The following is a 71,875-nucleotide window of genomic DNA, read 5'->3' as shown; positions in this document are numbered from 1 at the left end:
AAAGCAATTTAAAGGAATGACATCTCCTAGATTGGATATTGAGGGATACTTCACATATGGACATGTAAACAACTGTACAAACACAGATGCAAGCTTTGGTCTTTCCTCCCCATTATTATGAATATATGTAACTATAAAATAAAAAACCCCAAACCAGTGAGCATATGTCTTGGATTGCACATCAAACACAGTATGTTCACTGCGTCTAAGGTATCTCTAGATTAATAATGTTTGGCTTGGTTGTGTGCTGACTTGTCTGGGTCAACTAACCAGCCACTGAGATACAAGGAGTATCATAAAAATTATAAATTCAGACTATCTGTATTTAGAAGTAAGACTTTCTTACACCTCCAAATGCTGTAATTTTCTCTGGACTTGAGATATATAGTCATAAGACTTTCATCACGAAGCCCAGTGACAGCACTGATAACCATCCCTTTTGATTGCAGAGCAGAAAGTGGGTTCCCTGTGGCTCTGCTATAGCTATTCTAATGATCAAAAGTGCATATTGCACTCTTCTTGTGCCCCAGCTACAGCCCAGGAAAACCAAGGTCTTGACTAACCCTTCTTGCCCCAAGTGCAAAATATGACATTACCTTCCCCACTAAACAGACCTCTTTATAAAAATTAAACTCACTTGTTCTCGATAGCTGCCATAATGAATGCTTGGTCAATAAAGATTAACTCCTTGTTCTTGCGAACCACAAGTTCTTGTGTTGGTTTACTGAGGGAAGGAATCCAGTTGATGTTTCATTAGTTGTGTGAGGAAGTTGCACATCTGTGCAACTTGGTGTGGGAGTGTCTTCTTCCCTAATGTAAATGCTGGGTTGCAATCTGGGTCAACAAACTAATGTTTAGCACTTTTGACTACAGAAGAGCAGAGGAAAAATATCAGAACAAAAAATCTGTGAAATTTGAGGGACTGATCAATTCAATGCTACCTCTGAATGACATGAGCACTATCAGCTGAGTAGTACTCTCAGGTCCTTTAGGATTGAGCTCACGCTGTAATCTCTCCAAGTTTAGCATCTCATATGCATATAGATTGCAAAGACACAGTAAAATTCTAAAGGATTCAAGACAGTGGGAAAATACAGAGAAACAAAAGTTTTACTTGCTAAAGGCAAACTGGTTTTGTGCTGGCAACAGGAAACCAAGATACAGTGCAAAGGATGTTGTGGCTGTTGGAAGGGCCACCACTGTTGTTACTGTGCATACCTGGGTGACTCATCATCACTGTGCCGCTGGCTTGCACTCTAATGTCCCTCCTGCCCCAGCTGAAGCTAGCTGGCTTATCTTGCCTGGCCTCTCCATGTTTCACCTCTGCTAGAGTATCGTCTGGAAAGAACTTGGGCTGGCACTGGGATGGACTAGACGCTGGAGTTGTGACATATATAGAATGTACATGTGACACACACAGGAGTGATGTGCCAGTCCTTGCTTGAGGAGATGAGAGATGGAAAAAGGAAGTGAAGGGGGAAGCAGAGGTATGCTGCTTATGCACATGTATGAAGCTCAGCAGTTGTGAGGACAGAAAGCACAACCGTGACATTCTTCACCCTGCTTGTAAACTACCCACTGCACCCACCATGGGTACAAGTGCATCTTGCGGGGGACTTTCTGCTCCCCAGGAACTAGAGGGGATAATCATTTCATCACTTGTAAAGCTTTGGGATTGGGATTTTTTTGTAATGAGTTTTCCTATGGTCATACAGTTAACCATTTCTCATAGGCTTTCCATAAGTCAAATTGTCCCCTAGCACTATGGACAGAGGATGACAACCTTTGGCTATCTGACAACAGGACTGGGAAACATGTTTCCATGAAAAAAGGCATGTCTGCTGCTGGGGCAGTAAAGTAGTAAAGCAGCATGGCTGTATACTGTGATAATAGAGTATGGCAAATTGAAGGCAGCAGAAAGTCAAAGATCTGTGTCAGAATTTGTCTGTGTCACCTGGCTGGATCCTTGTGAAGGTCATCTGTCCCACTGCTTTTCAGGAAAGATTGAGAATACACCACATTACACAGCAAGAAGGCAAGTGAAGGTGATGAGTCTGACTTGGGAGCAGGAGCTTCAGACTGACTCACATTTTTTATTCCTCAAGAAGATTGCCAGGGTATTAAGAAGCATCCTTGGCATACGTTCCCTCCTCAAACTGTGGAACTTGCTTTGCATGCAAAGGATAAATTAGTCTGCAATTTATTCTTGCACAGATTGCAAGCAAATCCGTGTACAGCAAGAATAATGACTGATGTCTATTCCTTCCTCTATTCCTGCAGATGCCCTGTACCTCTGGGTAGCTGCTGTCCCTACAATTCAACTACTTGCTGGCCAACATCACCTGTACTGAGAGGTCATCAGAAAGACTTGGCAGAAGCAGTGTAATGTAAAGATGACACAGAGAAGCAGACAGGTGAGCTTTGTTGTCAGCACTGCCTCTGAGCTTTCACTGGCACTTTCTAGGATCTTCCGTATTGTGACTGCAAGCTCTTTGTACAGTGCCTGGGACTCCAAATCTTGGTCAAAGTCCTCATATTGTAGTACAAATGACAGTGGCAACTTCAGAAGATGTTTTATCAGCTCCTAATTCCCTTCTTCAGTAAATGTAAGCACTTAGAGCAATGGAGGGGAAAGTATAAAACCAAACCTGCAAAGTTGCAGGGGCTGGGACAGGAACACATAAATGTTCTCATTTTCTTTCTTCCACACATTTCGCTTCCTTTCTGACATATCTCTTATTTACCACTTGGAACATATCTGGCTGTCAGAGCTGTGGTTTTTCCAAAGCTTATTTTTCACATTATCACTTATTTACATGGCTGCATGTGTCAGCATCAAAGGGAAGCCAAGAAAACAATATCAACAGAGAGCTCTGTAAATGATCTCTCTCACTGCACAACCCAGAAACCACAGGTGATCCCCTCACACTGAATTCAAGCACAGCATTGCTCTGAAATAGCTCCACTGAGAGAGAGCTTTGCTGATGCTTGACTCGCAACAAATTTGCAAAATCATGGTTCTGAGGGAAAAACAAGGAGGAAGAACAGAGTTTAGATCAAGCACAGGTACACAACCCAGGAGACAAATGACTGGTTTTCAAAGGGCAGAAGGAAGCTTTAGACCCACCTCACACCCCTTCTGCTCCTCACTCCCACTCCCACCATTAGAACATACTGAAAATGCTTTATCCCATGGGAAGCATCTGTACATGGTTGAGAGGGGGTTAACATTTATACATATAATCAGCTCTATGAGAATATAATGTATCTTTTAGAGTTATGCCAACATGGTTTTCTATTTCCTCAGTGTTGCCCAGTGTAAGGTCTCCTTGCACAAACTGTCCATGCTGTTCAGTGACTACTGCCTGCCCTGCTCTCTGGTTGGCAAAGTGTGTCCCTTTCTAATGGAAAAAACCATGCCTAAAGAAACTTGCTTTCTGAATGCATCAGTCACTCCTCTTGCAAACTAGATCATAGGAATTCTCTTGCCTCATCCTGGGGGACCCAGAACTCATGAGGCTTTTTGCAACAGAACAGAAACACTCGGACCTGTGCTCCATCTGGCAATGATGTCTGGTTTCCAACAAACCTAGCTGCTCCAGTGGAAGATATTAAGCCTTTGTGATGGCCTAGCTTGCCCTGAATGCAATGTGTTTCTATAATTAGGCAGCAATCATCTCAGGGCCTTTAACAGGAGCTTTGAGAAATATGATTTTCATTTTATGCAATTGCAATCATTGTGATCACAAATACACATTTATATTACAGTAATAACCAAAGATCTACTTTTTCCACACTGTACAAGCTGAAAAGTGAAATTCCATGTCCTGAAGAGTTTAGCGGATAAAGACAAAACAGATGACAGCTGATTGACTGGGAAATAGAATACAAGAAAATGTAAGGAATTGTAACGTGATTGGCATGTGTAGCTGCTTGCTTTTAAATTGTGTGTATAATCAGTGAAAAAGGAATGAAAAGAGGAATATATATAGTTATTGCCTTTTGGGGTTAGCTAGCTTTGTTTTCAGTCAAACACCAGTTTAATGCTTGAGAAGAGGAACACAATCTACATCTCTCTGCTACACAACAGTGAACAGTCAGCAGTGACTGTTTGGGATTTACACTGGTGCAAGAGCATGACATTTGGAACTGGAAATGTCTTCTTTTGTTCATAATACCATGTATAACCTGCCTGCTGCAGCCAGCAATCTGCAGAGGTGTGTCACCAGTTTCTGGCTAATTGGTTGAATGGTCTTTTTCTTCCTCTCAGTCTTCGTTAACTTCCTCGCTGCTCCCAGCTATCATTCCTGGAGAGTTTTAGTAGGATGCTGTCAGATACATGTGAGAGAGAGATTTCTTTTCATTGATGAGCAGATCCCATTTTCCTTTCCTGACAAACTATGGTGCTTTCTTCTGCCAGTGTGTGACTGGCAGAAGTAGGCTCTGTATTTTATGCCTCACCCAGATCTTGACTGCAGCATTGCATTCACTTTGTTAATTAATTGCAACAGTTCTCTTTACTGTGAGCTGTAAAAGCAGAGTAATAAACCTAATGGTGTTATGTAGTGTGGACTCCAGCTCACGTTGTTACTTATTCTCACAGAGCAACGACTGCTCAGGAGAAGTATGGTGGCCTAATTAACCTCCTTCTGCATTGAGGAAGCCTTGGCAATTGGGTAATTTTAATTTAGATTTCAACATCAATGACCTTGATTTCAAAAGAACCCTCCCTTCCTTGAATCAAAACAAATTTTTCATCTCCAGCCCACTGGCCTCCAGGTTCCAGCTGCACTCACAAACATTAACTGACAGAATAGGGAAATTGCTTACACTGATGCTGAATGAAACCACAAGTACTATGCCCTCTTTGCAACATCAGCACATGCTGGTATTTCTTTAACAAATATGGGCTCTCACTGCTGACATCAGCCAGAGGGAGAGATATCTCCACATTATAGCAGGAATCCCATCCCCAAGGGAAATAGTATGGCAACATGTAAGTTGCTTTGAAGAACTAATACCAAAATACACAGAGGCTGTGTAATGGTTCTTTTGCCCTCAAATCGGAGGTCTCTGCTACTGAAACAAAACCTCTTGATGTGTCCTGTGTACAGAGAGGACAAGAATGGGAGGAAGCATTCCTTCAAAACCTCAGAAGAAATTTAGCCATCCACTGGGCAATAGCCTGTATCATGAGAAGGTGAAGTTTCACTATGAAGAGTGAGACAAAGAACAGGGGCACAGCAGAAAAACCTTCTGTTTTTACAAGAAAAAAAGAAGGACAAACAGAAGCTCTTCAAGAGATCTGGTACTCTGAAGGAACAAACCTACAAATCAATATGAGATCTTTATTCTCCAGAGTCAAGTACCTGAAAGCAGCTTAAATAAATCAGGAACTCCTGAGCCACCAGATGTACAGATGTACAGATGTACAGTAGGCATTACAAGGCAACCCTATGCACACCACCTAAATAATCCATTAAGTTTTCAGGACATGGATTCTTTTAAAAACCTTTGACTTCTCCATACACTTGGAAGGACTCCAAATGTCAGGTCATCTTATCTTTTCCTAGATGAATAAAGCAAATAATTTTGCAAAAACTTTTTAGATGCTCTTACTGGAAAAGTATTTCAGGAGACAGCTTGAAGCTTGAGTCTTTCATGTAAATGAAGAGGCTGACCATCAACTTTTATGACTTTCGGACAAAGAGAATGAAGAGAAAGTGGAAATGACTCCATTATCTCAAAAAGAAAATGGCAGCTCTCACATACATAAAACCTGTTTCCTTTTCTATTGAGATGTTTTAGGTTTTGAAGGGTTAAGTCACCAGAATGGAGCAACTCCAACGCTGCAGAAAAAAACCCTGTGAGACCTTTTTAGTGGTGCATATGTCTCTGCAGAGTGATGTGTCTGCAAACCATACTGAATTATCTGATTAGAAAGTGAGAAAAAACAAAGGCAGCCTGCAGTGAGAAAATGAGACTGTGCAGAATCCATCTGCCAGCAAAGCAATTAAAAAGATGGACTTCTTAGAACAGCATTGATTGTCATTTGTGTATGACACTCAGTGGGCTCTGATTCCCACAGATAACACTCATGCATTGCAGCACCTGAAGACCATGTGATGATCACTATGTAGCTTATTACATTCTCAGTAGCTAGCACTAGTTTAATCCCTAACTAAGCTATTTAATAGGTGTGAGACCGAACAGTCTCTTCACACAGAGAGTGGTGCAGAAAGACTTGCTTGTTTGTTTTTTATTTCCTGTAAATGTATTTCTCAGAAGGTTTGTGGATATGTATCTCCCTCCTCTGGTGTACAGTAAAGTAACACCCTGGTGGAAGATTTGGAAAATTTGATGTGGGAAAAAAAGAAAATAGGGAAAGAGTCCTCAGTGAAGGAGCACTTCATAAAATTTATGGGAGATAATGTATTTGTTTTGTTTCTCAATTTCATTATACTAATTTAATCACATAATATAAATGTAATAGAGGTCCTCTACACCTGGGCACTTTGTATTCATTAATAGTTTGCCTTAGAAATAGTTCAGCCCTAATTTGATGCCAAATCTCAATGAATGTCACAGAAAGTGCCCTACAAGAAAGATGAGGACAGACATTTCAGCAGGATCTGATACAATAGGACAAGGGGCAATAGTTTCGAACTAAATAAAGGCAGATTTAGACTAGATATAAGGAATAAATTTTTGACAATGAGAGTGGTGAAACAGGCTGTCCAGAGAGAGGGGAGATGTCCCAGCTCTGGAAACATCCAAGGTCAGGTTGGACAGGGCTCTGGGAAACCTGTTCTAGTTGAAGATCTCCCTGCTCATTGCACAAGGGTTGGTCTAGAGATCTGGTAAGGTCACTTTCAATGCAAACTACTCTGATTCTGTGATCTCTGAACTCAATTCTTTCATTCCTATCAGGTTGATCCTGTTTCTTATCAGGGTGATAAAGAGACATATTTTCACATTTGCCCATTTTCATGGTTGTTTTGTTCAATCACAAAAATGGCAAGACTGCTCAAGCTGGTGCAGAGAATTCAGATTAGAAGACTGCAGACTTCTTTATTTCATCTGCAGACTTCTTTATTCTTTGACACAGTTAAAGGAATTTAGAAGAAAAACTCTGTGGGCTTGAGTGCTTGCTAAGAGAAAAGGAATTAAAAGGCTTTACAGTATGCAGAGCTCGACAGAAGCAGACAGCTGCCAAAGAGCTACTTAGCTCAAGTGGCCTCACAAAATGTGTCTGCACTATGACTGCTCAGTTAACCATGTCAGTGGTTACATGGTCATTTGGGGATGGGGTATGCTGCTCATCCAAGCCCAGCCACCCTCTAAGAGCTACAGCACCCAAATGGGCCTGAGGTGTTGCTGAAGTAGTTTCATGTCACAGTGGGAAAGGCACAAGCAACAGCTCTTTGCTGTTTCAGTTTTCACTTGTCTGCATAGAATTTCAGCTTTTCCCCTTGAACACATAGGCAGCATTTGAGCTAGAAGGAAATAAATTTAAAAAACCCAGAAGGAAATAAATGAATCAGGAATTAAAAGAAGCATCTAATACTAAAAGAGGAAATGAGAAAGTACAGAATATGATCCTGAAATGTAATGCACACCTATGACTTTACTGCCTTCAGAATAAAATGACAACAATTATAGTATTAAATAGACCACTGTGCGCCCAACGCTTGCAAACTCAATTACTTTATTAAGTGTAAGTGATACAAGTGTGTGAGGCAGAGTGATTTTAAATTACTGAAATGATATTTAAAAATTCTGTAAACCATTTCTCTGCCTTAAACTTGTAGCATTCGTACAGCACATTACCGCAGTTCCTGGGGAGGGGGGAAAAAAAGAGAAAAAAAAAAAGAAGGAAAAAAAAGAGTCATTTATATTCTTGCACAGGAGCTTTTGAGTCATGGATATTAAATAAAAATTAGATTAAGTAGATTAAGTACGCTCCTATTTGCTGTAGGTCTGCTTGTGAGTGCGCTGATGGAACAGCAGTGACTTCAGCAGCATCCCCAATTTACAGAAAGCTGCATTCTCACTGTCACCTCCTGCTCCCGTGCTGCGGTGGCAGTCAGTGACGAGAGGCTGAGGAATGCGCTGCCGCAGAGCTCGCACACGCCGAGCACCGTCCCCCTCGCGCCGCACAGACGCACTCCGGCCGCTGCCGGTGCGTGCCCGGGCCCGGGCGGGAGGAGCGGCGGGCTGCCGCCAGCGCCCCCCCGCGGCCGTCGCCCGCCGCTGCGGCCGCCGCTCTCGCCCCGGCCCCGCAGCCCCGAGCCCTGCAGGTCCCTCCTGCTCGGGCCACGCCGGGGCCTCTGCAGAAAGCCATGAGCTGCTGTTTTGCACCAAGTGTCTGCAGGGACGCACCGTCCCTCCTGCCAGCCGAGGGCTTATTCTGGCTTTCTTCACATTCACATTCACAGCCCTTCTGACACAAGCTCTTGGGGACGGGGGTGCAGCTAGGAAAGGAGGCAGTCCCTGGTATCTCAAGGAGCAGTGTTTCTCCACCTGCTGATCCATGTAGATCAAAATTCTCCTGCCTTTACAGGCCCACAGGGAGCTAGCTAGCCGCACCCCACCGATTCTGGGATGTGCCTCTCCTCAGCTTTGGTCCACGCTCTTTGGTCCATCCAACTACTCTATTGCAAGCAGAAGAAGGCTAAGTTAGGTAGCTAGAAGGAAAGCTGTGTGTCCCTTTTGGAAAACCACCTACTCTGATGGGCTGCTGCACACAAGGGGCTGCAGTCCTCTGTTCAACACAGGCACTTTGTGAGTGGAGCTGAGGAAAACTGCATGTGGGAAAAGCAGCTGGGAGGTGCCTCTTCAGCTGAGATCCCATTCAGACTTTCCCAAGGGTCCAGAGGAATTTGATACGCTTCCAAAAGTAACAAATGTTCTTGAAAGCAGTTACATCAGTGCTGAGTACCAGAGGTCTCCCAGGACTGGCTTGGACAGTTCCCACATGAGAGGATGTGGGGAGGAGAGAAAGAGGTCAGGGGTCTGTTGGCTCATTCTTTATATGAAGGCCAGATGAGGTAACTGGAGGCTTCAGAAGGTTCACCACAGTTCTCACAACTCTGTTCATTCCAAAGTGCTCACTTCTCTCAGGAAAAGCCCAATAATACAAACCCCAGGATTTGTATCTAGTCAACTATTCCAGGTATACACTTCTGCTTCCCAGTTTAAGACTCTGCAAGACGAAGTATGACTCCATCCTAGGACAGCAGGAAATATTCCCTACATTTTCCATCAGCTCCTAAACCAATGATAAACTTTGGGTTTTCACCTCACATCCTTATGCAGTGATACTCCTTCAGCCTCGTAAATTATGAAGACACCAGCAATGAGTAATGATGAAACGTTCCCTGGCAGGAGAATTGGGCTCTGCACAAAACTGGCCAAGGCACAAAGCCACTATTGTTTTCCTGCGTGGTGCTCCCACCAGAACACCTGCCAGGATGCTACTCTCTCCATACCTCTCCTGCTGACTGGGGAATGGTGTAGTGACTGCGCAGTGAGAAATGAACTTGATGTATTGGATTTGTTCAAGCTTTGGGCTGGACCCCCATGAAACTGATAGTGCCTTTTTCCTACCTCACACAGCACCTGCCATGATATGCCTTGTGGGCTTTGTCTGGAGCCATGCAAATCTCTGTGACTGGACCCCAGTGCAAATGGTCTGTGACCTGCAGAAGGGCACTGAGCTTTCAGCTCTCGTGCCCAGCACAACTGTGAGCAACACTAAGTAAAAAAAAAATTTAGGAAGCACATTCTCTTCTGGAGGACACCTGAGAGGGGCATCCAGCCACACAGCCACTCCGCACTAAAGCAGAAACCACTGGTGCTGAGGAGGATACGAAAGGAAAGACTTGTCTGGCTCACACACATTTCATAGTTACCCTCGATACTTCATCATTCCTGCCAAGGGCACGGTATTGCTGGTTCTGAGAATGTAACATGTCAAGTGACATTTGGCTGTGGTAGACCTATTTTACTGAAAACTGAAAAGGGGAAGGCTTGCGGGAAATGAATTCTTCAGGAAGGTATGGCAGAGGCTTTTCTAAGAATATACTACATGATAACACATAACACTCTTGCCAAAGGGGAAAGGCCAAAGATATATATTGCCCTCTTCATCTATCAAGGAAGCCTGATAAGGATATTATTATACACTCAACTAGTTTTTTTACTTCTAAGTTATTTTTTTCATTACACATTTACACCAGACTTTTTACCTAATTGGCTATGCTTAAATACTTTGAAGGGATGATAAATTTAGAGAAATTAGGTTTAGATTCACTCCCCATCTCTTTTTATCTTCCCCTTTCTTTGGGATTGTCAAGTTATAGTGGTTGACAATTGTTGTTTCTTGTTGCACCCCCATTTACAAGGACTAGATAAAAGATTACAAACCTGGTCCTAATGTGAGAATGACAACACCACAAATATGAAGGATAAATATCATAGAATCATAGAATATCCTGAGCTGGAAGTGACCCACAAGGATCAACAAAGTCCAACTTTTGGCCCTATACCGGACAACCCCACACATCATACCATGTGCCTGAGAGGGTTGTCCAAATGCTTCTTGAAGGTGTGGGTGTATTTTAGAGGAAAAGGTAACAATGCTTTTAAGATTTGAGGCCCACTCTTTAATGTAAAAGGTATGCTCTTCCTAGAAGGGGAGAACCTTGTGAGTTCCTTACAAAGCCTCAGGGTTCCAACCGCCAGAGTTACAGGAACATTGGCTCAGAAAGCTTGCAAGAAAAGTTCCCTTTGCACCCTTTCCTTGGGGCTAAATCTTGCTCTGTGTCTGTTAGTAAATCAAATGGGCCCAAGGACACTCCTGTGAAAACCTTTCAGCCTCCAAAGCTGGGTGGCTGCATCCAAACTACTTATCTGGCTAGGGCTGCTACTGGAACATCCTCACTCCACAAGTGTGGGACCCTTTGGTGAGGGCACTTGCTGGCTACCCTGGGGTAAGGGCTGGCTGTCCCCCTGCCAGAACTGTCAGCTGGTAACTAACACTTGATCTTTGAGTTTAAATACCTTACAACACTCAGGTACAGCTGCTGGAGAATGGTGTGGGGACAGACAGGATATTCCTGGAGTCCAGATCCATTTATTCCAGAAACAAGTATCTTGTGGCAAGCACCCAAAGCAGCATCTGCTGTTCACAGAGACAAGTAGCAGAATTCCTCACATCTTCATCATTCCTATGGCTATGGCTGATCCAACAGGATTTACCTTATAAAAACAGACAACTAGAGTGAAATTCTGGGTGCCAAGAACTCCTTTTCCCTGACCTCCATCTTGAGGTTCCCAACATGCTCAGATTTGCCTTTTCCTTTGGAGAGAGAGCTCAGCCCTGCTTTAACCCCATCACATTCACTTGATATATCTGTCTGTCTCTGTAGCAAACTGTGTGTTTCTGGAAGACATTTCCCTCTTCAAATTAAATAGTTCTGATATTTTTCACAGCCCCTCCTTAAGCCCTTTCTATCAGAGCAAAATTACTATTTTGCTAGAAAACTTTACTACAGCAGTCATTGCTCAGAGGACCTTTGAAGTCAAAGATGAGTAGACCTCAAGTGCCACAACAGGCAATTGTGCAGAAATAAAGTTCAATTTCAAAGATTCATTCCATCCATGTATTCCCTGAGGTGACACTGTTCACAAGTGTGAGCCATATCACACTTGTGTGTCAAGCCATATAACAGAGTACCTGTTTAGGATTTAAAAACCTTCACTGTGTATTAGATGTACTATATACATGAGTTGGAGAGTCAAGACTCAGAAAGATTTAAACACAAACTAAATGTATGTGGTTTAGGAGAAAGCCTTGAGGAATTCCCTAGTTCTGTCCTGACTGTCAGGAGTGTTTTGTGCTAGGCAGTATTTTACAACATGTTTTCATGATCTGCTTTACCTGATCTCAGTCAGCATCATCAAGGAAAGGCAGCACCATTCAGACTGTTCCTCTGGTCTCCAGGTGCACCACCACTGTGTTGTGGTGGCACTGGGATTAATTTGGCAGTGGCATAAACTGGAGCAAAGAAAGGATTTCTCTTACACAGCTGCACAAAGGCTAATGCCACAACAAGGCAGAGGAGAGGCACTGGCTTATTTGGCTGGGGATTTGGGGGGGCAGGCAATGATCCTGCCCATTCTGGTAGAAGTTGCTCTTCCATGAGATCTGGCTGTCAGTGAAACCCATGACAGGGAGCTTTTCTTCTCTGTGTGATGAGACAATTCATGCATATGCAGTGTCTTCTCACTTGGATTGCAATAATTTATACAGTAAAATCCCATGAGTTTAATCAGTTAAAAGGTGGTGGTTTGGGCTTGCCTGAGGGAAATAATGAGGTGGGAGAGTGATAGCTACTTTAGCTTAAGAGATAAGAACTGAGATCTGGCAGTAGCACACCTCCAACTGCAGGCCAAGTCCTCCCTTTGCAGGGAAGGCTTAGTGCTGCTTTGTGCAAGGTTGCTGTCACAAGAGGAATCTTTTAGCAGCTCAAAAGCAGCACCAGAGTGCCTGCACTGAATGTGTGCCCACCATGTAACAGCAGAGGTGGCCCAGTTGGTTGGTACACAGTATTGCTCCCTGAGGAGAATTTCCTCTTGAAGGTTGAGAATTGCCAATGGAAATTAGAGCTGCCTGCAGTTTCAAGAGTACAAGGACAAACTTTTTGTCATATCTTCACCAGAAATCAAGTCACATGAAACATGATTTGCCACTAAGACATGTCGATTGTCTGGGCTTCACAATGTCCCTGAAATGAGCACAAGCAACTCAGAAGATAAGGTGCCATTGGCTAAGCTCTGCTGCTGCCTGATCTTCAAGGACTGGAGGTTTGGTGGCATTGGAATTGAAGAATCAATCTGCCCTTGACAACAAAATACTTTATCATCTGCCTTCCCTTTCCCAATGAATGATGGTTGCTGTAGGTACACACTCCTATAGAAAACTTCCACCTATCAAGGGCAGAAAATGTCCAACAATGACATGGACAATTATGGTAGACATTTAAACAGCTAGGAGTGTACAGGCTAGATGTGGCCTTTATGACGTTTGCTATTAAACTGGGTAACTGAGAAAAAACTTTGAAGAAACTGTGGGCATTTATTTGAGTGAATTCAAGTAACAGCAAATGCAGGTTAACTAAAAATGCAGTTAATCCCTGAAAGTGCAGAGCAAATGGATTACCATGTAAACAGCGTGCAGATGGCTGCTGTCCATTTTAGTGCAAAGCTGGGGTACCTGGGATACCACCGTGAGACCTCACTGGTCCTATGCATGAGTGAGAAGTGCAAGGAAGAGAACATTTCTTGTGCAAATTGCAAGCAGCAATACTAAAGCAAAAAGCAGGTGTGTTCCTCTTCAAGGTCAGCTGAAAAGCCTGGCAGCATGAGGGTGAATGAGGCCAGAGTCCTTCAGAGAGGCTGCTGGGGAGGAACTGACTGTGATTCACTTCAGGAAGGTGTTGATTGACAGTAAAGAGGAAGCTGGCAGCCCTTGCTTCCCACCTCACTCACTGGTGGCAGCATTTGCAGTTTCAGGGCACAGAGAAGAGGGAAATTGAAGAGATTGGGATGGGTGCAAAAGGAAGGGGAAATCAAAGCTTCTTTGTTTCCCTCCTCTGCCTCTGGTCCCTTAGTTTGACCTTGAGTGTCTCAGTTCTGGTGTTTTTCTTGGTGTTTGCTTCCCCTAGGGGTTCACCTGTAAGGTCAGACCTCTGTGAAGAGAATCCCTCCACCTTTTGCCAAAAAGAATTCCTACCCTGCTGGAGATCCTGAGCAACATCAGCTGGCAGGCCAGGCCTGCTATCCCTGCCACCCCTGCTTTGCTGCTACCTTAGGGGGCAATGGGTACCCCAGGGACAGGTGGCTGCTCCTCGTCCTTTCTGCTGACACCATCCGATAGTAACAGGTTTTACAAACAGCTTCATGAACCAAGTCATGTAAGCATTTCTGCCCTCTCAGTCACAATTACCTCATAGGATGGCAGCATTTGATATCTCAAAAGATAAAGAACAGTTTTTGTAAGCAAAAGAAAACTAGGGAAGATTGATGATGGTATGAAGGAGGGTGGCAATGAGCTCAAAACTATATACAAGGCAAAAGTCTAAATAATCAGATGAATGAGGAGGGTTATAGTGTGCAAGTGGAGAGTCATTGAGTCATATTTCAAGCTTGTACCATAAAATGACCTATAACTATTTCCCAGAAGGTGATTAGTTTGCATAATTCAGAAGTTTTATGAAGGGTGTTCATTGGAACTCAATGAATAATTTTTTTTTGTGTTTCATTGGCAAATTTGGAAAGTCAAGAGGGCTCATTTCAGTCAGATTGAAAGGAAAAAAAAAATTTTTTTGTGAATAGAAAAGTAAAACAAGTAATAATTTGGAGGCTTCAAAACAGACATTTAATCCTAAAACAATTAAGACCTGATTTGGATGGTGACTATTTAAATGTTGTTGAATATTTTAAATGGAGGGGTTTTGGAAGGAAAATGATGCTTTGAAAGAAAAATAAAATAATTTAATTTGAAAAAGAAATTTTGAGAATTATTTAATGCAAAATTCTGATTTTCTATTCCTTGTTGTTAAAGAATATGATTGTACTGGCCAAGCTCCTGAAGTGTATTACTATCTCCTGTCCTAAACTTTTGGCTGCAGAAGTTTATTTCAAAAACAAAAGTCCCATTCCAAGGATTGACAGCATATCAGGCAAATACAAATTTCCCAAGACTCTAGAGCTGCAGCTCCATGTGTCTCCAGCTCCTCTGTGGCCCAGGGAGTTTAACAAAACACTAACCACTCACTGCCAAGTCACAGACAGAAATTATTGCTGCATCCTCTCCAGAGCCTGCATTTGCCAGCTCAGTGCATTATGACTTAGTACACAATCTACCATTAAACAGCTTGAAAATGAAACTACTCTGTTTCAGGACACAGTATTAAATGAGCGGCAAGAAAAGTGCTCTTACAGAGCATTTGTAGTTAAACTCCTTCAAGCAGGAATGGGCAATGCTGTAGTTCAGTAGCTGAAGCGAGACTGAGTCCTGTTTAACCCCTCTAGCCCAAATCTCTAGTACAGAGATACCATATATTTTCACTGAATCTTGACCCCTGGCAATAACCCAACACAGGCTGATACATGAAGCATGTAGTACTGCAGGAACAGCAATTACAGGGCTGTGGCAGCAGTTTGCTGATGAGCTTAGATTAATGAGAACCAGGCAGTCTGCTTTCTTCTACTTGTTCTAAATGGCATCAGTTAGTTGCTGACATTTGAAACTCACAAAAAGTGGGTTAATACAATGGCCATTTAAATGAGCAAACATAGCAAAAAACCTTAGGAAGTGAAACTTTCTCAAGAAAGCTTTGCTTAACTAGAGTTGCTTTTGCTGAAAAAGGTTCCCTTCACCTTTTTCTCCTTTCACCTGTTACTGGTTCTAGACATAAAAAAGAAAAAATATATTTTGCCGGTATGTAAGATACTGCTGGGTCTTTTTTTGCAAAAGAGATAATGATTTTAAAATGAACTATATAGTGGCGGACTTTAAAAGAGTTTTATGAAAATAAGTACATGCATTTTCTAAAAAAATTTCCATTTTCTTTCAACATTTCTTCAAAACTGTAAAATTCAAAACATGTCTTCCTATTTTGCTTAGATTTTGATTTTTATTGGTCCCCATCCAACACATTTGTTGTCTTTGTATGTACTGGATATAATCTCACTGATATTGAAAAGAAGAATTCCCAAAGTGGTGTGTTACCCACCAGCCCATCCCCTTTTACTGATTTTGTGGTCTTTTTTCAAAATTTCTTTCCCCTCTAGGAATACATTTTCAAATTTCCTTGATTCTCCCCTTCATCCCCAGTACACAGGCCAACAAAACTGATCACTATCATACCTTGTAGTATGTCATCCCTATGGTCAAAACATAAAGAATTCTTTTAGAGGATGGATTTGAATTTTAAGATGTAGGATTTCCTAGCTGGGTTTTCAGGTATGACAGTGGGAGCAACCAGCTAGAGCTGTGATGAAGCACTTAAGTTGAATACTCACTGCAGTCAGAGGCCTTATAGCAGGCATTATTCAGTGCTCAACTTAACTAACAAAGAGAGCAACCTGGCCACACTCACACATTCAAGTTAACATTTGTAAGAGTTGCTATGATGTCACTGTCTAAGAATATGAGAAACACAAAGCTTGTAGGGAGCTTCTCTTCTGTGGGGAAGAGTGGGTTGAACAACAAATCCCACAGTTGATACATATTGGAAGGTATAAGACCTACTTTTAGTTTGCTGATGCCAGCCATAAAGCCACTGCTTGGCTGTAGTATCCCATTTGCAGAGATGTCTGCCTTATGGAGTGACAATTTTTTTGCAATTGCTGCACTTCAAAATCAGAAAGGTTCTTGCAAAGTCTGGAATTTATTCCACAATCCTCTGCTAGAAAATCTGTATCTTTGTTTTCCAGAGCCCCCAGCCTATGATTTAATAATCATTCTAATGGCAACTCATAATCCTTGCATACATCACTGATAACTTTCAGTAACATGTGGTGGCATGGACCAGAGGCAAAGAGATTGAACATTAAAGTTCCTTAAATCAGGGCATCAACCCTACAGATATTAGACATAATTCCCAGGATTACATTCTCATACAAGCCTTGAATAAACAATCTGTGATAAATCCACTATGATTCTTGTAAATAAAACTGCAAGGAAAGAGGCAAGGAGAAGGTGTCTGAAACAGGAAAGCAAGGCAAGGTTGATAGCAAGGAGGGATTCTGAAATGGTCCTCATCCCTCAGTGCTGAGTTTCTGTATTGCCTAGCTCTGTCATGCAAAATTTAAAGAGCATTATTGACAGAAATGCAGGTGGTGCATTATCTGGTCTTCACTAAAATGTTTTTTCACTCATAAGAGACTTTTGGGCAGGTTTTATCTTGGAGTATACTTCACTCACCCCAATAGTGACATCTGAAAGCAATAAAAAGCTACATGTACCCTTCACTGATCCAGCCACTCATATTTCTGCCAGAACATCCTTTCCCCCCTTGGTATTCTCATTTCCCTGCCTCCATCTCATTACAAGCCCTCTGAGACTTCCACATAGAAGCTGTTCCCCTAAAATGCCCAATGCTTGTGGCTTGTCTTCCCAAACTCAGTGTACCCCTGGGAAGAGGTGCATACTGTGCTGTACTTCTGAGATCTAGTCCCTGCAAAGGCAAACCAGACAAAAGGTGGACAAGGCTGAATGCAACCAAATACCTTTAGAAGCCTTAGCTCATGATTCTTGTTCACCTCAGCTGCTGAAACAATCTCTGCTGGCCTTGACAAATGTTGGCTCACTGCTATGTATTCCAAATGTTAGTGTGAATCTGTCAGTTTAAACACCTTATCCTTCTCTTTGTGCCTATCCAGTGACTTCTACCTTCTGCTGCATTACCGACTTCTCCCTTAATTTAATTTAATTCAATTTACTTTAATTTTCTAGCCCATCCCATTCTAACTATCAGCTCACATCCACTCTCCCAAAATGGCCTCCAGACTTTGGCAAACAAAGTTGACCTTCATTATTCACTTGTCATTAATTCAAAGTAGTACTTTAGAATCTGCTCCATGTCCTTCTTGGATGACCTTCACTCTGTGAGATTATGAAAATGCCTTTCTTTGCCAGGTCTCCTGCCTTTCAAACATTTGGATTCTCCATAAGTCTACTGAGCTGGAGCACTATCTCCTTTTCATAAACTTCATTGAGTTCTTGGCTTTATAAAGGTTTAATTCTATGTTTTTCAGGAGTCCTGCTTTGATCTTATTAGATTGAAATACCATAATTTTTTTTTACACATTAGGGATTTAATTAGCCCTGTGTAAACTGGAAGTAGGCCCTTAATTATGCTTCTTATCTGTACCCTTTAAAAATATTTCTTACCCAACTCATTTTGGATTAGAATGTCATTTCTCACATGTTTTCAGCAAAATTTTATGATTTATTCTTGTGTTCTTCATTAAATTCAAACTCCTGAAATATCAGAGTCAGAGACTCAGAAATATGTCCACCTCTTGCTGTTTTTCATTTTTGCAATGCTTAAGAAATAAAGGAAAGTGGAAGTAAAACATTTCTCCAGTATTTCTCCAGTTATAGGGTACTTAAAGCTTAATTTTAGACTTGGGGGGGTTCCTTTGGTTCTTCTCTGCTTATTCATGAAAACAGACTAGTTTTCAGTCTTCGCTTTGGGGTGAAAATATCTGCTATTCTGTGCTCAATCCCAAGTGATTGGTCTAGAAACAACAAATATGTGAAGCTCTTATTTGGAAAACTCCTTGTAGTGGAAAGTTGTTAAACATCTGCCAAGACACTTATGGTCTCTGTTAAAATTTGTCCTAAAATCTTTCCCTTGCCACAGCCCCCTGCAGGAAACTGGAGAAAAATAAGGAAGTCAGTGTGTGAAGACCTTTTGCCTGTGTTATTCCTCAGTCCTGTGTCTCTATTTCCTCTTACTTCTGCCTGTATCTCTTTCCATACATCCCAGCTCTTACATTTTGACCATAAGCTGAGTAGGGATGGGGTGGAGGCAATACATTCACACAGGCCTGGTTGCTACTGGGACATAGATGGCTTAAGACAAATAACATGTAGCAAACCCGGCCAGGTAAGGGATAGAATGCAGCCTTACTCAAGGCTAACTGAGAACTGGCAGCATTAAAAAGCTGGGAAGAAATTTGACCTCTGTGTTAGATAATTATAGATGCTATGCATGTCAGGAAAGCTTGGATATAATTGATTTTATTGTAGGGGAAACAAAGCCTAGCTTCCAGAAAAGAAATACAAATGATTGTATCACAAAGAAAAAGGACACTCAACTATTCACCCCCATCTTGAATCTTTTTGGACAATCTTCTCATCAGCAGAAGCTCCCAAGAACACCAACCCTGTGTGCCCTAAGAAGTAGTGGAAAGAGAATTCCTCAGCTAATGTTGTCCTCACCTCTTCTGAGGCTGGATTGAGGGCACAGGCTTAGGACTGGAGAGCAGCATTTACAAAACTCAGCTAATGTTGTCCTCACCTCTTCTGAGGCTGGATTGAGGGCACAGGACTGGAGAGCAGCATTTACAAACCCAGGTTAAAAGCTGAGAAAAAGGCAACAATTATGAGAAACTTAAAAATCAGCCGTTTTGTGATATGAATTTTGATTCCTTCAGGAACTAAGTCTGATCCACCAAACTTGGTTATATCCAGCCTTTACGACTTAAAAATCAGTCGTTTTGTGATATGAATTTTGATTCCTTCAGAAACGAAGTCTGATGCACCAAACTTGGTTATATCCAGGCCTTTATTTAAACTAACCAGGTTTTAGTCCTTTAATGGTAATGAAACATATTTTTTCCAGTCACTCTGTTATTTCCTTTTCTCTTTACCTCTTGTTTTGTGCAAGAAATTTTTTCTTCAGCCATACCACTTAGAGGTCTGGATTTTTTTCAAATGACAGAGCATTTCAAAACCCCAATAGGTTTGTGGCAAATGAACGTGGTAAAAACGTGAACTGTTTAACATAGTAAGACATGATCTCACATTTTGAGTGTAGCAAAATATCCTGAAACCAGATACTTATGCAAATTATAAGAATTTCTTCTCCCCATTACATCTCAAGCAATTTACCAAGTAAGTTCCTGTCACAGAAAAAAAAAAACCATGGGCAGCATGAGACAGGCTTACAAGTGTGAAAATAATTTTTTGAATAAAAACATTTTGCAATGGCAATTCTGACAGAGTATCAGCAGGAAGGTTTGCCCTAACAAGTGTTCAGTGAAGAAAAGCAAATCACTAGAATGCAACTCACTAACCCAAAATGAGAAAGAAACTTATGTGAGAAACCTAGTTATTTAACTTCCTAGCAATCTGAGTAATCACAGTAGTGTAGTCCAGTGTAAAGCTGCATGTCCCTCCCTCAGCTAAGTTCAAAGAGGTCGTGAAGCCCAAGCTGCTCCCTAGATGAACCCTTTGCTTAAGGCTCTGCAGCTTTGCATTACAAGGCCTCAGTCCTCTCCCCTACTCTGACACTTTGCTGTGGTAGCATATGTAAAGTATAAAGGGTTTCTGTGACATGGGAATTAATAACCCCTTAAGAACAAAGAGAACTACAGTATAGTATGTGCATTAAAGGAAAGAAGAATATAATATTGATCTTTTGGAGCACAAAGTTAAGCTTTTAGAAACAGCCTGAGGAATAACCTCACTCTAAAGACCTGAATCTCAAAGTCAAAATTAGGGCTCTTCTTTCAGCCATTCTCTTGTCTGGCCATTAGACTATGTGTAAGGTTACATTAATGGGAAAGGGTGAAAGATTAAGAGTTCCCAAGATAAAAGTTGGAGCAGGGAGATTCCAGATTACACAGAGAAGAAGGTGTAGTAACTAGGTATGATAGGCCCAGTGGCTGTAGCCCACAAAGCATGGCCTGCATTTTTCATATGATATATTCAGGGAAGGTGGGGCAAGCAGAAGTCCAGAGAATCCTGACCAGCTGAAGAGTAGCCAGATAAGAGACACAGAGGAGAGAACAGGTGTCCCCAGTGATTCTTGTGGATTTTATTTTAGTGGGGAACCCATTCTGTTATCAATACCTTGTTCCATGCTGTAACTGAGCTGGAAAGGATGGGAGCAGTGCAAGTGAGATCTGATTTGGAACAAGATCTCTTCTACTGCATGATCTACCCACTGTCTGCATTTATTAACTCAAGAGCCAAAGTCTGATTATGAAGGGTAGGAGGCACCATGGCAAGGCAATCATCCATTGGAAGGGATAACTGGAGGCAGCCTGGCCTCACTTGGGCAGTGAAGACAGAGAAGGCTTCAAGAGACTCCACAGGGAGACATGTTGTGCTTAACTTAGAAGAGTAGTTATCATAACACAAGGCTTTTAAGGAAGAACAAGGGTAAAAAGGAAAAAAGTTGTGGATCTGAAAATGCACCCTGAGAACAAAATAGCCAGGAAACAAGATGAGTACCACTGGAAATAAAGCTAGCTAGAACTGTTTCATAAAGGAGAGAAAGGAGTGCCAGAGTGCTGCCTGTCACTCTAGCAGGGCAAGATCCCATGGGTATGCATGGCATGAGCACTGAGCTTTACATGGCAATGCTCTGCCGGTGTTTAATGGCTAATTGCACAATCAATTTGCAGTCTCAATCAATTATCAGGAGATGACACCATAGTTGATGAAGCTCAAATGCATCATTTGTTTAACTGCATGTAAAACCCAAGCCCAAAAGATACAAAAATGGGCAGATAATTTAGTTACTATGTTGGATATGAAAATGTCAGGCATAACCTGGTAATTTCATGCCATAAATCTCACTGATATTCTGGTACATGATGTTGCAATTACATTTATTTTACATTTAATATTAAAATTGATTTAAGCTTGTCTAACCAGTAATACAATATGTGCCTGTCTCATTATTATGGTGCAGTTTTTCATTTTACCATAGCAGTATTTTTATTTATCATCAGTTCTGTCTTGAATGTTGGTTGAGATTAAAACGACTGTGAATCTGTCATTAAACAAATATTGCATAACCTATGAAAGCAGCAATCTTATTTATATCATTAGGTATTTATGTGATTTCAAGACTGAGTATTTATCCTGGATCTTTGGATTGGGCTGGCTAGTGTTCAATAACTAATGCTGTTAATTTTTCTAGGTCACAGTGCAAAAGCAGGTCTTTGTAATCTACTAGATCTACATATATAAATGATGAAGCACCTTCTAAAATAATTTCTCAAAGTGTCGGTAAAAAAAAAGAATGCTGACTTTCAGGATAGCTGAAGTGAACTCTCATTTTTATGGAATTCTTTAGGCAATGATTCATGGATGTGACAGCTTATCATATAAAAAAAGCAAAACAATTTTCAGAGCTTACATAACATTTAAAAGGTCCATGAACAAAAACTGTTTCACTGAGGTTTGAAATGACGCAGGTGCTCTAAGCAGAGATAGCAATAATCAAAGCTCCTGCAGTGTTTTTCATCTGTTGATGTCAAGGTAGTTAGGCAGTAAAGTTCGTAGGTAACAAAGTTCTGTACAGATGTGGAAGTCATTAGCTATAAACCTAGATAATTTTTTCTTGAAAACAGGAAAGCTTAAAGAGGTTGGGTTATGATTCAAGTCACATTGCTGATAAAAAAGATGAAGTAATTGCAAGTGTAATCAGTATTTTGAAGGGGTAGCAATTTTTAAACATCAAAACCACTAATATTAAAGCAAGCAAAGAAATTTGGGGTGGAGGCAAGTCCTACATAAAAAAAATCTAGCTTGCAGGGATTCACTGTGCCACATTAGGCAGAAGTACAGTTCTCTGCATGTTGCCCTGGTAGGAAATACCTGATGATTGCTAAAATATTAAGTGCTATGATTCTGCAAGCTGGCACCCCCGAAGGGCCTGAACTGCTCTAATGATGATTACCTTTCCTCCCACAATTCTTAAAGCAGAATGGAGTGGCAGTTTCAGATTGAATATATATTTTCCATGTGCTGAATAGTTGTTTTTGTTCATGCTGTTTGAGGTTAACTGTGCACGTACTAATCAAACCCACTGCTTCCTTTCTCGTAAAACCAAAACAAAGCTTCATACTACTTTCAGGTACAGCATCTGGGATCAAAGCTATATATACACACTGGCTCTGTGTGGGTTCAAACATTTCGAAGATTCAGTATCCTGAAAGGTGTCACCTCTTTTCCAGTCCTGAGAGTTCCAGTTTGTCTTAAAGTCTGAAGGCATCAGCACCTTCAGCCTCTGTCCCAGCACAGGAATGCTCTCAATATTGATCACCGTGAGCTTTCTCTGCACAGCTACTGCCATTGCTGAAGGTGGGTAGATGAAAGAAGCAAGGTATCTGGGGTTGCTGATTTGTTTTCAGTTTCATGTCCTGGCAGGAGACAGACTTGGTACAACAGGGAGACATAGGACTAATGGGAGTGAGGTCTTGGTGCACTGCAATGTACCTAGAAAACCAGACACAGACTTTATAGCAGTACTATCTGCAGGGACACTGGGCAACATTCAGAGTAGCTCAAGAAGGAAAAAAAGATCTTGAAAAACCAGGCACTGCAAGTGAACTTGTGACAGCTGATAACACGGATTTAGAGGTTTGAATGTGTGGAGGCATTCTACTCTTCATATGGAATTCTTGCATTGCAGAACTGACAAGATAAACCCTGCCCCAAAATGGACTGATATAAAATGAGATATAAAAAATAATGATGAGTCTTCACAGCTTACTAAAGCAAAAGATAGTGCCATCCCATCATGTGTCATGATAGAAAATTGAAGTTGCAAAAAGCTGTCAGTGAGGTTGTACATGGTACAGTAATTTCCCCTTATGATTTTTTTTTTAGTCTTTAATCAGGCTTTGTTATGTGCTGTTATATTAGCTTGGGGTATATATTGTTGCTATACTGTGGTTTGGGAATAGCTAGTTAAAAATAAGGAGAAAAAAGATCAGAAAGAAAAACAGATTTTCTATTCAGTTTTACTGTTACCTAAATCATTCTGTTCCATATTCCATAGAGGATATCAACTTTTTTGTTCCTAAATGTAAATATATTTCTACTAGGCAGAAATTATGATTTAAAAGTCTGATTTTAAATTTAAAATTTCAACCTTATCATCTATAGTCTATTGTTTTTTAGTTTCTTATGTATACTTACTTTCTTATGTATAAGAAGTTTCTGTTGAGGAAAACTGAAGCATGCAGGCCATTCATTGCCTGACTAAGTGGGCCAAATAACCTACTATTTAAGCAACAAGTAATTGCTGAGATTTATAATATAATTTTTAGTAATAAAAGCATTTCTTTAGCTTTTTAAAGAATATTCATGTACTGCTAATGTGAACTGTGGTCTTGGAGTTCCTTCTTTGAAAAGAGCATTTCTAGGAATCACCCATGGATAACAGGAGGTGGCAGAACTCCCTTTCTACTGTACAGGTTTGAAGTAAATGACTCCAGATCCAGATCCTTTCTTGACTGTTCCCTTACCATCACACTTTTTATTTCCTTACAGTAATGGAAGTGACTCAGCCAGCAATTGTGCTGGCCAACAGGCATGGAGTTGCCAGCTTGGTGTGTAACTACAAGAACATCGGGAATGCAAAGGAAATTCGAGTGACTTTGCTTAAACAGACTGGTGACCAGAGCACAGAAATCTGTGCTTCATCATACACCATGGAGTTTAAAACATTCTTTGTGAAAGAGGTCATTCAGTGCCGTGTTACCCCCGGCCAAAACAATGTGACCCTCACGCTGGCTGGCCTGCAAGCAAATGACACCGGGCTTTACATTTGCAAGATGGAGCGGATGTACCCCCCACCCTATTTTATGAACAAGGGAAATGGCACACATCTCTATGTCATTGGTAAGGCAAACAGGTTTACAGTACTGTGATACTTTCAAGTTAAGAGAGTTGCTATTACATCTCAAAGGTGTTCAGAGATCTTTTTGTAAGAACTGAGGGTGAATACTGGTTTCAGCACTGAAAATCTTGACTAGCTCTTATTTCTTTCAGGTCTCCCTGCAGATGCCCAAAGCAAGCATAGTCATAGCCATGGAACGATAGCATAAGCAACACCATGCAGTGTACACTGTGTCTAGGCTATCTTAGATACAGAAGTGCAAAAAGTAACAGAGTAAGGTGTGAGATCCTCTACAGATAAAGACTCTTTTCATTGGAGGTTGAGTAGGCAGCAGAGTTCAGTCCTAGTGGTATCCTGGGATAGCACATATTAGAGAAAAGCAGTGTAGAGACTGACTCACCGACTCTAGGGCCTTCCTTATGAGGCTCATGTGTGACATGACATTTGTGATATCATATGTTTTAGATCCAGAACCTTGTCCAGACACTGCCATATATCTCTGGGTATTAGGAGCTACTGCCTCAGGATTTTTTCTTTACAGTATCATCATCTCAGCCATTCTTGTGGGCAAAGCGGTAAGTCCCATCAACTCAAGCCCCCTTCTGCTAATAATATTCCTTTGTATGATGAGGACAAGGAGAAATAAATGAGAACAGGGAAGAACACAGTGAACAAAACCAGTGAGATGCTCCACTTTGCAAGTGCAATATTATTACAACAATATAAAATAAGATAACTTGCTGGACCTGACACTTTATTTATGGCTCAGTTGTTTTGCCAGCATACTAGAAAGCAGTCAGCTTCCATCAGATGGACTGAGCCTTGGCTTAGGGCTGGATGCTTAAAACCAGGCAAAGTCCTGGATGCTTCTGGGATTGAAGAAAACAGTCTTCGTGTGTACTCTCATTTCACAAATGATTCACACAAAATCCCAGAATCTAATTTGTTCCTTTTCTTATCATTCACCTCTGCAAAGAAAATTTAAACAACCTTCTCTTTGGATGGGGGAGGTGTAACTTTAAACATTTTGAATTTCACAGCTACAAATGTCTGCACAAAAATATGCAAAATGTAAGCCTGGGTTGCCTTTTTCCACAGGGGTCTGCAGCACTCATAGTCTGTTAGAAATTAACTTGAGCTTGAAACCAAACAATGATTTTTCAATCAGTCCTTGTTCCTAGAAGGTAAATGAAGCTGTCAGGTGTGAACACTCCTAGCTTTCAACCAACACTGAACTCTGAAGCAGGAGCTAAATGAATGGCAGGACCCTTTTTTTTTTTTTTTAATAAATAGCCCCTGTACATCCTGATCCTCCATCAAATGCTCTTAACAGATCTTCTATAAAGTGGCAGAGAAAGTGTCTAGAATACATTCTACTCAGTAAAGGAACATCTATTGGTTTCTCTAAAATGTGCTGGTCAATGATTATGCTGTGATTGCTTGTTTATTTTACTTTCTTCCCATATGTTACAGATAAAGAGAAGACGATGTCTCACTACTGGTGTCTATGTGAAAATGCCTTCTGAAAAGCTAGAAAAAAAAGTGATCCCATTCCACATCACTGTTAACTGTAACAAGGAAGGAGAGAAACCATTTCCTAGTTGGGATGGAGTGTCTGCTAGTTCATTTCAGTTAAAGAAATAAATTAACTGTCTTTTTACAAAAGGCATACAGGAAGGTGAGAGAATATTCTTTGTAACTTCTGTGGTGTGGAGGAGAATAAATAGTAGATGTATTCACATTTGAAGATTAACCCTATCACATAAAAATGGCTACATTAGGCCATTGACTTTTTTGAGATGTATTGTACCAATATGTAATATATATAAGTGTGTAGCATTAAGAGCTATTGCTGTTACAATTGAGCATCTTACTGTCAAATTTCATCATGCCTACTGATCAACTGAAATCCAAACACTATTATGACAGAGACTTGTGTGCCACTGCAAGGCTGATCCACAAGTCTGGGAGGAGAGGTAGGAGAGCACACTAATGTACAAAAGAATGTACTTTTTTCCCTGCATTGATATTTATTAGTTCCATTTATGGCATTAGTGCTCTGCACTCCCACAGAGGCCTCCCCATAGGCTGGCACTGATGACACTGCTGCTCTTGAAGCCTGATCTTAGCTCTCTTGAGAGCTCTCTTGAGTGGCATTGTGTCCCAGAAGTGCTGTGATGGAGCTGACTGATGGTCTCAGCCAGTGCTGACAGTCTGGTTAGTGAAAAGGCACCAGCAGGAGCCCTCTTAGGCTGTGTTGGGAGAATGCTCCAGCTCTGCTGGGGCCCTGTGTTTTACAAATGCTAAATTAGCATCTATCCAAAAGGCAGAAGTATGTTGCTGTGTTTAACGAAGTCTATTTTCCATGAAAATACTGACAGTGTATAATCTTGTTTATTAGTAATGTACCTTTCAATAAAAACCTTGAAGCTTTGCCCAAATTCGAGTTCATTTCTTGTTCACCATTCTCAGAATAGTGAGAAACAGGAAGTGGCTACATGCTAGAAAGCAGTGAAGACAACATGAACCTTTCCTCTCTGACCCTGTGTTTTGCCCTTCAGAGACAGCCTGTGTGCTCATGCCAACAGTTCTGTTCTCAGCTCTCCTTCTCAGCCAGCCACCATTACAATCTGTCAGTTTTTCCATTTGTCTAGTTACAGCTGCTGTGATGTGCTTTAGACACTCTACCAATCAATTTTTCACTTCCATCAGAGTTACTCACTTGCAGAAGGTAGCTGTAATGCAGCACCTCCTATACATGTTTAAACAAAAAACTTGTCCTAGTTTCAAATCCTGTTTTCTTTGCACCACTCTGACACTCTCACTCACATAATGCCAGTCAACACACAAAGCTGCTGGAGCTTAAAACAACTTCAGAATTCTCAGCTACTATCTATTAATTTGATTCTTTGAGATCAAAATTTCACCTTGCAACTCAAAACACTGGCAGCATGTGCTTCTGTTTCACAGCTGTGAATCCATCTTCTTGGCTGCACAGCTGTGCAGCCAAACCCCAGAGCCCTTTATTCTATGTTCTGGCAGTGGCAGCAGCTCCCAGTACACAAAATCTCATAGCTCTTTTGGTCTGCTTTCCTCTCTTTCCTATTCAGCTGACACCACCTCCAACTGTGCAAAGACACATTCACATTCTTAATTTGCCAGTGTTTGCAGGTGCTAACTGCTCTCTCAGTGTTGATATATAAGTGCTGCATTAACTAAAAGTAGAATCTGATAACTTTTTTTTTTTTTAAGGTATTTTAGTATTCTGACATTAGTCTGGTATTTTCCCCTAATTTTTCACTACCCAGTGTTTTGGGGATAAAAAATGGTAAAGGTTCACATATCTATTGTCACTGCAAAATGACTAAACTTCTGCCCTTTCAGGTGCAGCCTGATCAGGCAAGCGTGTTCCATGACTCCATGATGAAAAATAGGTTTGACCCACACATCCACTGGTAGAAGCTGTAGAAAGCAGGAACAATTATCCAGGGTAATTTTTTCCACCATAGCAAGTAGTAAATCATGCGTCCGACCTCTAATCAGGAATCAACTATTTCTTTTTTTTTCCTCTCTTTGACAATTCCTCTATACTTACTTTTCTTAAGCAATCTAAAAGCAGTTCAAGCACATTATATCCCAAGCTTATCTCTCCTGGGTGAAGAGATGCTTTGGATCTGTATCCACAACCTCATAACATCTGGCCACAGCTGGCTGTGAATCTGTGTCACCACAGAACCTGTGCATATTCCAATTCACCTCCATTTCTGACCACTAAGTAGACCATAACTAGGCCTTCTGCCTCCATCTGGACAATTTCCCTTTGGTACACCTGTGTTTCCTTGAGACATTCAGTCTGTAACAACCAGGAAAGAATTCTGCCATAAATTACTATCAGGTTACTAAAATAGCTGAATAGTGAAGGTTATGGGAGAGCAGAACAGAAACAATAATCTCACATACAGTAGTAGCAATATTTTGTCTTTGCCTCCTGTACTTAAATAATTATTGATGCTTATTAATTATCTTATTAATCTCTAAAATTATAATGTCTATTAATTATCTTATAAGGATTATTAATTATCTTATAAGAAATTACTTTGCCCAAATTCTCTGTCTGTTCTGATCTTCTCTTCATCCTTAGTGGTTACTTTTTCCAACCTTCTCTCATTTCTGCAGTGCTCAATTTTCTTTGGCTTTCCTTACCACTGTGACAGCCTTTGTTGAGCTAAATGTTATATAATGCTTTATCACTTTTTGTACTAAGCCAGGTTCCCCTTTTGAATTTTCTGGCAGAATAGTAGGTGCACTTAAATCAGCAGATGGGCAGTGAAGACCAAAGTGAGATTTCAGTTCAGATTTTATTGACAATGATATTCTCATAATTCATATCTGGCACTACAGAGATGAGTGGAGCCTAAGTACCTGCAGAGATGATATTTATACCTACCTCCCTATGGTTCATGTAGCAGCTAGCTCTGATGAGGGCAGAGCCCAAACCTCAGGAAATTTCCATTGTCCTGTGATGCCCCCCAGAACCTCGAGGTCTGTGCTTTTCCCTGATAGCAGGGAGAAGCATCTTTCACTATCAGCACTCCAAAAAAATTTATATTTATGAGTCAAATACAGTGTTCTGTGAGATCACAGCAGTACCAAAATGAAAGGTGAAAATGCTAAATCAGTGTGCATCCCAGAAAATGCAATAAAGAGGAAACCATGCCTCTTTCTGGGAAGAATGTGCAAAGCAAAGATGAAAGGATTTGGTCTCAGAACTTTGCTCATTAGAGTGGGGAGTTTTAAAACACAACTGAGTATCTTACCTGGAAAGCCAAATTATGACACCATACTGCTTGGTGAGGTTCAGGAAGAACTTCTTTTGATATGCTGTTCACCTCTTTAGAAGATCTGTCAGCCTATTTGTGAAACAGAGAGTGTGAGTTTCTGGCTAGATGGGTCGGAATTCACAGGTATACAGGTCTGCATCAGAGACAATGGCATATGCATACACCACTCCCAGCCCCCAATATTCTACTTTCATTTTCATCCACTTCTTTATCTGAACTATTTCTTTCCTTGTAATTTTCAATTATCAGCATCCTATCTGATAGAGAAAAACCTATGACAAAGGTTTCCCACACAGCTACTCTGTGAGTAGGCAATGAGTAGTCTATTATTTTAGGTTTAGAGATTCCCCACTCTTTGAAGGAATATATGAATCTGAACTCACTACTCTGTCAGGCCTTCATGTCTGTAGGGAAAGTTCATTAATGCCATTTCCCACAGATAATAAATTTTTAAAAAATCATCAAGCTCTTCTAGGCTATGCAAGAGCAGACATCCTTCCTGACATCCTGACTTTTGCTCAAGACTTCCTTGGGTCTAATTTCTTGTTTTCCAATAACCAATGCTGGCATTGGCCAGGTAACTCCTAACAGATCTGATAAAATTCTTGGCTTCAGGACTGACTTTGAGCTTTGCAGGTCCAAAGACTGTCAGTGTGTGTGTGAGGAGCTGAGGTCAGGTTTGGAGGCAAAGTACCTTGGAAGGTAACATACCATAGGCCTCTTCCTTTTACTAGATAAAAGCTATTACTGGGGAGTGAGTTCTGAAAAATCTACCAGAAAATGCATGATTTTGCCTGTGACAGGAATAATCTGAACCATGACTAAAGAGCTCTACCTCTAGGAGAGGCATAAACAGGAATCAGATGATGTATCCAAGAGTTGCAACAAGAAATCCAAACCAAAGAAGGCTGGTGCATAGCAGATGGATTTCTGCATTACTAAAACAAATTTATTGTTGACATTTGCAATCTGTATTCTTGCTTGAACATGTAAAAGTTATTTTGAGGTAGCTTCTGTCACAGCTAAGCAGTGGGGCCCCTACACATAACAGTTATTGATAAAAGATCTTAGAAACTGTGGGAAGAGGGAGGTTTAAAAATTGTGCCTGAAGGCAGTTTAAAAATTTTTGTTGTTTACTAGAGGGATGAAGCAAGGAAGAGTTTAGGTAAGGGCCAAAACGTCACTGGGAATCATTAGTAATTGCAGCCGAGGTTACATGGCAGATGTTTCCATGAACTAAAAAATTGTTACCTACTCAAAATTTCACTATTCTTTCCTTTTTCAACTTTTCAAACATAGTTCTATTTCTATTTTTATAGCAAGCTGCCTTAATCACAGTCACATTTTTATATTCTACTGAACATGTTTTAGTGACTATGAAGTTTCAGTTGAATGAAAAGTTCTCAGTTTCTTCACTGGTGGCTTTTCCTCTACATTCTTTTCTGACTGCTGTTTTTAAAGAGTAGTATGTGAAAATATTCGGTTTGGTCTGCTTCATTCAGCAAAAAGCAAGACCTTGCTTTCAGAGAAAATGGAATTTCTCACATAATTACATTATTCCAACAGGTGGTACTGTTAGATGACTACATCCTGTAACAGCACAGGTGATACAACTGGGAAACTTGAAACACTGGGTAACATCTGGTTGGACTATTCTGTTTTGTGGGTGGGATTTACTGACATTCATTCTCTAGCCTGCAATGCAGCAGCTTGTGTGGAAAGCTGGAACAAGCAGCAGTGTGCTTTATTCTTCCCAGACAAATCAGTGTCTGGGATGTAGGCTTTCTATAGGAAATGAATATTAAAGTTTGGGCCAAGATTGCCACTGACATGAAAAATACAAGATTGCTGCTTTTATATAAACAAAAATATATACATTGAACAAATTCTTCATGTTTTTTTCAAACTAGAAACTCAGTAGCCAGACCCCAAAGACTTACAGTTCAGTATACACAGGCAATAAATGAATCCTGTTCTATATTAAATGGGTTATTGTTAACTTACTGTAACTTAGTCTTGTTTGTAGAGTTTCTCCTTGGGAATTTGTAACTTCCTTGAACTAGTGATGAAAGGGGCCAGCAGAAGTACTGCTTACTTTTGTGCAAACTCGAAAGTCTTCCATCTGCAAACTGGAAAGTGTGAGGGGACTGATATGTACTAACTTCCACAGTACTTAGTGCTGGGCACTTGCAACATCATCAGCTGTAAGAAATATTTCAATATCCTTTCTCCCTGTGAAAATTCACATTAAAAGTTGGGTCTCTGCTGGCCTTCAGCTGAACTCCAGATACCTTTCCATGTGCTGTTGAGTGGGGAAAGCTGAGGTGTTTGAAGTTCTGTAGAAGCTTTGATAAGATTTCTCATCTTGCATGCTTTCAGAGCTGGCCTTTGTACCTGCTAGACAGAGCTGCTAGTTCTTGCTATTGTCATCTTTCTTCTTTGTTTGAAAGAAGAAACAGGTGATTAAAAACAGGCCTTCTCTTCTCCTGTGCTACAAAGAGTCTTAGGTGGTACTATGGTCCAATTTATTTGCATCATACAGATAAAAAATGCAACGAGCTGGATAAAAAATTTAAAAATACTTGGTGATGGGGAAACAAGTACCAAAAATAATCCACATTTGAAACTGTCACAAAACGTGGTATGTTAGCAGTACTTAATCAAGATGAGGAAGCAAAACAGTTCATTTCTCTGTAAGTTATCAAATCTTTCTGGTAAGTGACACTTCAGAAACATTTGACAGCTTCATAACTGGCTGACTTAATGTTTTACATGCAGGAAAGATGGCTAGAACAGCACTAATCAGCAGAATAAGTTGGTTTCACAGTTGAGCTTTGGTGAGGTGTTAGATTGTGTGGGTAGCATTTATAAAAGCTTTCTCACTTTTAATTCTGTAGCAAAGATGAGTGTCTGCTTCACAAATTAATAATATTTTCCTTTCTCTCATAATGCCAAATGAATTCATTATATCATATTATATTATATGACTATTTGTCTGGTCTTCTTTTTATAGTACTCTCACACTAAGATGAAACATCTCTTAAGCTCTTTTCCCTCTTCATCTCTCTGCAATAACCTAGAATCATTATTATAATTTTACCAATAGGTTACAAACTCGTGTTATTCCTTCTCTCTTATTTAAGCCACGGGGACATATCTGGTGTAAAAAATTCCTCACATTAATGTCATCATTTATATTGCAATTTTCAGAAGAACATGTTATTTTTTATCATGTTTTTATTTAATATTTTATGACTAAAAAATACTAGACTTCCACACACTTTCATTAAATACAGCAATTGCTTTACTGCCACTGGTCACAAGGAAGGTGTGGTTCTTTCATGGGAGTTGACAGAGAAGCTTCACTGGTGCTTCAGATGCCTCAGTCAGAAACATCCCTCAAGCAGTTGCTTTCTGTTTCCTGGAAGGAGGCCATTCCCTATGCTAATTGTGTGCATCTGTTTTCTTGGTTTATTTTCCAGTGCTGGATGCTCCAGAGGACCTGATCTCGTGAGACTCGTGTTTCATCCAACAAATCCCTGAACTAGAAGGGGATTCAGGCTGTGTCTTACCCAGGGGGTGGACGACCTGCAGGAGAGGGAAGAACCTGCACAACACCCTTGGAAGTCAGGTGGCAAAAGGAAGAGGCTGCAGGCTGAGAGAGAGTCAGCCTGTGTGCACACAGCGGGAATGGCACCTCCAAACGTGGCACCTTTTGAAATGGCTCTCCCTCAAAAAGTTGATTGAGATTCAGCAACAATGATGCTCTTAGTTTACTTTTCAACATGCAAAACATAAAACACTTAGCACCTAATCTGCTCTAGAGACATGAAGTACTTGAATTTAATAACTTCTTCGACTCACAGTAAATATGTCAATATTTATTTTGGCAAATTTTTGTGTATAGAATTGTAAAAAGAGGGAAATTTGTTGGTAGTTTTGTATCAAATACTTGGACTTGTTTGAAATAGCATTAAACTTTACATTTAACTATATCAAACTTACAACAAAAGAGCTCTTTTTGCCAAACATAAAATTATTTTTTCTCACTTCCTTGTTTGTCAAAATTTCAGATTTTCAGTTTAGGTAGTGAATTTAAAACTAAATTTAAGTCTAGTCTTTGCAGAAGAAAATAAATTAAGGATGTGAATGTTAAACCTATGAAGAAAAATTATATTGAAGCTTTAATATAAAAAAATCCAGATTAGTCCAAATGTAGCAAAAACTCTTGTGTTGCTTTTTCCACCTTACAATTAAACCAGAATTGTTCTGTGTTATGTGTGACATCTGAGTGGCTAATGAAGGCCCAGTTACTTTTCAATAACTAGTCAGCCTTTTTTCGTCTGATTATGCTATGGGCAATTACCATTGTATGATTCCAAGTTCAAGTCATTGTTACAAAAAATAGAACTTTAGATGCTGCCAGTTAGGCCTCTCTGAGTCTTTCTAACTTCCTTTTAACTTAATCCTTTCTTTACTTGATTTAATTGCCATGGAGGCCAGTATATGGACTACAAGCATTGGTAAGTGCAGCCAGCTATCAGATTCACACTAAAAGCTTGTTCATGTGGCTTTAAGCTCATGAATAAGTCACAAAATCTCACTTGTCATGTAATGGTAACAACTTGATAAAGTTTAGTGAAATATTTAGGTGCAACAGAAAGCTGTTCCTGTACCAGAACTGGAAGAACAAAAGCTGGGCATAGCCTGTCGCATGCAAAGCAGGTAGTGAGGGAAAGTAGACTTAGGATTGAAATTTATTAAACATATACAATAAAATATGGTAATCTAAAAATATGCTTATGAAATATGCATAACTTTATATTGAGTATGCCTGGAGGCTTCCTTTGCTACCTAAACCCACACTTTATTACAAAAAAAACCTCTTGACAAAGCCTGTCACTTATTCAGCAATACATTGTCTTGACACTATTCTGAAGTAAAACCTAAAAATTATCAGAAAATCAGTGTTGCCAGTTTCTATCTAGAAAATATTTCCATGTTTTGCTAAAGTGCTACTTTCAGATTTTTCAGCATGAAACTGTTGCATTGATGATATGTGATAGCTAGAGATCCCTTGGCCCTTTTGTAAAAAAATGTTTAAAAAGAATACCTCAGCAAAATTTCAAGTCAAGAGATTTTATAAGCTCTGCCAAGTCCTTTTTAGTTCCTGCCCTGATTTCTTCTCAGGTATGTATGAGTACTTTCCAGTGAGGGGTGAGTTGATGCAATTAGTCACCTTCACTTAACTAGAATTGTCTAGAAAGCTCATACAGAGAATGCTCACCCATTGAAAAAGCCTCTCTGCATGTGTACACATGCATGAATGAAGCAATTACACCATGCATTGGGTCAAAGTAACACTTTGTGTTCAGCATGAGAGAGACAGGAGGGAGAAGAGCCACTTGCCCAAAGACTGTGGTACTGCTGGGAAGTTAGACACACACTTTGGTGATCTGACACCAAAGGCAGGAGCATACCTGGAGCACTGACAGGTATCCTCACTCTCTGCCCTTTCAGTGGAAAATTTGAAGGCTGGCAGACCTTCTTGATGTCTACTGATAATTTGTGAAAGATGGCAATTTTGTACTGATACAGATTGGGGAATTCTTATCTTGGAAGTTTGCAAGTTTAATAGCAAATGTACTAATACTTTTGTTTGTTGCATTAAAGTCCTTTGAGATTTCTAAGGAGGTTATGCCATTACCAACACTGTCCTGTTACAGCATGGATCAGCAGCAGACATAGTAACGAGTACTGTGAATCTATCTTGCAACAGAACTAGGAATCACTGCTTTCAACAATTTTCAGACACTTAAACATCCTATACCCACCACATTTTTATGACAGAAGGAACAGGTTGTTGAAGGATCAAACCCAACAAGCACCATTCTTTTGTATGCAAGAAAGATCTCTGCTCTGAAAACCTTATCAATGATTTAGGTGCTGCCACCTGCCAAGGATTGGTATTTTGAATGTGTTTCTGGCTGGAGTTTTATCTGTGCTGGTAATACTGTGTTTAGCTCTTCTTTCCCCTTCCCAAGTCACACACATACTGCAGCCATGCATCTTATTTGTACTGTTTGTAAGTAGTTAATAATGAAGCATCATAGCTCATCTTTTGAAACTGGTGAACTACGCAGCAGCCTGTGCCCTTGGCACCCACCCTGCTGCAATCACTGATAACTCACTGGGAATACCAAAAGACTCTCAGTTCTACTGGTGCCTAACAGAAGAGCACAGCAGCAGTAACTCTTTATTTCATATGTGGTAAGATTATCATTTGCAATAATCAGGAAGAGTACAATATAAATGAATACTGTTCTACAGTGTCTGTAAGCATCACTAAAGACCAGACAAAGCAGGCAGAAAATAAAGGTGGGAATGATGCTAAAAGACACAGAAGCAGCTGTCCACTTCCCAGCAGTGCCCAAGAGCAGGTGGCAGGGAAGAGTATACAACCAATGATAGCATACTATGAAACCTTCCTAAAATACTGTTCCAGACCTCCTTCACCAGCAGCTCAGGAACTTCAAAGGGTGGTGAATTTGTCCTCCACAGCCTCAAGGGATTTCTCTTCCATGAATTTGCTCTGTCATTTTTTGAAGCCCTATGGACTTTTGAATTCACATTAACAAGGATGATCAGCTGTCCTGTATTACAGAAGAAATATAAGAACTTAAAGCAAAACAAACAGCCCTGAAAAACAGTAGGAAAACCTAGATAGACTAAAGGGGATCTCTAGGGTAGTTTTCAAAGTCTGGAAACAATGAAATGTTTCTTTTCATAGTGGAAAGCCAGTTATGTTTCCATATCAACTAGAACAATTTGTACCTGTCTGATATAAAACTAATAATAAAATCACCACTTTCTTCTCTGTAACCACTAGCACTAATCACCTACTTATGAAAACATAACTAGAAGGAAAGATGCAAATGGCCAAATACATTTTTTCCCCTTCAACTATTTTTCTTCTTCAAGCAAAAGAAGCACCAAAACAGTCAGTTGTTCAAGAACTACATAGCCTTCACTGATGTCACTAGAAAACACAGTGTAACCACAGAACCACAGCAACCCAACGAGAAGTAGAGTGGTGTGCTTGGCTTACTTTTTTTTTTTTTTGGTTGGGTTTTTTTGTTACAGCTTTTTTCTTACCTAGCAGGGAAGTGAAGAACAAATGGCTTATGATCACCAACAAAACAGTGCTTACAAATTTCTGGGTCACAACAAGCTCCATTCCTGGCCTGGCAGCAGAGCAAGGCAGCTTCCAGCCAGAAGGTGATTCCTAAGGAATTCTGAAGTTAGGTTTGTGAACAGTACTACCATTAGCCCCAGATGTTAATCTAACAATAATGTTTAGCAGCAGTATCAACACAGTGAGAACAGAGAATCACCAATTTCCATCTTTTGTGACAGTCATCTAAATTCATGCAAGTATAAATGTAAAGGCTGTACCAGTTGAGAATAAAAAATACAAAATCAGAGGTCAAGTATCTTACCTCAGATAAGTATCCATTGGTGGGTGCTTAGTGAGGAGTGCAACATGAGGAAAGATATATGGCAATGCTATCCTGAAAGACTCGTAGCCTACAAACATTTTCAGGTTTGATTTTGATGAGGAAACAGAAAATCCAGGATTCTGTAATATCTATAGAAACAGTATGGACATCTCTATTGCCCCAGTTTCACTGTGCTGCAGTGGGCTCCAGCAGCCTGCTTGACTTCTACTCTAGACATGGGTGTGCTTTGCTGTGGTTCACTCAGCATCACATGAGGCTACAGACCCAAATGAAACATTACTGTGATGACAGGGTGATGACAACGAAAGCCCCTAAGCAAACATTCACTTTTAATGACCAGCAAACAAAGAGTGGAGATCAAAGAGACCTAGAGTGAAAAGCTTGTCCTTTTCAGTCAGTCGTGGGCAAGCAGGGAACTGCACATGCCTACACAATGTGTATCCATCTGCCCAGATCAGCTCAATAGTAGCTGGGAACAGCTAAGGCTGAGCAGAGCTTGCTGAGGTTTTATTCTGAGCACAAAAGTGTATTAGCTACTGGGGAGCTTGCCTGAATGTAACTAGATATTTCCTGCATTCAGGCTGAGACTGTGATCCCGTTAAAACTGGTTTGGATATTCCACCCTAAACTGTATTGAGAGTGCACTAGAGACACAGGGCACCTAAACAAAACATGAGCCTGGCAGCAGCAGAGCTCATTCTTTTTGCTCCAGTGCTGTCTCCCAGGAGCAGAGGTGCATGACACCTTCAGTGAGGAAATCTGGAGTCTTTAAATGACAAAGGCCAAATCACCAGAATATCCCATGGTGATCTGCAATGTGATCACTGTGGTTAAAGTCATGTTTTAAAGTAGTCATTTCAATCACATGTTTTCTAGAGAATATAGATATCTGATTTCTATTTTTTGCCCGTTGTCACTCTAGTTATTAGTGCAAATTCCGTTTCGTGTGGTGACAGCATCCAAGCTAGCTGAAAGAAGTGTGGCTAGACCCCTCCCTTACAGTGAGATCCTGAAGCAGACCAAAGGCTTTATTTAATGCTCTGCTTCACTGGGTTAAAAGTAATCTGGGACAAATAGAAAACATGTCAGAAAGGTTTATAGTCAACTCCCATCCTCTCTCTTCCAAGAGAGAATTTACTCCTAGGTTTAAAGTTGGTTATCTCGGTTACTGAATGGCAGCAAACTCTGCCGAGTTCTGTAGGGTCCTGGGGGAGTTGCTCCTTCACTCTTCTCTACAGCACCTCTGAGACTGCATCTGCCACACACCTGTAGTGATGCCCTGAGAAGTGACTTCTATTCAAACTCCATTACATCTTGGTCTTTCCTGGACTGCTGGAAGGAGTGTTTTTACATCTTGCTCCTTCTCATCAAATTAGAAAGAACAGATAAACAATGTCCAATACCTACAAAAAGGACCAAATCCCCTTCTCGGCTATGATGCTTTCAGAACCTCCTGAGCCCTAAGAGACCTGTTCTGTCCCTCCAAGCACAGACATTGGCGACCTTGACATTACACTGCTCTCTGCTGTACGGTTTCAGAATTTCTTTCTGATTTAAAAAAAACCCCTAAGCCCTTTTAAACATAAAGCCACCTGCACGTGCAGAGGCTGGTGTGGGATTCTAGGAAACCACAGCGAGCAGTCGTACCTTCGTGAGGGCCGACGCGGGGCCGTGCAGGGCGACCCTAAAGGGCTGCACTGCAAGCCAGGAGTTCGGCTGTGCCGAGACCGGGCTGAGGGCGAGCCCCTGTGGGGCACTGGCCGCACGGGACAGCCCCATGCCCAGGGCCCGGCCCCATGCCCAGGGCCCGGCCCCATGCCCAGGGCCCGTCCCCATGCCCAGGGCCCGGCCCCATCCGCACGGCGGTGCCGGGCCGCGCTCCGCTCGCCGCCTCAGCCGGCCGGCCCGCAGCGCCCCCGCGCGGCCGCAGAGGCGCGGAGCCTCCCGCGGCCCGGGGCACGCGGCTCGCCGCCATCGGGCGGCTCCGCTGCACGGCCGGGCTGGGCGGTCACCGGGGGCTACAGCGCTTTCCGCAATGCTGCTTCCCCCGTGTCACAGCGCCCAGGTGAGCTCAGCCTGAAAGGCAGCTCTTGGAAGCCTCTCCCGCGGAAGGCGAAAACAGTCCTTCATCGGCCCCTTGCGGCAGGAGCCCGGGGCTGGCACTGCAGGGTACCCACCCAGCTTTGGTTGTCTTTGCTCTGGCACCCTCCTTACAGAGGAGTGCGGCTGGATGGAGCGAGGGATCTCACCTTTGCAGGTGGGAGTACTGCCTTCGGTAGCCTTGGCCTGCATGTACAAAGAACTTTATTCCCGAGCTGTAACCTGTGTGATTCTGAATGACAGACGCAAAATAGAGGAGACTTTGTTACATATTTGTGATTTCATTTTTAATTTCCCAAATCCATCAAGTCCTGATCTGTCTAAGCCTAGCTCCAGGTAACCAGTATAACAATAGTGAAGTCTGGCTTGGAGACCCTTGAGAGACAGCGTCTCTCAAGCAGTTTAAGTCAGCTGAGAAAAGCATGTGTGTGTCTCCAGCCACTTTTGTGTTTCTGGAAATCCAAGACAGCATTGTGCTGCTCCCCCTAGTGCCTGGGGGGAGCAGTCACACTCTTGCAATTCTTCAGAAGATGCACTCCTCCTTCTTGAACACTGCCCTTGAACATAGGCCATCTACAAAGGCCAACCTTTGTATTTTCCTAAAGACCAACTGCGCACTCCAGCATAGGCCAGTGAAAAGTACCTGCTGCTCACAGTCCTCTTCCTAGCACAGCCCAAAGGGCAGGAGCATGGTCATTGCCTTTGTTGTTGTTGAAGACCGTAAACCTTTCCCAGCCACCCTGTGGGTCTGCTCTCCACACCACCAGCACATGTGCCTGAGCCTCATTGGGCCCTTTCTATCTACACCCCACATCCTGAAGAAGCATTCAGCACCTCTTTCAGGTGACTGTGTTCCATGAGGGACAGGGCTGGATACACAGAGCCATAGCAGTTCCTAAGATCAGATGGTGACATTCTTTTCCTAGGTGGCTCTCAGTTGCCTTGAGTCAGCCAGTCCAAAACATTAGTCCCAGGATCTGAAGAGGCATTTAGAATTATAGAACAGTTTGGCTTGGAATAGACCTTTAAACACCATCTAGTCCAGTAATAAGCAGTGACATCTTCAACTAGGTCAGGTTTTTTCCAGGGAGAGGGCATCTACTACCTCTCTAGGCAACCTGTTTAGACTTGACTGAATTTGCCACTTAGGCCTGTTGACTGAATTTATAGGTCAATGCCCTTGCAAGCCTTAGACCTGGGCTAAACTCAACATAATTTTCCCCCCTTTTTTTAGGAAATTTGATGACAAATATTCTCAAGCATTATCCAAAGGGGAAAAAAAAACCAACCAAACCCCAAAGAGATGTGATGATTAATGGCGTAACTGAGCTTGTATCAAGAAGCAAAACCGCGCACAATCCCACCCCAAAGGGGACTGTCTCATTAGATCTGCTCTGCAGGGAGGTGTTTGCCTGGCTGCTGAGCTGGCTGAGCTGAGCCCCAGTTGCCTCTACTGGCACACTGATGGAGAAAATATTACAGCATGGCCACAGGCCTGGGGGAGCAGCCAGACCAATATATCAGCAAAGGAGGCATCAGAACAAATGAGGGAGCACATGAGCTGCGTTTCGGCTGAAATCGCTACATCCTGAATGACTGCAGCTTGTTTACACACCTAATGGGGAGTGGTGCAGATGGGAAGTGGGATTTAAAGCCATCACAGAACTTTAAAAATAGCACAGTGAAAGTCATTGTTCCCCTTCTCAATTAGGAGGACAGGAAATGAAAAACCATGAGTGAAGAGACTTTCTGCTCCAGCCCTGGGGGAATGACCCAGAGTCATGAGAATATAGGCCAGATATTGAAGCAAAGAATGAGAAGCAGCAGGAGACAATGGTATATAATTTGTGTGGATAGACTGTAGCAGTCTCTGCAGAAAGAATTGCAAAACATTCTATGGAGACTATTGCTGTGGGCAACTGCTCATGCGTGAGCAGAAATGGAAAACTGCTGGTGACATGGAATAAAATTCTTCACTGCACCTTGGTTTCACAGTGGACCATTCAGTATCATTTCGCTAACATGGACATTTGTTTTGAGTGATAACAGTAATTACGTGATTAAACAGAGCAAAGAAAAATATACATCATACACATAGAAATTCTTTGCTGTGTCTTTGGGGAAACTGCAGAAGTATTGTTTTCCAAGTTACTTGGAGTTAGAAGGGAAAAACACTGAAGACTGTGTACTAGAGAACACTGGTGTATGGACCAAGGGATGAGCAAGCCCATTTCTCTTTGGAACTCAGTGTATCGCTGAATGCATTTTTAAAGGCACAAAAATTCACATGAGGATTTTCCAGTTTTCAAGCAGTCAGAAGCAAGATGATGGGAAGGAAAGGAGATTATCACTATAGGGTAGCATTAGGAGTAGGACATGGTGTGAAGGAAAAGCTACATTCCAGACAGAAGTTACTGCGCGTGGTGTAGGGCAACTACTGCTGGAGAAGCAGGGTACTCAGGGACTGGGGGACAGTCACATTGGAGGAGGAAAGAAGTCAGGTCTGAGAGGCATAGGTGGATGGGAGAGTGAAAATCAAGAAAAGAAATGAGTGAGGATGGAAAAAGGAAACACGTGTTTGTGAGCAAAAATAGTTACAGTTGTAGGAAGCCTGTGGAAACAGACTGCTTGTTCCAGGTGTTTAACCGTAACCAACTGTGGTATTTAGAAGAGACACTTCAAAATTGCAGTAACAATGACTTTGTGAAGTAGATAAGTGCTGACAGGGGAGCGAGGCAAAGATGGAAAGATTGAAAGGCAGAGGAGGAGTCTCTGTTGGTGTGGGACTAGAAGGGGAGAATCCCTCACGCTGAGCACAGAGCTTGACTTTGAGTCTCTTCATTAGTGAATATACGCTGTGAGTAACCCTGGCTCTGCCACCTCATCAGCAAATACACTTTGCATCACTGTTTAGATCAAACTTCAGTGTGCTGCCAAAGGTACTGCAAAGTATTCTCTGGGCTTGACCCTTTTGAAATAAAGAGATCAGTGTGTTCTAGCCATCCCAAGTGCCAAGAAGCAGAAAAGGAGAAGGTGTAATTGTAGACTTGAAGCTATAATTATAGTAAAGAGAGGACTTGACATATATGAACTGGACAGGGAGACGTTCTTCAATTGTTGTAGTAAGATGTATACCAGCCAAGCTGTGCTCCTAGCTATTCTTCCCCTAAAACTGAAAAAGATGTGTATCAATCATCTCTGCCTTGGTGTAACTGATATGGTTATAGGGAGGGACGGAAGGAGTAAGTTGCTCTAAAATAAATATATTGGTTAAAAAAAATTATCTCTAACAAAATTACTTTCCTAACAAAATGTTTAAAATTTAAAAAAAAGATAGCAAATTTTGGAACCCTAAAAAGACTGATTTGTTTTAAAGCTTGTTTTCAGAAAAAAGTAGCAAAAAATTTGCACAAGGAGTAAATTCTCCTACACCTTTATTTGCCTTTGCAGTCAGTGATAGGCTTGTAGGACTCAGTCTCTGGTGTGTTGCCACCATGCTCTCCCAAAGACCTGCATAGGGGTACTTGACACATGATTCTCTTCCACCTTTAATTCACTGCAGCAGCAGCTCATCTTGCTATGGGCCTTTCCAGGGGCCACTCTTAATTTTATTTGGGGTGCAGTAAAGGTCAGGAGAGGTCTCAGGAGGGGGTTGTTCTGTTCTTTCAGCACTTCCCATTAGCTTTTATAGGGGATGGAAAAGATTACCCTACCTGGAACCTCAGTATATTCCAACATAAATTATAACTTCATAGGCGAATCTCAGGAGTTTGATGTATATTTTGTAGGTGTTTCATTGTTTGAACCACCATATACTTTTGGACTTCAGAATTAAAAGCATACTGCACAAACTTTCTGTACTTAGAATTACTTAATTTTGGCCCCAGACACTTGAGCTGAAAATTTAGATCAACACCTGTTTTGACTCAGTTTTACTTCTGACTGTAATTTTTAAAAAGGCATAGATTTGCACAGATTTGGAAAGATTTGAAGAAAGTAAAACTCTGCCAATGTCCATGTGATCTGATCTTTAGCACTAATAGTGAAAGACATTAAATCACTTTTTGAAGAAGAGTAAACCAACATGTGAGGATTTACTTACACAGTATAAAGTAGCAGTGAATCTGTAACACAGTCCCGTTATTTTCCAATTATTTGACCATTACAAAGACTCAACCCAAAAGTATCTGCTAGACACCACTAGCAGTCCTTTGTGTTTTTTTGTTTGTGCAATCAGAAATGCAAACTTCATCTAATATATTAAACATGATTTAGAAGCACTAAATTTAGTATTGTAGACATAAATAAGCAGCCAGAATTGAATGATTGTAGAACATGTTACAAACGTCCTAAAACATTCCCAGGATAAAGACGGATAACCGGCCAGGATAGAGTGTGCTGCACAAAGGCAAGGAAGAGGGAAGGAAAGAACCTTTTTACTTAAGGCTCTAGGACACTGAGTCAGATCTCCTCTCACAGAGCCACATGAAGTTCTCATGAAACTTCAGGCAAAACAAGCCTGATCTCCAGAATGGAATTCATGCTGCAGTGAACCTTTCAGAAGTCTCAGGGTTGAAGGGATCTTTCTGCAATTTGGCCATGTTCTTCATATGAATTTCAGGACCAAGACACCCACTAACTAGTGGTTTCCACATAGAGCAAGATCATTAGCTATGTAAAGCCAGTTGAAACTGTGGGGAGAAACCAGGTTGCCAGTTACAAATGTGTACGTACTGTAAGTTATTATTAGTTGCTGACTATGGGCCGTCTGCAGAAGTCTGCTGTAGATGACTGCAGCCTGTATTGTGATACCCTTTACTGGAAGCCAGTCTTTGCAAAGTGAAGATCAAAAGTAATGTCAGAAAGTGTTTCATCCTCCTGACTGTGACAGCAAACCATTAGGTAGGAAAAAAAATAAAGCATTAAACCAGGTATGTTCAACAGCTAATGCTGACATAGCTATAATGTAATCAGGGGACAAATGTTAAATTAAAAAGTCATTCTGATTATCTTACAGTTTTTGCCAGAGCCCACAAACCACTTCCTTTTCTACCCATGTGTTATTCCCCATCTTCACAGCAGACAGAAGGCAGATGCCTCTGTGTCAGGCAGGCATGAAGGCAGTTGCTGTAACTTTCTGTGTCCTCTGCTTTCAGTTTGAAGCCCTGTATGGTGAGTAACGTTTTAGATTATTCTCCTTGCAGTAGGTGTCTCTATAGAATATAACTTAGCCAATGATGGGAGGTAGTAGATGAGGCATGATAGCAGGGGGTTGGAGGAATAAAGGTAATGGAGGGTATTGGCTGCAAAAAGACTGCTCTCAACTTCAGTATCACTAGAGCTGGTGGGAAGAGAATTCCTGCAAGTTTTCAGTGTTTATGTTCTTTAGCTCATCTGCTCAGTGTTACCCTTTAGCTGTTGAGACTGTAGTGCTCCAGCCAGCTTCCCTTGATGGATATAAGATCTCATAGCAGCATGATGGTGAATAATAAAGAGAAATCAAGTTATCAATATTAAATCTGCTCTCATTTAGGCAGGGAATTCTTATACAATGAAAAATGTATATGGCATGGAAAAGCAGATGAGGTCATTTTGGTGGAGGCTTGAAACACAGACTTAAAAGGAAGCATGGAATTCCTATGCTGTGTTTGAGAGGGTACACAGTGACAGCACCAGTGTCAGTCCAGCCTTAAACATGGATGTAGCATTTAACAAGATTCAGTGTTTTATCCCAGTTGTGCAAAATATCACAGCTTTACCTGTAACCTCTCTGAAATGCACATATTCAGCATGGAAATACAGGTAATAACAGATTAAGGAAAGTCTTTTCTTCCATACATATTCTGTCCAAGGATTTGGTATGATGCATCATATAAGTAAGATCTGAGATTTAGTGTGCACAGTTACTGAACACCATCTAAATATGCTCCTTTGATGGTCATGTGAAGGGCTATTAAATACTTGTTCCTGAAATTCTAGTGAAAAGGGATAGAATTTAGGTACTCCTGAGTTTTCAGGAAGAACTTCAGCTTTCCTCTAAATAAAAACTAGTTTTCAGCTCTTTAGGTAATGCACATACATTTTTGAAGGCCAGCTAATATGATAATATGCTGAGTTTTCAGATAGAATAAAAAGATGGGGGAAATCACAAGAAAGAGTAATTGTAATCAGTATCTCTAAAGAGAGTTCCCCTTGGAAAGTTGTTCCTAAATCTACTAACAGAAAATGCTTTCAGTTAGGTTACTTCTCATCTAGTCAATTTAGCACAAATACCTGACCAGCATGTTTTTACACATGACTGAAGCTATCTAGAAAGCTCTTCCTCGTGGCAAGAAATAAACGGTAATTTTAAGGGTACAAATAATTGTTCTGTCTGATACCAGCATTTCTCCTTTCCTTCAAATATGGTGGACAGGATTTGGGCAGGAGACTGGGTGAAAGAGATGACAAGAGAAAGAGACTGCATGTAAGAAGAAATGGTATCTCTCAAGTTTTTTTGTCTTACAGTGTCCTCAGCACAACTTGTGACCTCTGGATGTAAATAGGTCACAGGAGGTGATATATATGTGTGCATATGTACATCATGATTTGATAACCCAATTGTGGTAAAGAAATTGTTCATAAGAGCAGGGAGCCTCTCAGAAAACCACAGGCAATGGGATTTTGGAGTACAGAGGTGGAGACAGGATTCCATAGAGCTTGAGGCCCTTGCTATGAAACTGCACATAAGCTTTGTCACACCAATATTTGCAAAGAGTTGTCACTCTTCACCCGTGGATCTCCTGTTGTCAATACAGCAGGAAACCATGGAAATTTTTTAGAAGGGCTTCTGAAATATTCTCAGCACTGATTGTTCTTTCCGTGGTATGTTTTATATAAATTCAGCATTTCTCAACATCAGTTATACCATAGAAATAATTCAGATTAAAGATGGCTTCCTAGAATAAATTGGGCCATTACTGCTTTGCCCACAAGCACTCCTTTCTCACTTAATCCTGGATCTTGAAAGACAGAAATGTGTTAGTTTTAGGCATATGACTAATGACACTAAATTGACAGTGCCACCTTTCAGAGTGCCTTGGAAGTTTGAAACTATAGCAGCTTAAAAGCTATGTGCAGTTTCATTATGCATTTAGTATGAACAAAATAAATGTGTTTGCTTTAAAGGCAGGGTCTGCGATTTCCTTGCTCATCTTCAGAGGCAAACACACATGAGTGAAATTATGCTTGTTCTTTTCATCAGCTAGCTATCTCACATCCTACTAAATGTACATTCATTCTGACTGCAACTTGGCAACAAACATCCCAAATGTGTCCAGACATAAATAACAGAGTGCTACAAGTCCATATCATTACCTAGGAATGAATGGGTACAAGTGGGCACAGAAGATCAGCAGTCAGGCACAGGGAGGGGGAATGAGCAACTTCTTAGTATTCAGCAAGTGCATTCAAATTAGGTGCTGATGCAGAATAGCTAGTAAGTTGGAAATTTATATGAGCTCTCACCCATTGTGGTCATCCATGTAGACAATTTTGTGTTTTAATCTCAGGCACTGTTAATCTAATTCTAAAATGTGCTGCTTTTATTCTGTAGAAGCACACTCTTCTCTACAGCTACTTCTTTCAGAGGAATACTAATTGCATCACATTTACCAAAATGCTCATTCAGAGAAATACTTTACTGAGTGTTCCTTGAAAATAGTCATTTTAGGCTTCTGAGTTGGAGAGAATACAAAACAATCTTTCAGCTTGACACAAGGTCACATGAACTAAATGCTTAATGACCTCTCTCTGCCCCTTTTCATTAAAAACAAGGATTAAAACCATGATCTCTGACAAATATTTTAACCCACATGGTATGAAAGGGCAATTTCATTAGCTAACAGTGAAATTGAACTATTCTCAGAGACAAACAGAGAAAACAGATCTGAAGTTGTTACTTTAATGCTCAGAGTAGAGTTGTCCCAGGCTCCTCTGGGACATCAAAGGAACACGGCACCGCTTGGCTCTGTAGCTGCCCTGGCAGAGTCAGCATCTGCCTTTCCTCTCAGATGACCAGTGACAAATGTAGGGGTTTTAACTTCAGGTGGGTGCTTCTCAAAAGTATCAGATAAATTTATGCATTCATCATGCTCCCTAACTTCTGCTGTACATTTTTTTTTCCTCTTTTCCCTAAATAATTTGTTGGGTGTTTGGTTGAATTTTAAAGGTATGTGTTACTGAACTACAGGATGTCAAACTGCAGAGCACTTAAAATGACCTTTATCTCAAATGCTGTTCTCATAGCAACTGTTTTCTTTCATCATGCAACATATAAGTCATCAAGAATTATTTCTTTATTTGACCTTTGCTTTTATCTTTTCAGACTATATAAAATTTAAGGGCTTCCACTTTCCACTTTCTGTCTGTGCCTTCAGTGGTTCTAGAGCTCTATTTCACTGTTGCTTGGCAAGCAGTCTGTTTTCTCTGTCTTATTTTCACACCAGTGGTACAAGATGCTAAACACCTTGTCTGTTATATACTTAAGGAATAGTCCTGAGAGAAGTACAGATATTAGAACTGTCACAGAATTAGATAAGGGTGCTGACTGTGCACAGTAAACCAGGAAGAATTTGATGACTAGGGGAATGGTAAATCAGTCAAGAAGGGATAACAGTTTTTACAGTTCTCTAACTGAGCATTGCAAAGTGTCTTCCAGAAGTCCATTAGCTTCTGTGTCACACTAAAGGTATCTTAAATGAGAGTCGTTCATTTCAGTGCCCTTGCCAATGACAGTAACTGAGGAGCAAGAATTTAAAAAAGGAAAATAGCATGAACACTAAAAGACTGAAAGAGCTGAGATCATACAAAGGTACCCAAAAAAGAATGATCCTATGTTCCTGTGCATTTACAGGTTAATGTCAAAGATAACAGGTGCCTTGGAAAAAAAAATAATTATACTATGCAAGCAGTGCAATACCTGGCACAGCTGGGGTCTGCTCTGTGTGGATCTATCTAGACTACCATATAGCTGTAACACAAATAGGACAATGCACCAAAGTCCTTAAGTATTTGCCCTGTATTTCCTTAGCATCATAAAATCCTGATGTAGATATATTTCATTCTAAGCATCTGAAGAACTTACTCAGGCTACCAGAAAACAGGAACAGCAGATAGAATTTTTTTCTGTTTATCTGTCTGAACATTTAATTTTAGGGCACTGCAAAAAGGAAAATTCCAAATGAAACACTGTCAAACTCTGTTATGTTGCCAGTACTGACATACAAATAATTTCAAAGTGTTGGCATAGTGTGTGGTGATGGAGGCAGCGATTTAAAAAACAAAACCAGAACAATTATTAAAACTGTGTCTGTGTTCTGTAATGAAGATCACCTATGAACAATAAGAGGAAAAGTTGCTATTGGAAAAGGAACAAAACCATATGCATTACTTGAATGTTTTCTTGATGTATGTTTTGGAACATGATTGTGATAATTATAAGCTGTTTTGGTGCTGTGTCAAGCAGTAGGGGAAGCAGAACAAACATTGATGGAAATGAGTACTTTAGTCTGGAAAAGTATAATGCTGGCTTATTGCAAAATCAGGACTCATGAGAAATCCTTTTTATTTCAGGCAAATTTCGTCAGTATCCTGGTGAAAGAGCTTTACTTTCATGTCAGTTCTATTTCTGAAGTACACATATTACTTTGCAAAGGTGTTTTAAGAATTTGTGAATGTTATATATATGATCAATATAAATTCTTGTCTTGAGCATTTTCTTTCTACTTTGATTTTTATATTTAATTCTTTGTCATATCATATTAGTTTAGAGTGTAGCACAGAAAGGATCAGATAGGATAATGATACAAATTATAAAATAGCTTCAGCATCTTAACACTGCATGGTTAACCCCCTGTTCTTGCATCACTCTTCTTGAATTTTAAACAGAAAACAACTTTGTGTTTTTCAGGAGTTGACAGCTGCTCATCATGTGCATGCAAAAATATAGGTAAGATGTGTTTGCCTCATTTGGTTTACAGTTTTAAATGCCTTTCTGTACCAGAAAATACTGCCCTTAAAGAAAAAAACTGTCATTTTTAACTGCACATTTTAACATATTTCTATTTGATGGAGTTTTCTGTGCTATTGGTTGCTGACTTTACAAAGTCAAGCTGTGAGGTAGCAGGATGTCTTCGGTCAGTTCAGTTTTTTTTTCCTTTTCCAAGAAGTTTGTAAAATGAGAGTTACACAACATCTGAGAGCTTTTCATAGAAATTTTGGGAGGGTAAAATGTGATTTCTGGATTGCATGTGGGTGCACACACATGGTAACATTTTTCCTCTACACCTTTTATTATCTGAGCAATAATGGTGCTATAGCAGTCTAAGTAATTAGGCTGAAACGTTATGTCATGTCTCAAATCACCATCTAGTCCACAAAGACAAGTCGGGTCCTGTGGTTAAGGCAGACTAAGGTAGACACGTAGGAGCTTGGGATTCACATTCCATTTTCAATTTCCAGCTACATCATCAAACTAGCTGGGTTGTTGGGCCCAGAGAGTGGTGGTGAATAGAGTTACCTGCTTACAAGTGGGGTACTCCAGGGCACAGTTTTGGGCCCAGTAGTATTTAATATCTTTGTCAATGACCTCTATGAGGGTGCACCTTCAATAACTTTGCAGATAACACCAAGTTAGGTGGGAGTACAAGAAGGCTCTGGACAGGCTGGATCAATGGGTCGACATCAATTGCATGAGATTCAACAAGGCCAAGTGCTGAGTCCCGCACTTGGGTCACAACAACCCAGGCAGCCCTACAAGCTGAGGGAAGAGTGTCTGGAAGGCTGCCTGGTAAAGGTTCTGAGGGTGCTAGCTAGCAGCCAGCTGAACATGAGCCAGTGTGTGCCCAGGTGGCCAAGAAAGCCAGTGGCATCCTGGCCTCTATCAATTACTTTGTGGCTAGGAAGATCAGGGCAATGATTGTCACCCTGTACTTGGCACTGGTGAAGCCACACCTCAGATCCTGTGTCCAGTTTTGGGTCCCTCACTACAGAAAAAAACATTGAGGTGTTGGAGTGGGTCCAGATGAGGCAGCAGAGTTGATGAAAGGAGTGTCTGAGGAAGCTGGGGTTGTTTAGCCTGAGAAAAAGGAGGCTCAGGGGAGAACTTACCATTTTCTACACCGACCTGAAAGGAGGCTGCAGCAAGGTAGGGTTCAGTCTCTTCTCCTAAGTAACAATTTCTACACCGACCTGAAAGAAGGCTGCAGCAAGGTAGGGTTCAGTCTCTTCTCATAAGTAACAATGGACAAGAGAAGAGGAAATGGCCTCAAGTTGGTCGAGGAGAGATTTAGACTGGCTATTAGGAAAAATTTCTTCACTGAAAGAACAGTCAAGAATTGAAACAGGCTGCCCAGAGAAGTGGTAGAGTTGTCACCCCTGGTGGAATTTAAAAGACATGTTGGTATGGCACTTAGGGACATGGTTTGGTGGTGGACTTGGCAATGCTGGGCTAATGCTTGGACTTCATGATCTTAAGGGTCTTTTCTAATCTAAATTATTTCATAATTGCATGTTCAATTACAAACCATAAACCAGAGATAATCATCATCATTATAATCTTTGTCCCACTTGTTTTATCTATGAACAGGACAATGTGACACTGAGGCAGGGATTATATATCTATATAGTGTTTGGTCCAGGGGAGCCATTAAACAATAGCTAGTAACTGATATTGTAAATAATATTAGTAACTTCACCATTTAGTAGCTTTAGTAGTAAGTAATATTATCGAGGTCACTGATCTAATGCTAACAGTAATCTCTCCAGCCTTAGAGCAGATAACAGGCCAGGTCTCATTTATTTTGTCAGTAATGTCTGGCACAACCAGAATAATGCAGTGGTATCTCATTGTTATGTGTGTGACTATACTTATTGTTTTCATGTCTTCAGATCAGGCCCATATCTCTGACGCCGACGTGATGGTGGAATTTGAAAATGGAAACTTCCATTTCACATTCCCCAACCCCAAAAATGTGAGTGAATTCAGCATGACCCTCTTCAAAGGGAGTGAAAAGACGAAAATCTGTGCACTTCATTTGAGCAAGGAGAAAGTTATCTCCGAGAGTAATGTCACCTACTGTCAGACACAGAATTCAAGTAACAGCACCACTTTCATTCTTAAAAATCTGGAAAGAAAACATATGGACGTTTACACATACTGTCTGGAGATATTCTTACCCCCTCCTTACATAGAGTGCTGTCTGAAAGAAACCTACTTGTACCTCCAAGGTAAGTTTAGTTCTCTTCTCCCCTCACTTCAGTTAACTGATAAGTAGACACTGGGTATAGCTACGCTGCAGTGAAGAATGTGACTAGAGTTCTCACAGCTAATTACCAGGCAGCTTAAAACGACTTAGCATGGGGGGCTGGGAACAGTGGAGCTGTGTTGGCGCACTGCCCAGCATGTCCTCTCCTTAGTGATTCATCTTCTTGTGCAGGTTTTGCAGGCCATGCTGAGCTTCGTGTGGCGATGGTGGCACCCAAGTTAGCTCGACTAAAGCTTCTAGTCTCTCCTTTGTTCTCCTTTGCCTGCAACAGCAATTTCTCTTGTCCATTTTAAAGTTGCTGAATATAAATATTAAGATTAGGTCTAGCCAGCGAGAAAAAAAATCCATTCTTAGAGCCATCTTCAAAAGCCTAGGATTAAAGAAAATCGATGGTAAAATATCCATACTAGTAGTGGTATATGGAACTCTTGGATGCCATTGAGGTATGAAGAAGATAGTGTTCACCTCTATGAAGCAGACCTTCAGCTATAGAACCCTCTTAGAGCAGAAGTGATCCACAGCTGTTGAGAATTTTTGGCTGTTTACTGAGGAGGGCTTGGAGTAACTTCACAAGACTAACTGCCCAGGTTTTAATTTTGACCTGGCTTTCATTCAGTAGCTCTTTAGTGTACTAAACCGAAAGAGTCAATGGTGGTTTTGCTCACACCAATTCTTGGTTCTGCATACAGTTCAGTTGCAGCATGGTACTGCCTGTTGTCCTTCCCTTGCTTTCTTTTCTTCTCTCCCAATGCCAGCAATAAACAAAGAAGCTGAAATGCTACAGCAATTTTGTGCTTTATTCAAGTTGTATCTCAATCCTCTCTGTATTTAAAAAGCTTCTCAGAATCAAGCTGTGACATTTGGTTTTGTCTGCAGTGTCCATTTCCACTTGTATGGATAGTCAGATGCTCAGAGCTTTTTCTAAATGTTTCACACCCTGTCATGTTTTCTCCCAGATCTGGGCAAGGGCAATCTTGAGTACCTCAGCTTGCCTCCCTATCCAAACACATTTGCCAAAGTCTACCCTTCTTTTGACAGGCTGCCCTTAAAATAACCTGTGGTACTTACTGCACATAAGCTTAAACCTTGTTCAGATCTGAAACACCATGTTGGAGGTTGGGATTTTTCTGCTTTTTTATTTTCTTTCTCAGCATGTTCTCAAGCCTGGCTTGGTTTCTTTTCAGTCTACACTTTCAGTGCTGTGTACTAACAGTTTCCCCTTTCTGAAAAAATGCCATCTTCTGCTTCCTACTGAATACACTTTTCCAAGGTGACAATTCACCTCAGCAAAATCCTTCTGCAGAGTTCACTTTTGCTAATCTATTAATATGAAGAGGGGAAAAAATTGAAGTTATCTGTAGAAGGCAAAAATAAAAATTATCAGTAATGACTTTTTTTTGCCTTCCCATCTTCAGATAAGGAGGACTGCTTTTCACTCGGGCTTGTGCCATTGGTTATTATCAGCATGATCATTTTTGCCATTTCCTGTGTCTGCTGTGTTGTGGCCTGTTGCTTAAGGAACAAGGTAAGCAAACACATGAGATAATGCAGAACCCTTCTTCCAAAGGTCATGGATGAACTTGGTTTAATGAGATTTAGAGAGTGGAACACGCACATATTCACTCAGCAGTGCTGTATTTTTGACAAAAAGACTTGAGTTGTTAATTTACCACTGGAATTCAAGTCATTGATGACAGTAGCTTAGATTTAATTTTTCTAAGACTGAATTGTTTCTTGACTTAAAGGCTTTGAACCAAAGGAAAGTGGAGAAATGCTGCACAGATCAGCAAAATTATTTTTGTAAGCAGTTCAGCTGATAGTTTTCTTTAAGAAGGGGAAACAATCATCAGTGGAGCAAGTGTTCTGTTGCAAAACCACTTAGATTTTACTCAGGAAAGAAGAAAGACCAAGGACATTAGCTATTCTTTTGGGCAATGTGTGTTTTTAATTTTCAGTTTGTTTTATTCCAAGTTTTCTATGTGAGTTTGACGTGTCCATTCTGACATTAATGTTCCCACTGAAAACAGAGTAACTGCCTTACTTAATGAGCAAAGGCAGGAGTGGCAATGGTAAGTGACCACAAATTAAATTCATGGCATTTTCTCTCTGTTGGCAGAATCAGAAGTGTGAATCCAACTCCCATGAGTACAACAGTGAATACATGCCCATGGCAGCAGTGAACGCAGCTAAAAAACCAAGAATCTGAGGTTGTGTTAAGCCCAGCTGTACCTCTGCTTGTGTCTGCTGCAAGGCTTTCTCTGGGAGGGGAAGAACTGCTTGCTGTGTCTGCCGTTGATTCTGGGGGGATGGCTGGATGCCTGGGTGGGATTCTTACAATAGCTTGTTAATGGAGATCATGCTGCCACCTTGCAGGAAGACAAAACTAAAAGCAAAATCTCTGGAAACCTTCTGAATCATAACTGGTTCCTAGAAATGCCACTGCTTCACATCTCTGCAAAGCAATGATCTTACGCATGAGGAAGAGGTGCAGAATTGTTCTGTTCAGATTCTTGAGATGATGCATGGTACCGAAAATCCTTGTGAGGAAGTGATTTACTCGATTTATGAGTGTTCCTGGCTAAGGACAAATATTCTGCAGAGAATGTGAAGCTTCCTAACTACTTAAGTCCTACAGAAGCTACTACACAAGCAGTTTTGGATACAGAACAGAGGCAGAATTTGGACTGATTCAGATGTATGAGTGCTGCACATAACTGATTCTCCATTTCTATTCTAGGTATAAGTTGCTTGTGGCATGGAAATTTTGGAAGCAGTTTTCCAGCTGCTTGAACTTGGACAATGGGAAATCAGCATTTCCCCACCTCTCCCAACCTCCCTGAGCTCTAATGATGGCCCTGTGCTCAGTCATGTGACACCCATATAGCACTGTTCTGAGCTGTGTTTGCTCTAGCCTTGTTTGTGAACTGGCACCCTGCCTGATCCACTGACTTACGGACATGAAAATAATAACAAGTTAAAGATGTCAGCTTTTAGTTGAAGAAAATGTAAGATTCCTGTAGTACTGCTACAGAAAGGACTTTTATTTTGTAGTCTCCTTTATGATAAACTTTCCAGTGGAGACAAAAAAAAGACTACCTCCAAAGCCAGCCCTTGTGGTACAGCCATACTGCCATGTATTGCACACACTCTTTTGTTAGGGTTAGTTTAGCAAGGGAACAAAACCTGAGACTACAGCAGAGACTTCTCTGTGACACTCTGCCTCAGCTATGTGCATCTGCTTTTTTTGTATTTGTGCTGTCAATACACCTTTGCCATTCACACCTTCCCCTTATTTAAAGAAATCCTGAATGCTTTTACTAACAGGAATATAGTACAAGAACTGTGACACTCTGCCTCAGCTATGTGCATCTGCTTTTTTTGTATTTGTGCTGTCAATACATCTTTGCCATTCACACCTTGGGGTTCCTCTTATTTAAAGAAATCCTGAATGCTTTTGCTAACAGGAATATATTACAAGATGGATATATTGTAAGGCTGAAATTGTTCCTTAGGTCAATTCAAACTGACAAGATCTCTCTAAACTGGGAGGCACATTCTCTCCTTTTTGTATCTTGCAGCACAAACACAACACAGTCCCTATGGTCAGAATATTCATGGACTCTGCATTGCAATTATCTTCCTCTTGCCATTTCACATGAAACCTTTACAACTTCCCCAGAGGGTTCGGGGTTTACTTGACCTGCCTCAAATTGCTCAGAGCCTTCAGTGTGACTGAAATGATCGATCCTGCATGTTCCATGTGAGATTCATCAGAACTCTGATCATAAATGACCAGCTGTGATTCCAGCCTGCATATCTTGCCAGACACCTTTGGGCTGCAAAGTAGAACCAGAGTAGTACATTGATTCTAAACCTCTCTGTAGTACATTAGAAAACCCCAAATATTGGGCAGAGGATACTATTGAGAGAGATACACAGCCTGCTTGTCTGGCATACAGAAGGCTGGTTTCAAATTTGATAGGGGAAATGGGGATGAGGTGGAAATAAGGTGGTACATCAAGAAGATACTATTGAGAGAGATACACAGCCTGCTTGTCTGGCATACAGAAGGCTGGTTTCAAATTTGATAGGGGAAATAAGCTGGTACATCAAGAACAGGCTTTTCTTCAACAAACACCTGGATAGACAGAAGTATTGCCGAGAGAAGGTGCAAACTGCTAACTGTGACACTGAAAATGAGTAAAGCATCAAATCAGGCAGGGACTGCCAATTACTGCTCAGCTAAACAGCTCCTAGGCAGAGATGGAGAGGGGAACCCTGGTGTTTTGGGTCACATTACATTTTCTCTGACCATTCTTTGACAAATTACTTGACCTCCCCAGCAAACTAAGCTTGCCTCTATACATCCATAAATACATTAATTCAATGATTAAAAAAAATATTGATGACATTACTGTGTTTGAAAATTATTGGTGAAAATGGTTAACATCTACTGCCTGTAAGAACTGCGTGCAAGATCCTATGTAAAAATAGAGAGTCTTATCCTCTGGAGCCTTTCAACAGACTGAGAAGGAAATTCAAGAAATAAAGAGTTTCTGAAAGAAGGAAAAACTTGAGGTTTACCTTGGGATGCAATTGTCTAAACAACAAATATGGAAGTCTGAACAAAGCAGTTCAAAATACACACATCCTGCACTGGAGAGATAAAGTATTTATATTCATTATAACAAAGCTTGTGGAAGTCTCAAGTTCATTACTCCTTTCTTTTCGGAAAAAGATATTTTTATTCTTAATAAAACATTTTTTTATTATGCCATATGTGTCCATAAGAACCTTCATGCATGCATGCATGTTGTGTGAAATAATTAATCTCAATAAAATCCACAGCACAATGGGGAGAGAGTGCAGGGCAATTTATCCCTGTATAGCTTTTTAGTGGATAACAGGAAAAGGACTTAGAAAAAAAAATTTAAAATCTGAAAACCAAAAATTTGGACCTATATCTAGGCAGTGAGATAATGACACTATTTGCATGTGTTTATTTACTAATATTTTAATGAGAAAGTGGTTTTTTTTTCATATTGTCTCATATCTTCTTCCTTTCCTTTAATCCCTTATGCAGTATGCTTATAATGTCACAGATTATTTTGGGACATTTTTCAATTTCTTTCTGCTATTTTCCAATACCTCCAAATCAAAAGGAGCTAGAAGAAGATAAAGGATGACAAACTGAGAAAAAAGAAGGAAAAAACTATGTAAAAAATAGCATGAACCAAGCCTATAGAATGTGTGACAAGAAAGGATTAAAATAAAAGAATATAAAAAATAACAGTCAGTAAGATTAAACAATAAGCCTGATATTCTAACAGGTCATAATTTCAAAAAATAAAATGTCTCTTTGGAAACTCTCAGTTTTGGGAAAAGACTATTTCTGGAAGAAGCATAAATGATAAATATATCATAGTTTGAATACCTGCATATCTTGAGATGGTTTGAAATACAAACCTTTATATGTATTTTTCAAGTTTATCTTCCCAAGCTGAATTATTAACCTAAGTATGAATGCTCTTGGAATTTAATGATTAGCTTTAAGACTTCAGTTTCATATCTAATATATAGGATAGGGAATGAAGTGACACTAAGAGGACCATTTTCCCTTAGTACAGGTATTTCATTGACTTCAAAGTTCAAATAGTTCTAAATTCTAGCATATTTCTTACAGAATTTAAGAAGTTTATTTAAGGCTGAGGAAAAGAGGCTCCCAAACTTGAGTAAAGCAAACACATGAATCAAAATGAGAATTGGTACTGAAGATGTCACACAACATTACTCATAAAGTGCTTAATAATGTGAGAAGTTCCCTATACATTTGAATCTCTAAGTTACCATGCAGAAAAATACAGAAAAAAAAATACAGAAAAATACAGGGAAAAAAAGTAAAGGAAACACATGAATCAAAATGAGAATTGGTACTGAAGATATCACACAACATTACTCATAAAGTGCTTTATAATGTGACAAGTTCCCTATACATTTGAATCTATAAGTTATCATGCAGAAAAATACAGAAAAAAATTACAGAAAAATACAGGGAAAAAACCCCAAACAGGTATTTGAAAATATTTAGTTAAAAATAAATCCGTGTGGTCAGTAGGGACTACTGCCCATACAAGATTGACTGGGGAGCTGGATCTAAATCTCTGCCTTCATTTGACTTTAGCTGCAATGAGACATTCCATACACCCAAGTCCCTTAAGTTGTCCAGTCCATCATGGTTATGGCAGTCTACCCACTGAGATAAAAATCTCCTGTTTCCTTGAAAGGAGAAAGTTTGTATTTATGTTCTGTGATTAGGAGTTTTCAGTGAGTGGGGTTGCTTGGAGAAGAGGGAGGAATAGGAAGGATTAAACAGCTTTTCTGGCAAAATGAAGTGGACAGGTATGAACTGGAGATATGAATAAGAGGTCAGAGGGTGAACTTCATCTAAATGAGTATGCCTGAGCTATTTAATTCCTCTTGGGAGTAATAAGATCTTGCATGGCTTGAGATCAATTTTTAAAAAGAGATAAATCAGCTCTGAATAGCAACAAGAAAGATTTAGCTGCTGCACACATCAAGCATAATAATTTTTTTAAATTGCAAACATTAACAACTTTGAAATATCAAATGTCCTCCACGTATTAAATCCTGCAACACCCTTCCCAGTTTTTAGCACACTGTTGGCAAATCCATCACCAAAGATATTTCATCCCTGTCTCAATGCACTGCAGCAGCAAGTTTCACTGCAGCTTATATATTGTATTGCATCTCTCAAAATTAAGGCCAGGATTTAACATCTGAATCATGCAAAGACTTTCAAGGGGGAATTCCCTTTCCACCTGATGAGAAGGAAGGCTCATTTGCTGCCCTAGGGTTCTTCTGGAAAAATCTCTGAAACACTGAGAAAAGTGGAAATGACGTTACTCCAGCTGTGAGAGCAGGAGGGAGTACATAGCCTTCCAAGGGTGGCAATTTGAATATAATCTACGGAGTCGGAGAGCACTGCACAGGCTTCTCAGGCTCTTGAGGCCAAACACTAGAGGAAGGAGCTCAAAGCTGTGTCCTTTAGCTGGCTACTTTCCTCCACAAAGTGTAAGGTACTTGTTTTTTGTCTATTCAGTCGAATAATTCTCCCTCTGAAAAACAACAGCCTCCTCCAAAAAAACCTAACCCAAAACAACAAACCGAACACCACGCCGCCCCCCCCCGCCAAAAAAAAAAAAAAAAAGAAAAGAAAAAAAAAGAAAAAAGAAGAAAATATGTTCATTAAGACATTCTGTGCCTTCTGGCTGTGTCTCTGCTGTTCGGTCACAACTGGTTACCTCATGGAAATCCACCTCATTCCACACCCTCGCTCTTCATGCCTGTGCTTCAGAAGCCCAAGCAGAAACTCCCCTCCTGCAGCAGGATAGTGATCCAGGACATCAGCTGGCAGCAGCAGGACTTTACAGTGGCTCACTTGTGTAGAAAAGGGGAACTCAGGGGAATGGCCTGGCAGAAGGCCCTGCTTCGTTATACTGTGGCCATGAAAGAGAAGTTAAACACTTTGTCACGGCTGTGTTAGAGGGATGTGTGGGTTTCAGGAATGTAGGAAAGTAAATCTAAATTAAAGGATTTACTATCTGAGGAGCTGCAATATCTCATGACCATGACACAGCCCCATTTGCAATAGCAGTTGGCAAATATTGCCTGTGGGGACAGGTAGTTTCCAGAAAAATACCTGACATCCACCCTGTTGATTCACAAAACCGTAGCCAGACAGCAACTTCTATCACCTACAGAGCTTCTGTAGGCTACAATAAACAATCTTTAAGACATACTTCCAGAGAAAAAAGTACTTTGCTTCTAAAATAAGCCATGTTTTTTACTCAAAAACTGTGGTTTTTTGATTAAAACATGCAGCCAGTGAATAAGGATCTCTTTCAAGCACAACATATTTATTCAGCAAAACAGACCCTGGCCTGGGGCGTCATCTGTATGAGGGTCTGACACTGTCCTCCCATACACTGTTCCCATGGTTTTCCATTTGTGAAGGAGCTGCTCAGCCTCTGACAGGGCTGTGCTCTCAGCCACACAGGCACCCTCCATGGTCCTCAGCAGTCTGGCCTGACCAAGGAGCCACATCAAGGCAGTGCAAGAGATGCTGCTGAGCATCTTTTCTGCATTTCCTTCTTTCTTTTTCACACTGTCAAGGCAAAGTGGTATGAAGCATTTCCTACTGCACCATCACCAGCTTCAAAGAAAAAGGAGGCTTCATCTGCATCAGGAATCCAACCCAGATGAATCAGACCCTGTTTTTTCTTCCTACTAACTCTGTAGCTAATCTTTCTGTTTCAAGATCAAAGAAAAAAGTATGCTCTTTACTGGAAAATATAGACATACTAAAGAAAACAGCCACCCATATTGAGTAGTGGCTCATGATTCATAATTTCCACTGAAAATTTGAGTAAGAGAAATACCCTTTTCAGTCAAGATAAAGAAAACATGTATTTTATTTAGTGAGAAAAGAGGCCTGTGTATGTTTTAAGAAAAACCTTGCCACTATTATCAAAGTCTTGCACAATTAGTAAACAGAAGTCTCCAAGTGACCCAAATGCCTTCAGCACACAGATCCCAGCTCTCCTTCTGTAATTAGAACTATCCAAATCATCTTGCAGAGACCTGAACAGTGTTCTGGTAATGGTGACCCATTTCCCTTTCCGTGACAAAAAGTGTTCCACTAGTAGACACCAATAAAAACAAGAGCTGTGAAGAAAAACAAGCAGAGAAACATTGCTACAGTTAAGGTAGTAGAGTAAAACACATGCAGTAGATTTTTTTAAATGCAGGCTTTCAGTCAGAACACTTTGATGGCTCATCAAAGCATCCCCATCATGAAGTGGTGGCCATCCCACCATGGCCATGGAATCTTTTCTTAGTCATTTTTAAGGTACACTTTCTCTGCTTTCTGTGGTGACAGCAAATGCAGATAAAGATTCTGAGTCTAGAGCAAGGGCATCAATGGTAATTTTCAGACATTTAGGTGCAACTGAGCAATTCACAAAGGACCTGTTTGTGCCTGTGACACCTCGTGTTGTTCAGAGATGTTCTAAGAACCCAGTAGCAGAAAAGTTCTATTCCTTTGCCTAGATATGATAGGTCCCTGAAGCCATACTCCAGCAGCTCAATTCACAAGTGTTGTCACAGGATAAATGGCTTTAATGTCAGAAAGGGATTTTTAAAAAATGGATAGGACATATACCTAGAACATAGCTCATTCTCCAGTAAGATATTGGTGTCCTGTGTGATCTGAAACACTCAGGCCTCTCCAACCCGATATACAGCTGCTTGGCTTGGGCAGAGGATGCCACAGCTGTCTGAAGAACTGCAGGGTCTCATCTCAAGGGCCTGGGGACGGCACTTCACAGTGGCTTCACTGCAGTGCATCACAGACGTGGGGATGGGATGGAACATGTTGTGCAGCCTAATGGTAGCATCCTCACAGTGCCATCCCAAGGACTCTAATGAAGTTAGTGTGGAGAATTCAGGGTTAAAGTATTAAAACCAGATTTTTAATCAGAACTACAGCTTTGCCTTTCCCAGGTGACTGCCACTGACTAGTGAGATACAGAGGTAGCTCTCTCCCATACTCTCCCTCACCCCACTGAACCTTCAGCCTGTTTCAGATAATTTAAATCACCCCTCATGGGAGGGGTTATTTGATAACCAGGTCTATGCTCAGCAAAATGCTCTGCATTGTGTGAGCCACATGCTACTGACATTATTATAAATCACCTAATTAGGCATTCTGCGTCTGGATTTTGGCTACACTCTGTGCCTGCAGAGAGACAGTGGCCCATATCTGCCAAGGGCAAAGGAACACCTATGAAAGTTTAGAACTTTGGGCAGGTTTTATGCAACCGTCTTATACATCATTGTCTGGTATCTTATACATCACCAGTGTTTCCTGTTTCTCCTGTGTCAGAGACTAATACTGCTCTAAGGAAACTACCAAGCAGGTTTAGAGCTACCCCAGTTACTGCCCCTCATAAAGGCAAAATTCAGGCTGGCAGCAAGCTTTCAGTGAGTGAGGGAAGCAGGAAAGAGACTCCAGAACTAGTGGAGTTTAGTAAGGTTTCAGGCATGTGTATGAGGAAGAAGTGGGGGTCTTGTTCTCTTCCTCTTCTCTCCCTTCTGCTACCTCACTCCTCTGGGTAACAGAATTCCCACCTGAGACCTTGTAATACCAATGCTTAATTTTCTGTCCTGCAGGCACCTCTGCTCATGGTGCTGCAGTTCTGAAGAGAAGGAAGACAAGAAAGGGCTTTGCATGTAACTCTGCTCAGACAGGAAGCAGGGTGGAAGAGATGAGCCCTGCTCTACAAGCCAGATGAGGACTATCCTGTGCCTGAACTTCAGGAAAGGTTTGCTCAATGCCTGCAAACTGAACTGGGTCCCCTGAAATGAGGAATGGAAAATTCCAGGAGGCTAAATGGATGAGGAGGAGTCAAACTTGTTCTTGTTGATAACTTGTATTCAAGTAATGCTTTGCAAAGCCACTTTATTTCAAAGTGCAAACTGTACAGACAAAATTTATATAAAACCCCAAACTATGCAAAAGTTAAATGATCTGGACTTCTTAACCAAGGTTGAGATTTAGGTCAAATTTGTTTAAAATAAAACTAAACTCTGAATAATTTTTGCCACATCTAGCTACTTTTGATTTGACATCAAAATAATGCAAATTTCACATTACTTTCAGGATGTGCTTGTGTTGTAGTAAAAAAATTGATAAAGCTCTGCGTTTTTTATCAGATTTGCTTAAAGATTTAAGCCAAATTCAGTCCCTTTATTTGCAGAGGTAACTTAACTAAGATGAACTCAAATAAAATGAACAGTCAAACTGGTTTTCTCTGCTTTCTGTGTGGTCACTGCTAACAACTCTTCACACCAGTTCCAGCTGCAGTAAAGCTCCCACTGAAGTCTCCCTCCCCCCCATCAGAGATCCCTGGGAATTTCTCTTCCAGGCAGCTCTCTGGGATCCTGTCTAAGGGTTGGACAATCAGGACTAGCTTTCTTCAAATTTTTCTGAGCCTTCAAGTTTTTTCAGGCCCACAAATTTTTACAGATTTCTCTGACTACCAGCAAGAGACTTAAGCACAGTAAATAACTGGGTTCAAAAGGGCAGAAAACAGCCTCTTGATGCCAGCTCCTTTTTCAACACAGGTTTACATAATTGCCTCTTCTATATCGTAAGGGGTTGAGAACGAATGCAAAGAGCATGAAAAGCAGCTAGTCTGTGATTTTGCATATGTGGATCTGGGTTTACAGCACAATTCTGCTGACACCTGCTCCTGTTGGTAATTCCAGGAGAGTCCACTGAACATATATACAGGGCAATGTTTAGGGTATTCATGCAGGACTGCAAAACATCACAGATAATGATTGCAAAAACTGCAGAAGAAGGTAATAGCAATGTGAGTTCACAGGCAGACAATCAAGCACTTGTTTGGAAGTTCAGCTGGTGAGGCAGCCAACAAAGCATTTCTCAGTGTGCCTTTGCTCTGTGGGGCTACCAGCAACACGAAATAAGTGAAATATTTTCATAATGAAACTACACATGTACAACCCTAAAGGCACAGAGTAAGCAGATCTGTCAGGAGATGGTTCTCTCTCCCTGATTTTATTCAAAGCAAGCATATGCTGCTACCAGCAGTCTGCCTTCTCAACAAACCCAGACAGCTTCTCATGATGGCCTAGGACCAAAATCAGCAACTTCAGCAACACTTATCTTTGGTAAAACAACAGTCAGAATCTTTTATCAAGATTAGGTGTATTTTGAGAATACTAACTTCAATATTACCAAGATAAAAATAGAAGTATTAAAGTGAATGATTAACCACACAGCTTCCAGGAACCAAAACCCCTACAAACTAAATCTCTTTTTGAAAGTTGTATGTTATCTAAGGACATAGAGATGTTGAAGATCAAATAATTCAATCTATCAAATATGCAGAAGTGTTTCTAAGGAGCATAGAATTGATGCACACTTCCTTACAAGCCCATCACACTGCTAAACAAATATATATTCTCTTTATTTTCCTAAAGAAAAATCAAGGGAGCTAAATGTTACTTCTTGCAAATCATTTTGATCTCTCTACTGTTCTGTTTCGTTCTTCCCCTCCTGTTGCTTCAGATTTGTCTCCTGCCTTTAATTTGGAGTTTCCTCAGTTGAGGAGTGTTATGCTGTGCAAGTATAGCAAGACCTTGACCCCTCCTTTCAGGCCTTCTGGTACGCATCATGTAAATAGGATAAAATCACAAAAGTCTTCCCCATCTACACACATTTTCTGAACTCCACCTGCTCCAAGACAGCCCAGCTAGAAATAGGCAATGCTCACTTGGCTTGGAGGCAACAGCCGTGGAAATGTCACTTCAGCCGCTGCCTCTGTGTTTTCTGTGAAGCCACAGCAAGCATGTGCTGCTGGGGTACCAACATCCAGCTTTGATCTTAACCTCTGATTTTTCACTACAAACAGCCGTGTGTCAAAACCTGTTTACCACAAAGCACAAATTGTGGTGGGTGTTTCTGGGCAACTGGAGTCCACTTACTTCAGATGCAGACCGTGTGGGTACTGTGCAGAACTTAGAAGTAATTTTCATACCACATCAGCTAAGAGTCTGTGAGCTTCCCTTGGAAACCCAGAAGATCCCAAATAAGCCACAGCAAATTCCACTTTCCAGTTTCACAGCTTAGTACTTTCCCCTCAGATACTGGCAACTCAGAGTACTGCTGCTGCTGGGAAGGAACTCAGCAAGGGTTCAGGCTGCATGATTAAGGACTTCAGTGACCCCTATTGATACCTGAAACTGGAGCAAACACTAGGCAAAGCAGGAATCAAGCTCTGAATCTGGCTAGTGCAGCACAGCTGGGAGGGGAACAGGGTCTGCCTAGAAATGCTGTGCTCCATGGGCTTGACACTCCTTTCCTCTTCCAACTCATGGACACCCCTAATCCCAGTCCCAAACTGAGCTGAAAACTGAACAAGATGACTTTGTTACCTGACCCCTGAGATATCACTGATATCTGTAGCAGGGGTAGCACAGCTGTCATAGCGAGGTTCCCATCATAAGAAATTATGACAGACCCTTCCCCCTGCAATGACAGGTGGGTTCAGAGCACCTAATATATTCTTGGACCCAAGGTATATTTGGGAATCCCATAATTATATTCAGGCTTGTATGTGATGGGTTTTCCTATTCTGGCTATTTCCTTACATCCTGCAGCCTGGGTTTTTCACTTGGGGATCCCCTCCATGGACACAGACGATGAAAGCAAGGAGTCTCTCAAGGCAGAGTGCCCTCCTGGAAGAAGGACAGGGAGAAGTCCCCATTCAGGATCCAGTATCCTTGTGGTAACAAACTGAGAAAAGTGGGGGGCAAGGCATTATGGGCTCTATGCCGTGTAATAGTCTCATATAAAAAGAGAATATGTCTAGTGAATTTAGGCTAACACAGTCAACAATCTGTGTTTTGCAACCGTGTCTGTGTCTCTTATGTCAACTAGAGATCTCATGGTGCATAATTATAAAAATGAAAAATAAGGGTAATCTGTTAAAAGTCCATGCACAGTAAAATATAATTTCCAAACCTGTACAGATCAATATTGAGATGGTTTTCTCCCAAAGAGATAAGGATCCTGTTTGTTTGGTTTTTAATGTGTGGCACTCTCATATGCTCCCAGAATGTTTTCATCAGTGGATCTCTAGATCAGATGTTACTCAGATGTGAAAGATTCCCTCAGTGAGAAAAGCTGCTGGAAAACACCAGATATGCAGCCATAGCCATGACTGCTGCTATACCCTTGTCTTTGCCTGAGACAGAAGGATGCAGCCAGCCCAGAGTGGCCTTTGAGATGTCCTAGTTGTAGACATTATTGGTGCTCTACAAACTGCTTAGACACATATGTGGCTTTGGCTTCTGAGAACTGGGTTGGCTGATAGCTGAAAACTTCAGTATAAATGCCACTTGTGTTTACAAGAGTTACAGATGATAAGGAAAAAAATTGATCAGTAGGTTATATTATATATAAACTGTATATTATGTAATATTTTGCTTATATATATGCACATACATATGCATACATTAATTATTATTAGTTCTGAATGACATAGAAACAATTATTTCTAGTTTATGCTTCAAGTGAAAGACCTGAAAAAGTCAGAAAAAATCATTATTTAAAATCCTGGGTCTATGAGATGACAGGGAGATACTTACTTTTTTTTTTTTTTTTTTTTTTTTTTTTTTTTTTTTTTCAATAATTCCAGCATGGGAAGAACATTACAAATTTGAGGATGATTGATGTCTGCCAAGTTTTGGTTAAAGATTTCCAGGAACAAAGTTGCTGAGCTGTATTCTCATAGCTCCCCGTTTTAACAGTTCCTGAGGTAATTTCAGTTTCATGAGGGCAAAGACAATGTAGATTTGAGCAGTCTACACTAGGGAGGGTGATCTGGTGTGCATAAAGCCTCTGGACCTTTGGCTCATCAATCAAATTCTTCCATGTGAAAAAAGGCAATCTTCTCCCTCCCTCCCTCCCTCCCTCCCTCCCTCCCCTCCCCTCCACAGGATGTGGGATTTGAAGGCACTAAAGTATACTGCCACAGTGCTTTTTGAGATTATAAAAAAACTTCATTGCCTTGGTCCTTTACAGAGGGAGGAATAGTATGGCATTGTCAGCATGATGCTTGGGAAGAAGCAGAGTTTCTAGAATAGTGTCAGATCAACAGGGTTAAAACTTGTGATCAGCACAACAGGACTCTTAATTGCTGCCTAGGAGATGTTTGTATTTTGAGGAGAGACTGATTCCTCAACAGGAAGAGATCACATCAGTGATGAAGGAAAACTTACAAAGGAGAAGAAAGATTTCAGGATAAACAGTATTCAGAGCCCTACCAGTACTTAGCCTTACTATGTCCCTGCATGGCTTGGTGTAGATTTATATTTTGCAAGACCTGAAACATGGCACTATAGCTTCCCCCAGGCAGCTGTCACAGATGGGCAAACAAATTCAACCCCAGCAATACAGTGGCTGTCATACATCTCAAAGAGAACACAGAGAATTCCCATGCACTGAAGGACAGAATTAAAGAGAGACCTCTGATTTAGGAAGGTGACGCAGTTGCTTCTGGGGAATTTGTGGCCTTCAAATTTATCAGATTTTCCCTCCCACATTTTGTCACCTGCTCCTGCAAAACAGAGTGACAGCTCCTAATGACACCAACACGGGATTTTCTTCAGAACAAGGCATATATTATTTGAGTACTGGCTCCAGTTCTGGGCCCCTCAGTTTAGGAAGGATTTTGGGATGCTTGAATGCATGCAGAGGAGGACAAAAAGGCTGGTGAAGAAGGGCTGGAACACATGCCCCGTGAAGAAGGGCTGAGGGAGCTGGGGGTGTGTTTAGCCTGGAGGAGGGGGGACCTTATCACTCCCTGAGGTTGTAGCCACGTGGGGGTTGGTCTCTCCTCCCAGATGACCAGCGACAGGATGAGAGGACAGAACATCAAGCCGTGCAAGGGGAAATTTATGTTAGATACAGAAAAAAATCTTCACAGAAAGAGTGGTTTGGCATTGGAATGGGCTGCCCAGGGAGGTGTTTGAGTCACCATCCCTGGAGGTGTTTAAAAAGAGACTTGATGAGGCACTCAGTGTTTGGCTGATAGAGTAATGATAGGTCACAGGCTGGACTTGATGATCTCTAAGGTCTTTTGTAACCTAGTTTATTCTGAGATTCTGTAATTTCTATGTTTCTCTGCATGTCTGAAGCACACTGCTGGACTACTTCTGAATGCTAGAAATTCACAGGGAGCCTGTGAATTTCTGTGGCTTGCTTAAAGAAAGCTCAACTACTGTGGCCTCTAGTCTCTAGGGATATTCTTTTTGGGGAGAAACAATCAGTGCATGTGCTTTTACACAACTCTAACTCAGGCTTTGACTTCAAAACCACAGTGAGTGACAGCCACATTTAACGTAAGTCTCTACTACCAGTGGGAGGCTTCTCATCTTTTTCTCACCTGCTTCTTCCTCACAAATGGGGGGGTCCCAGGTCTTCCAGGTTTCCAGGTCTTTACCCCGCTTCTAAATGGTTTAGGAGGACAGGTATGTATAATGGGAAGTAAATTTTCTTTTTCTTTTAGCTTTTTTTTTTTTATCAGACACGAACACTTCCCTGAGAGGATGGAATCCACCTTATTCAAAGTGTCCTACCATTACACAAGGCTCAGCAATCTCAGAAAGGGCACCAGGCTTAGCTCTTTCTCAGAAAGGGTACAATTTTATGAGACAGGATGTCACATACGTGCCCCACACATAAAACCCTCATCACAGTGAATCAGGAACCCATCGACAGACATGTTGTGCAATAGTTCTGGCATATGGAAGGGTTTTCACAACTTTCACCATATGAATAACTGTAATTATTCAAAAATCCAAAGTCTTTTTGATAACCTAGGGTTTAGTTTGACCATTACTTTACTAAGAAGAAGTGCTACAATGGCCTTGTTTGCCCTTAATGACATCAGCATAACTCACAGGAACTTAATGCAAATTGTCCTACATAAACAGTAAACAGTACTTGTTCTTTCCTTCAACAGGTAAGCAGCATAACCCAGGTATAGAAAGTGTCCCACATGCCACATCACTACAATGTCCATGTATATGCACCAGAGGGATGTTTTGTGAATCTCTGTGGTGAAGAGGAATTCATGAGTAGCCCCTCAGCAAAATTACTTTAAACAAGGGCTAGTTTATCATCTCTGTAAAAAAAAAAAAAATTGAGCAGTGTTATACATCTTTTTTTCCAACCATCTGTTCACTGCTCAACAGTACCTCAGGCAACTTAGCCTACTTGTCCTACCTTTGCTCATGTTGAACAATAATTCCGGAAGGGATGAATAACAGAAGAGCAGCATAAATTATGCCCATTTTTTGCCTCCCTCAGGAGTTCTAAAAAGCAGTTCCTTTAGAGGTGTTGTTTCAGCTGTAGGAATAGTTTATTTCCACTAAATTCTCTTCCCAAGAATGTGAAAATTTCAAGAAAATTTCAGATGGGATTGTAAAACCTGAGCTCACAATTTATGGGCAAACTCTAGCATCGGCTTTGCTGCACAGAGTATAGTAAAAGCTCACATTGCTTATATTGTCTTCTGAAAGCATCTCTGTCCAAATATCACACCCCTCTGAGACTTCCATCCAGCTGCTGAAGTTAGCATCCCACCTCAGCTAATTCTCTTGCTAATTGCTTGCAAGCTTCACTCCCTATCTACTATTGCAACACACAACATCAACAAGGCAAAATTAACCTGTCTCACAATGGTCTACCCCCACTCAGATTCTCTCTTCTCTATTTCCTTTACTTCTTTTACAGCTGTAAGTTTCATCTATGTAAACCCTGTCCATGTTTCTAGTTAGCTATTTTAAATTCTAAAAAGCAGAAAGAGACAACAGTCTCCCCTGGTAATCTTTTACTTAGCACCTTTTTCTCAAGTATTCTAATAATTCCACCTGCTTTGAAAATGTCACTAGTCTACATCTGTTAATAATATTTTTCAGGGTTTTTTTTATTTCCTGCACATTCATATAGCCTCCTTTGGTAAAGGAAGGCTCTTCCCTTCTTATTTGCTTTCCCCTTTCCCCTTCCTTTTATTTTCAATTCCTTTGGAAAGGACTTTTTAAAGGATGTTTAAGACCTGGTAGCTCTAAGGCAGTGGCAGAAAATGGGGCCCACAACAATGAAAAAGGATGTCTAGTCCTGCTGATGAGTGTCACTGGCAATGATTACAGGCTGGTTTCAGGGCTCCTATCTGAAGGAGTTCAGCTGGGTGCTTAAGAGCAGTCTGGACCTAGAAGGTGCTCCTACTCACAGCTGTCACAGATTTAGTTCAGCTCTATCTGCTATTTTCAATGGCAATTAGTTTCTGCTCCTGCACGTGCACTTGGAGTTTAGGTCACTGAGGGAAATCTGTGCCATTTAGGTTACATAAACTTCAGCTCCAATATGACCAAAGGAAGAGTGAGGCAAGTTGCTGGCCAGGCTCCCACACCACCCAGCACCCAGCTCCCAGCAGCACCACGGCTTGACCTCTCTGGAGTCCGGCCCACAGCAAACCACACACAGCTGCAGGTGTGCTCCTGCCTAGGGAGCAGGGTTGTGCCTTCCCCTCAATATGACACACCAGGGAGGAAGATGATGTAAGACACAGCTCATCCCACTCCCTCAGGTTCTAGAAAGCTGTTTTGCTTATTGACAGCAGACAGCTCCTGCCTGAAAATGAGTGAAAGGTTTAGGGACAGGATCTAGATCTTGCTTTCAACCCAGAAAGCTGAAACAGGGGAAAAGCTCCTGTAGTGGGTGTGCTGCCTTGGATTCATACCCAAGGCAGCACAAGGCATATCCAAGGCATATTCATTATTTATTTATTTATTTACTTAAGTCTTTATATGAAGTGAGACCTGGGGAAGTCTTGGTCTAAGCTCTCTTCTCAGGAAGGCTCACAATTTGATTTTATCAGGTGACAGTTTCAATCTAGTTTTAGAGTGGGGGAGGGGGAATGTGCTCAGATCACTGCAAACCAAATTTAAAACAAGCTTTACTGGCACACACATTGCCAGTTTCAGCTCAGGTAATTTAAGAATCACAGTAACTGAGTCACTATTTCGGTGACATCAATGCTACCTGCAGTAGTAAACTGCTGAAACTTAGCAAAATACTTGTATGATGGAGATGCTCCTGTTTTAACACATCCTGTCCCTATCATGGTCAGCTAGTGGATGTTGGCTTTTAGCTGTGGCCAACGGTCACATTTTTAATGACAAGAAGCAAAAAATAGTGCAGTGACAATTGCCAGGAGCTGGATGACCTTTTTGTACTGGAAACAGATAAACTGACAGCAGGCAGGTGCCTCTGACTGCAGCTTTGCCGCCTCTGCCAGCTGTACCCCAGAATGATTTCTTGAACCCAAGGGTTTGAGCCAGTCACTTTTGTGTTGCTCACAGCCATAAAGCACAAGTGTGGCAGAAAACAGCCCTCTTCCCATGCAAGGAGAAGAACAGACTGAAAATTAACACGGAGGCTGGGAGTCTGGGTCCAAGCCACCCATCTTGGAATGACTAGAAATTTTCCCAAGTGGAAGCATAAGGATAATAAATTTACTACTCTAATTAAAACCAAAGTCACCCACATATTTGTGAGGATACTGGTGGTGTCAGAGCTGTAAGAAGACATGGTCCGGTTCCTTATATCATTCCTTTACCTCACTTTGATCCCAACACTTAAATTTAGGATACAGCACTTAGAACAAACTCCCAGTGTGGTGTAGTAGGATGCTTTAAAACCCCTCACATTCTGTTTCCTTTCTGCTGGGTACAGACTTTAAGATGAAATCACCCTAAAAAAGATGTTTGTGCAACAGGAAAATGTGGTATCAAGATTATCAGAACAAGGTAGGCAGCAATTATTTCATGTGACTTGATTGCAAAAAATGACAAGGAAACCACAGGACATCGATGTGAATGCAATGAACGAGGCCATGAGGCATGTATGCCACAGACATAAGGATTTGTATAGATTTGAATGAGATTCAATTTAGATCTAAAGGATCTTCAGGGCTTTTTTTCTTCTTTAAGATAGAGGCACGTCTTTTGGCATTACACAGCTTGTGGCTATTGAGGCAGATCTGAAGGTAACAGGATGTGGAGCATGCACTTCTGATTTACTAGCACAAATGGCTTACACAGGCATGGAAAGCAAACTGCTTTAAGCTCTTTAAGATCAAAGATAAGACTTATTAGCAGGACTGTCTGGGGAGTTTTTTCTTGTTACTTTCTTGCCATGTTAATTTGGTATAAAGGTATTTCCCTGACACTATTTGCACAACACAATACCCACATTTCGTAACGTATTCCCTGCACTAGCCTCCTTGCTATGATGCCCATACCCCCTCTCACTCTGCAGTTGCATTTTGTTTCCTTCTATTTCTCTTGGGTTATAGAATCAAAGGATGGTTTGAGTTGGAAGGGACCATGTAGATAATTTAGTTCCAATGACACTGCCATGGGTAGGGACACCTCCCCCTAGACCAGGATGCTCAGAGCCCCATCAACTTGGCCCTGGGCGCATCCAAGGATGGGCATCCACAGCTTCTCTGGTCAACCCGTGCCAGTGCCTCACTGCCCGCACAAAAAAGCATTTCTTCCGCATATCTAACCTAATTTCCCCTCTTCCAGTTCCTGATGAAGAGTCCCTCTCTGGCTTCCTTGCAGGGCCCTTTCAGATACTGGAATTTTCCTATGAGGTCTCCACACAACCTTCCCTTCTCCAAGCTGAATAGCCCCAACTTTTTCAGCCTGTCACTACCAGTTCTTTTGATTCCTGTTTCCTTACAGCATCTTCTTCTACCTTCAGGTAGGAAAAAACAACATGACAAAACACTTCTGAAACACTGCAGAAATAGGTACTTTTGGTTGCTGTGACCTCATGGCAGAATAGTACTTTGCAGCTATTTGAAATGCTCCTGCATAACAGCAGTCGCAAGAAATACAATACACAGCCATAAAGTACTGTGACAAGTAACTCACAAAAGATATTTTGCAGTGTTTTTTCTGTATATTTTTCACTATTCCAGAAT

General features: G+C 41.0%; 2 protein-coding genes across 3 annotated transcripts; both read left to right on the top strand.

Moving 5' to 3' along the window:
• The first annotated feature begins 22,725 nt into the window (after positions 1–22,725).
• On the top strand, positions 22,726–32,856 carry CTLA4 (cytotoxic T-lymphocyte associated protein 4). Of its 2 annotated transcripts, XM_039733565.1 has the most exons (5): positions 22,746–22,900; positions 24,095–24,445; positions 24,909–25,018; positions 25,917–26,121; positions 32,767–32,856. In XM_039733565.1, the coding sequence occupies exons 1-4, from the start codon at positions 22,843–22,845 to the stop codon at positions 26,085–26,087; spliced, it is 690 nt and encodes a 229-aa protein (XP_039589499.1). In that variant the 5' UTR covers positions 22,746–22,842; the 3' UTR covers positions 26,088–26,121; positions 32,767–32,856. The 2 variants fall into 2 exon arrangements, with proteins under 2 accessions (XP_039589402.1, XP_039589499.1); XM_039733468.1 differs by lacking the exon at positions 32,767–32,856 and having other exon boundaries at positions 22,726–22,900; positions 25,917–26,179.
• Positions 32,857–43,944: 11,088 nt separating this feature from the next.
• On the top strand, positions 43,945–54,543 carry LOC120499260 (inducible T-cell costimulator-like). The gene is made up of 6 exons (XM_039702871.1): positions 43,945–44,076; positions 48,854–48,892; positions 50,833–51,171; positions 52,625–52,734; positions 53,326–53,416; positions 53,947–54,543. Exons 1-5 carry the CDS (start codon positions 43,998–44,000, stop codon positions 53,413–53,415), a joined length of 657 nt encoding a protein of 218 aa, XP_039558805.1. The 5' UTR covers positions 43,945–43,997; the 3' UTR covers position 53,416; positions 53,947–54,543.
• The last annotated feature ends 17,332 nt before the right edge of the window (positions 54,544–71,875 follow it).

This window comes from Passer montanus, unplaced genomic scaffold (assembly GCF_014805655.1).
Source record: "Passer montanus isolate IOZ18808 unplaced genomic scaffold, ASM1480565v1 scaffold1, whole genome shotgun sequence".
Classification (NCBI taxonomy): Eukaryota; Metazoa; Chordata; class Aves; order Passeriformes; family Passeridae; genus Passer; species Passer montanus.
This window is presented reverse-complemented; position numbering and strand designations above follow the sequence as displayed.

What these genes read in the sequence shown, in the direction of transcription:
- CTLA4 (XM_039733565.1), top strand. Translation starts at nt 22,843, where the DNA reads ATGCTCTCAATATTGATCACCGTGAGCTTTCTCTGCACAGCTACTGCC. An exon ending in AGCTACTGCCATTGCTGAAG is followed by an intron (nt 22,901 to 24,094) that starts GTGGGTAGATGA and finishes ATTTCCTTACAG; the next exon opens with TAATGGAAGTGACTCAGCCA. An exon ending in CCATTCTTGTGGGCAAAGCG is followed by an intron (nt 25,019 to 25,916) that starts GTAAGTCCCATC and finishes CATATGTTACAG; the next exon opens with ATAAAGAGAAGACGATGTCT.
- LOC120499260 (XM_039702871.1), top strand. Translation starts at nt 43,998, where the DNA reads ATGCCTCTGTGTCAGGCAGGCATGAAGGCAGTTGCTGTAACTTTCTGT. An exon ending in ATGTGCATGCAAAAATATAG is followed by an intron (nt 48,893 to 50,832) that starts GTAAGATGTGTT and finishes TCATGTCTTCAG; the next exon opens with ATCAGGCCCATATCTCTGAC. An exon ending in AACCTACTTGTACCTCCAAG is followed by an intron (nt 51,172 to 52,624) that starts GTAAGTTTAGTT and finishes TCCCATCTTCAG; the next exon opens with ATAAGGAGGACTGCTTTTCA.